This window comes from Schistocerca gregaria, chromosome 9, assembly GCF_023897955.1.
Source record: "Schistocerca gregaria isolate iqSchGreg1 chromosome 9, iqSchGreg1.2, whole genome shotgun sequence".
Classification (NCBI taxonomy): Eukaryota; Metazoa; Arthropoda; class Insecta; order Orthoptera; family Acrididae; genus Schistocerca; species Schistocerca gregaria.
In genome coordinates this window covers 216,306,581-216,378,669 of record NC_064928.1, presented here as the reverse complement: position 1 = coordinate 216,378,669, position 72,089 = coordinate 216,306,581, and the positions used below count along the sequence as shown (strand labels likewise).

Below are 72,089 nucleotides of genomic sequence, written 5' to 3'. Positions count from 1 at the left end.
CAAATCGCTTGATACGGGCAAGTCTTCAGGTCCAGATTGTATACCGATTAGGTTCCTTTCAGATTACGCTGATACTACAGCTCCCTACTTAGCACTCATATACAACCGCTCGCTCACCGATAGATCTGTACCTACAGATCGGAAAATCGCGCAGGTCGTACCAGTGTTTAAGAAGAGTAGTAGGAGTAATCCATTCAACTATAGACCTATATCATTGACGTCGGTTTGCAGTAGGGTTTTGGAGCATATACTGTATTCAAACATTATGAATCACCTCGAAGGGAACGATCTATTGACACGTAATCTGCATGGCTTCAGAAAACATCGCTCTTGTGCAACGCAGCTAGCACTTTATTCGCACGAAGTAATGGCCGCTATCGACAGGGGATCTCAAGTTGATTCCGTGTTTCTAGATTTCCGGAAAGCTTTTGACACCGTCCCTCACAAGCGACTTCTAATCAAGCTCCGGACCTATGGGGTATCGTCTCAGTTGTGCGACTGGATTCGTGATTTCCTGTCAGGAAGGTCGCAGTTCGTAGTAATAGACGGAAAATCATCGAGTAAAACTGAAGTGATATCAGGTGTTCCCCAGGGAAGCGTAATGGGACCTCTTCTGTACCTGATCTATATAAATGACCTGGGTGACAATCTGAGCAGGTTGTTCGCAGATGATGCTGTAATTTACCGTCTATTAAGGTCATCCGAAGACCAGTATCAGTTGCAAAGCGATTTAGGGAAGATTGCTGTATGGTGTGGCAGGTGGCAGTTGACGCTAAATAACGAAAAGTGTGAGGTGATCCACATGAGTTCCAAAAGAAATCCGTTGGAATTCGATTACTCGATAAATAGTACAATTCTCAAGGCTGTCAATTCAACTAAGTACCTGGGTGTTAAAATTACGAACAACTTCAGTTGGAAGGACCACATAGATAATATTGTGGGGAAGGCGAGCCAAATGTTGCGTTTCATTGGCAGGACACTTAGAAGATGCAACAAGTCCACTAAAGAGACATTTTACACTACACTCGTTCGTCCTCTGTTAGAATATTGCTGCGCGGTGTGGGATCCTTACCAGGTGGGATTGACGGAGGACATCGAAAGGGTGCAAAAAAGGGCAGCTCGTTTTGGATTATCACGTTATAGGGGAGAGAGTGTGGCAGATATGATACACGAGTTGGGATGGAAGTCATTACAGCAAAGACGTTTTTCGTCGCGGCGAGACCTTTTTACGAAATTTCAGTCACCAACTTTCTCTTCCGAATGCTAAAATATTTTGTTGAGCCCAAGCTACATATGTAGGAATGATCATCAAAATAAAATAAGAGAAATCAGAGCTCGAACAGAAAGGTTTAGGTGTTCGTTTTTCCCGCGCGCTGTTCGGGAGTGGAATAGTAGAGAGATAGTATGATTGTGGTTCGATGAACCCTCTTCCAAGCACTTAAATGTGAATTGCAGAGTAGTCATGTAGATGTAGATGTAGATGGTTTTACCGGTCTCCTCCTTCACTATATCCCAAATTGTCTTTATTTTGTTATCTGATATGATTATCTTTTCCTTGTAATATATTTGCTTTGGTCTCCGTATTACAATCTTTAATATTTTCCAGTATTACTTGTAATGTGCTATAGCAGCAACATCAGAACTGTTTCGGACTGACAGATACAGTTTTCTTTTTTTTTTTTACAAGATACCTCTATTCTTTGAGTAACACGTGGCTTCTTTGTAGACTTTGCTCTAAGCTTGGTTAGTTTTGGGGGAAAATAGCGTTCAAATAAGGTAAGTACTTTATTAGCACAAGTGTTGTATTTTTCATTCATGCAATGAGCACTGTAAACATCATTCCTGTGATCCCTTCTTGCAGCATCTTGAGGTGTCTCAAGTGTTGCCCAAACTACAGGAAGCGTTTCTGCAAATCTTTCGACGGTCACATGCTTTTCGGTCCACCGCGTCACACATAGTGAGATAAGAATCGAATGGGAATAGTTAATTTGTCCCGCAATTTTCTTCAAAAGGTTGTCCCTAAGTGGAGATTGTCGATAAAAGTTTGATACGCTCTTTATAGTTCCGATACAGTTACGTATTATAGACATCTGGCGTGAGTGCGCCAGAACTAAATTAAGAACGTGCGCCTCATAGTGTACGAATTGGGCTCTTGGGTAACGTTCGGCAGTGGTTGGTCTTACGCCTTACAACCGGCTGCTCTTCACTGCAGCGCCATCAAAGCCTCGACCAATAAATTTATCCATATCCAAGTTATAAGATACGAGATGCGTTATAATCGTTGTTGAGCTGTAACATCGTCTACGTAGAAAAATTCAAGAAAATTCTCCCTGATGGTCGAACCCCTAAAGAAATTTCCGACTTGTCCGTTTCACAGTTTTTGCAAACTATCATCGTTAATTGTTGACTGCCCAGAATGAAGCTACACATCCGACTGGCTTCAGTCTGTGGAGCGCATAGCGCTGGCTGTGGGCGGGGGAGAGGTGCTGGAGAGGTGAGCGGAGGACAAACCCGTATCGTTAATTGCATCGCAACTCCATGTTTTGTTGCTATCTCAACCAACTGCGGTGCGTAACTACTAACTTGTGGCATGGGATTTCACAAAGCGTATATCTGGGTAATATTGGCGTTTTCTGCGTAAGATGGGGTGGTGTTGGTCCGGAGCCCCTGAACCCCCAACTCCCCTTACATACATCCATGGTACGGTCGTATGGAGTATCGAGTGAAATTTGTGACTGGAATGAGAATTTTTTGTAGGAAGGACACAGTTTGTTATCTTGGATGGAGAGTCGTAATCGGATGTAGAAGAAACTGTGCTCGTGCCCCAGTGAAGTGTGTTGGGATCCTTGCTTTTCATATTGTACACACATCAAAAAAAGTTTTGCATCACCCCGGTTTCCAGAACTTCTGAAGATAGACGTTGACTGTGAATATTGTATCACAGACATGGTCCCTTTGACTGTTCAGAGATGCACAACACCCACCCAAAGATGTAAACTACCATGCCTGAGCAGCGCCTATTAGACAGAGGGGGTCCGGCAGCCGATCAGTTCCAGACATTCCACCAGGAAGGAGGTACACGGCCCGTGTTGTCTCTAGTTCAACCATGCCTAGACATTCAACAGTGCGGTCCTATCGCGTCCGAATTGTTACTTTGTGCCAGGAAGGGCTCTCAACAAGGGAAGTGTCCAGGCGTCTGGGCGTGAACTAAAGCGACGTTTTTCGGAGATGGAGAAGTTACAGAGGAACAGGAACTGTGGATGACATGTCTCTCTCAGGGCGCTCAGAGGCTACTACTGCAGTGGATGACCGCTACCTACGGATTATGGCTCGGAGGAACCCTAAACAGCGACGCCACCATTTTAAATAATGCTTTTCGTGCAGCCACAGGAAGTCATGTTACCACTCAAAACTATGGTTAATAGGCTGCATGATGCTCAACTTCACTCCTGACGTCCATGGCCAGGTCCATCTTTGCAACCACGACATCATGCAGCGCGGTACAGATGGTCCAACAACATGCCGAATGGACCGCTTAGGATTGGCATGACGTTCTCTTCCCCGATGAGTGTCGCATATGCCTTCAACCAGACAATGATCAGAGACGTGTTTGGAGGCACCCCAGCCAGGCTGAACGCCAAAGACACACTGTCCAGCGAGTGCAGCAAGGTGGGGTGGCATTATGTGCCGCTGGTGGTCACGGAAGGCGCCGTATTGGCTGTACGATATGTGAATACCATCCTGCAACCGACACTGCAACCATATCGGGTGCATACTGACGAGGCAGTCGTATTCATGGACGATAATTCGTGCACATCTTGTGAATGACTTCCTTCAGGATAACGACATCGCTCCCCTACAGTGGCCAGCGTGTTCTCCAGACATGAACCCTATTGAACGAGCCTGGGATATATTGAAAAGGGCTGTTTATGGACAATGTGACCCACCAACCACCAGCCTCTGTGGCCGAGGGGTTCTAGGCACTCTAGTCGGGAACCGCGCTGCTGCTATGCTTGCAGGTTCGAATCCTGCCTCAGGCATGGGTATGTGTAATCTCCTTAGGTTAGTTAGGTTTAAATAGTTATAGGTTCTAGGGGACTGACGTCCTCAGATGATAACTCCCATAGTTTTCGAAGCCATTTTTTGACCCACCAACCACTCTGAGGGATCTACGCCGAATCGCCGTTGAGGAGTGGGGGATTGGGACAATCTGGACCAACAGTGCCTTGACGAACTTGTGGATAGTATGCCACGACGAATACAGGCACGCATCAGTGCAAGAGGACCTGCTACTGGGTATTAGAGGTACCGGTGTGTTCAGCAATCTGGACCACCACCTCTGAACATCTCGCTGTATGGTGGTAGAACATGCTATGTGTGGTTTTCATGAGCAATAAAAAGTTTGGAAATTATGTTTATGTTATCTCTAATCTCTAGTCTAGTTTTCTGTACAGGTTACGGAACTCTCGGAACCGGGGTGACGCAAAACCTTTTCTGTTGTGTGTATGTTAATGTCCTTGCAGACAATATTAAAAGTAACAGCAAGTTTTTTGCTGATGAGGCAGTTATTTATAATGAAGTACTATTTGGAAGAAGCTGCATAAATATTTAGTCAGATCGTGAGAGACTGACAACTTGCTCTAAATTTTCAGAACTGTGACATTTTTCACTTCAAAGACAACGGAAAAACGTAGTATCCTATGACTGAAATATCGGTGAGTCGTTGTTGGCCTCGAACAAATCGTACAAATACCTGGGTGTAATGAAATGGAATGATCGCATAGGTTCAGTAGTACGTAAAGTAGGTGGTAGACTCCGGTTTATTGGTAGGATACTGCGGAAGTGCAATCAGTCTGGAAAGGAGATTGCTTACAAGTACTCCGTGCGACTGGTTCTAGAATATTGCTCAAGTGTGTGGGACCGGCACCAGATAGGACTAACAGAGAATATTGAACGTAAGCAGAGGACGGCAACGCGAATGGTCACAGGTTTGTTTAATCCATGGGGGAGTGTCACAAAGATACTGAATAAACTCAAGTGGAAGACTCTTGAAAATAGACGTAAACTATCCCGAGAAATCTATTAATAAAATTTAAATAACCGGATTTAAATGATCACTCTAGAAATACACTACCATCAGGCAATCATTCTTCCCGCGTTCCATACATCTACGTCTACATTTATACTCCGCAAGCCACCCAACGGTGTGTGGCGGAGGGCACTTTACGTGCCACTGTCATTACCTCCCTTTCCTGTTCCAGTAGCGTATGGTTCGCCGGAAGAAAGACTGCCGGAAAGCCTCCGTGCGCGCTCGAACCTCTCTAATTTTACATTCGTCATCTCCTCGGGAGGTATAAGTAGGGGGAAGCAATATATTCGATACATCATCCAGAAACGAACCCTCTCGAAACCTGGACAGCAAGCTACACCGTGATGCAGAGCGCCTCTCTTGCAGAGTCTGCCACTTTAGTTTGCTTAACATCTCCGTAACACTATCACGGTTACCAAATAACCCTGTGACGAAACGCGCCGCTCTTCTTTGGATCTTCTCTATCTCCTCCGTCAACCCGATCTGGTACGGATCGCACACTGATGAGCAATACTCAAGCATAGGTCGAACGAGTGTTTTGTAAGCCACCTCCTTTGTTGATGGACTACATTTTCTAAAGACTCTCCCAATGAATCTCAATCTGGTACTCGCCTTACCAACAATTAATTTTATGTGATCATTCCACTTCAAATCGTTCCGTACGCATACTCCCAGATATTTTACAGAAGAAACTGCTACCAGTGTTTGTTCCGCTATCATACAATAAAGGATCCTTCTTTCTATGTATTCGCAATACATTACATTTGTCTATGTTAAGGGTCAGTTGCTATTCCCTGCACCAAGTGCCTATCCGCTGCAGATCTTCCTGCATTTCGCTACAATTTTCTAATGGTGCAACTTCTCTGTATGCTACAGCATCATCCGCGAAAAGCCGCATGGAACTTCCGACACTATCTACTAGGTGATTTATATATATTGTGAAAAGCAATGGTCCCATAACACTCCCCTGTGGCACGCCAGAGGTTACCTTAATGTCTGTAGACGTCTCTCCATTGATAACAACATGCCGTTTTCTGTTTGCTAAAAACTCCCCATTCCAGCCACACAGCTGGTCTGATATTCCGTAGGCTCTTACTTTATCAGGCGACAGTGCGGAGGTATCGAAGGAAGATGGTATCTATCTGGGAACCTGTATCTAATATTTCCTGGGTCTCATGAACAAATAAAGCCAGTTGGCTCTCACACGATCGCTGTTTCCGGAATCCATGTTGAGTCCTACAGAGTAGTTTCTGGGTTTCCAAAAACGACATGATACGCGAGCAAAAAACATGTTCTAAAATTCTACAACAGATCGACGTCAGAGATGGAGCTCTATATTTTTTCGCATCTGCTCGAAGACTGGGACTACCTGTGCTCTTTTCCAATCATTTGGAACATTCCGTTCGTCTAGAGCCTTGCGGTACACGGCTGTTGGAAGTGGGGCAAATTCTTTCGCGTACTCTGTGTAGAATCGAATTGGTATCCCGTCAGGTCCAGTGGACTTTCCTCTGTTGAGTGATTCCAGTTGCTTTTCTATTCCTTGGACACTTATTTCGATGTCAGCCATTTTTTTGTTTGTGCGAGGATTTAGAGAAGGTACTGCAGTGCGGTCTTCCTCTGTGAAACAGCTTTGGAAAAAAGTGTTTAGTATTTCAGCTTTACGCGTGTCATCCTCTGTTTCAATGGCATCATCCAGGAGTGTCTGGATATGCTGTTTCGAGCCCCTTACTGATTTAACATAAGACCAGAACTTCCTAGCATTTTCTGTCAAGTCGGTACAAAGAATTTTACTTCCGAATTCACTGAACGCTTCACGCATAGCCCTCCTTACGCTAACTTTGACATCGTTTAGCTTCTGCTTGTCTGTGAGGTTTTGGCTGCGTTTAAACTTGGAGTGAAGCTCTCTTTGCTTTCGCAGTAGTTTCCTAACTTTGTTGTTGAACCACGGTGGGTTTTTCCCGTCCCTCACAGTTTTACTTGGCACGTACCTGTCTAAAACGCATTTTACGATTGTCTTCAACTTTTTCCATAAACACTCAACATTGTCAGTGTCAGAACAGAAAGTTTCGTTTTGGTCTGTTAGGTAGACTGAAATCTGCCTTCCATTACTCTTGCTAAACAGATAAACCTTCCTCCCTTTTTTTATATTCCTATTAAATTCCATATTCAGGGATGCTGCAACGGCCTTATGATCACTGATTCCCTGTTCTGCACTTACAGAGTTGAAAAGTTCGGGTCTGTTTGTTGTCAGTAGGTCCAAGATGTTATCTCCACGAATCGGTTCTCTGTTTAATTGCTCGAGGTAATTTTCGGATAGTGCACTCAGTATAATGTCACTCGATGCCATGTCCCTAACACCCGTCCTAAACATCTGAGTGTCCCAGTCGATATCTGGTAAATTGAAATCTCCACATAAGATTATAACATGCTGAGAAAATTTATGTGAAATGTATTCCAGATTTTCTCTCAGTTGTTGTGCCACTAATGCTGCTGAGTCGGGAGGTCGGTAAAAGGAGCCAACTATTAACCTAGCTAGGTTGTTGAGTGTAACCTCCACCCATAATAATTCACAGGAACTATCCACTTCTACTTCACTACCGGATAAACTACTAGTAACAGCGACAAACACGCCACCACCGGTTGCATGCAATCTATATTTTCTAAACACCGTCTGTGCCTTTGTAAAAATTTCGGCTGAATTTATCTCTGGCTTCAGCCGGCTTTCTGTACCTATAACGATACGTGACTGGAACGGGAAGAACCCTAATAACTGGTACAATGGGATGTTCCCTCTGCCATGCAGCTCACGGTGGTTTGGAGATGTAGATGTAGAATTGTGTTTGCTCATGGCAGAACCATGTTTTCCGTGTTACATGTTAGGAAGCAAATCCTGGCAGAAAGAAAGAGCTTCAAGATGATTAGCTGCCACTTTAAAAGAACACGGAGGTATGTAGATAGTGTGCAACTGATAACAGGCGGTCAAGTGAGCCTCTACTGACCTGAGTCACGGCAGGAAACTTGCGTAACTAGCATGAACGCTTCTTCCTCACCTAATCGCATCTTATCAAATAAACAGAAATAACTGTCAACTCTGTATTAACTCTTCACAATATCTCACTGAATCAATAACCACCGCTCCGTACTGTTTGTCCGACTCCCACGAATAACTCTTTTATCACTTTCCTTATGTTTGTTCAACTGATAACCACATGCACTGATAATGCAAACTTTCCTGTTACTGCACTGTGTCATGTGATCCTTTTGACACCCATTGGTATTATATAACAAAACCATACATACAAAATAATAAACTACAGTAACAATAATTGTATGCGTAAGTGCCGAAATTTATGTTAATTACTGGACAGTGTCTGTGATTAAGATGGAAGCACAAAACATTGGTGTTACTATGTGAATACCCTAACATGAAGTTTCTGCGCCTTATTTGTTATTAATTTTCTAAAATTTTCGTAAGTCACCTGAGCTTAACTAATTGTATATGCACAGGAGCTGCATGTCCAATAACAGTGAAACTGCTATGACGGACTACACAAGGATAAGTTATGTTGTTTACTAATAACTTGAATATATTTCCTGCACCTTCAGAATGGAAGTTCGAGTAATATTTATTATTTAAGTTCTACATCTACATCTACATGACTACTCTGCAATTCACATTTAAGTGCTTGGCAGAGGGTTCATCGAACCACAATCATACTATCTACCATTCCACTCCCGAACAGCGCGCGGGAAAAACGAACACCTAAACCTTTTTGTTCGAGCTCTGATTTCTCTTATTTTATTTTGATGATCATTCCTACCTATGTAGGTTGGGCTCAACAACATACAGGGTGTTTCAAAAATGACCGGTATATTTGAAACGGCAATAAAAACTAAACGAGCAGCGATAGAAATACACCGTTTGTTGCAATATGCTTGGGACAACAGTACATTTTCAGGCGGACAAACTTTCGAAATTACAGTAGTTACAAGTTTCAACAACAGATGGCGCTGAAAGTGATGTGAAAGATATAGAAGACAACGCAGTCTGTGGGTGCGCCATTCTGTACGTCGTCTTTCTGCTGTAAACGTGTGCTGTTCACAACGTGCAAGTGTGCTGTGGACAACATGGTTTATTCTTCAGAACAGAGGATTTTTTTGGTGTTGGAATTCCACCGCCTAGAACACAGTGTTGTTGAAACAAGACAAAGTTTTCAACGGAGGTTTAATGTAACCAAAGGACCGAAAAGCGATACAATAAAGGATCTGTTTGAAAAATTTCAACGGACTGGGAACGTGACGGATGAACGTGCTGGAAAGGTAGGGCGACTGCATACGGCAACCACAGAGGGCAACGCGCAGCTAGTGCAGCAGGTGATCCAACAGCGGCCTCGAGTTTCCGTTCGCCGTGTTGCAGCTGCGGTCCAAATGACGCCAACGTCCACGTATGGTCTCATGCGCCAGAGTTTACACCTCTATCCATACAAAATTCAAACGCGGCAACCCCTCAGCGCCGCTACCATTGCTGCACGAGAGACATTCGCTAACGATATAGTGCACAGGATTGATGACGGCGATATGCATGTGGGCAGCATTTGGTTTACTGACGAAGCTTATTTTTACCTCGACGGCTTCGTCAATAAACAGAACTGGCGCATATGGGGAACCGAAAAGCCCCATGTTGCAGTCCCATTGTCCCTGCATCCTCAAAAAGTACTGGTCTGGGCCGCCATTTCTTCCAAAGGAATCATTGGCCCATTTTTCAGATCCGAAACGATTACTGCATCACGCTATCTGGACATTCTTCGTGAATTTGTGGCGGTACAAACTGCCTTAGACGACACTGCGAACACCTCGTGGTTTATGCAAGATGGTGCCCGGCCACACTGCACGGCCGACGTCTTTAATTTCCTGAATGAATATTTCGATGATCGTGTGATTGCTTTGGGCTATCCGAAACATACAGGAGGCGGCGTGGATTGGCCTCCCTATTCACCAGACATGAACGCCTGTGACTTCTTTCTGTGGGGACACTTGAAAGACCAGGTGTACCGCCAGAATCCAGAAACAATTGAACAGCTGAAGCAGTACATCTCATCTGCATGTGAAGCCATTCCGCCAGACACGTTGTCAAATGTTTCGGGTAATTTCATTCAGAGACTACGCCATATTATTGCTACGCATGTTGGATATGTGGAAAATATCGTACTATAGAGTTTCCCAGACCGCAGCGCCATCTGTTGTTGACAATTGTAACTACTGTAATTTCGAAAGTTTGTCTGCCTGAAAATGTCCTGTTGTCCCAAGCATATTGCAACAAACGGTGTATTTCTATCGCTGCTCGTGTAGTTTGTATTGCCCTTTCAAATATATCGGTCATTTTTGAAACACCCTGTATTTTCTCATTCGGAAGAGAAAGTTGGTGACTGAAATTTCGCAAATAGCTCTCGCCGCGACGAAAACTTCTTTGCTTTAATGACTTCCATCCCAACTCCCGTATCATATCTGCCACACTCTCTCCCCTATTACGTGATAATCCAAAACGAGCTGCCCTTTTTTGCACCCTTTCGATGTCCTCCGTCAATCCCACCTGGTAAGGATCCCACACAGCGCAGCAATATTCTAACAGAGGACGAACGAGTGTAGTGTAAATTGTCTCTTTAGTGGACTTGTATCTTCTAAGCGTCGTGCCAATGAAACGCAACCTTTGGTTCGCCTTACCCACAATATTATCTATGTGGTCTTTCCTACTGAAGTTGTTCGTAATTTTAACACCTATGTACATAGTTGAATTGACAGCCTTGAGAATTGTACTATTTATCGAGTAATCGAATTCCAACGGATTTCTTTTGGAACTCATGTGGATCACCTCACACTCTTCGTTATTTAGCATCAACTGCCACCTGGCACACCATACAGCAATCTTCCCTAAATCGCTTTGCAACTGATACTGGTCTTCGGATGACCTTAATAGACGGTAAATTACAGCATCATCTGCGAACAACCTGCTCAGATTGTCACCCAGGTCATTTATATAGATTAGGAACAGAAGAGGTCCCAGGACGCTTCCCTGGGCAACACCTGATATCACTTCAGTTTTACTCGATGATTTTCCGTCTATTACTACGAACTGCGACCTTCCTGACAGGAAATCACGAATCCAGTCGCAGAACATATAAAGAATTGTATCTGATGTTTTATTAGGTCACTGAACTCCATAGAAATGTCAGAGTTTGCATCATACGATATTGAGGTAAATACATATTCCTACTATTATTTTTAATGTGAGAAAATGTAAACCTGGAACTCTCCTCCCGGAGATTGACAAAGACTGTGCATCAACATGTGTAGTCGAAAGTGTGGTCATTGAGTAAAATTCACAACGTCAAAAGGAAGTGCACAATGGCTCTGAGCACTATGCGACTTAACTTCTGAGGTCATTAGTCGCCTAGAACTTAGAACTACTTAGACCTAACTAACCTAAGGACATCACACACATCCATGCCCGAGGCAGGATTCGAACCTGGAACCGTAGTGGTCGCTCGGTTCCAGACTGTAGCGCCTAGAGCCGCACGGCCACTCCGGCTGGCTCAAAAGCAAGGCATTTGAGATTGTAACGAATGTGGTCAGGTGACATTAGTCCATAACTTGTCGTTTGACACAAATAACGCGACTCACCTGTCGGCATAAGCTTTGTAAACTGTTAGAAGACCTATCAGTAATCAATAGTGTGCTGCATGGAGCTTCGGCTATTTGTAACTAAGATATGTTAAAAAGAAGGTACAAGTGTGATAACCTCAAATGCGGTCACAAGCTGATACACTGTGCAGTTATAAATTTGACTGGATGCTAATAGTGTCAAGCATATGAATGTAACTAGGAATTATTAGATAAATGATGCGCTGATTTGTTGCATGTACCATGGTCTAGCTCATTAGCTTAATCAGAAAACTCATGAGTAAACTGTCTTTGTCTCCATTTCCTCAGAGATTTCTGAAGGCTTCCACCACCATTACGTCATTAACTGAGATTTAATAATAAGAAATTGTACCAAGGGTGACATGTTTGTGGTGCATTTTCAATGTCCCATTGTCTTGCAATGACATACTGCCATGACAGGAAAGTTAAAACGCAAAATATACATAATGGATGTAAGTGTGGAGGTTGAAGACATGTGGTTCACGACATACTGAAGTTTGGACCTGGCTGGGGGGCCTGCTTGGACAGCCAAATGATAAGGGGAAATCTGGGTTCGAGTGCCAGACTAGCACAAATTTTCATTGTTGTCATTCCATTATACAGCTGATGATTGTCATTATTCGCGACTACGAATATATTTTATGCATTTCCCTATGGCTCTAGTCGTTGCAGACTCTGTTTAAAGTCCCTGTTTGCAGTCCCTGTTCCTTCGGTTTTGCTCTCATGTCAGAAGGAACGTTGCATCATACTTGCGAACAACTCACGCACTGCAGTATCGTATTTATTTGCCGACACCAGGCTAGTGACTTTTACATAAAATGTCTCCTCTGAACAGAAGTACACATAACGAATCTAAGAGTGCAGGTTGTAGACACACGGTTAATGATGTGCGAAATTTTGAGTTTAATCGTGTAGCATGCTCGCATAGCCTACTTGTAAGGTGACCACTCACATAAGTGGGTAATCCAGGTTCAAGTCCTGATCCGGCACAAATTTCCATTGCCATCATTCAGTTATGCAGCTGATGGTTGTTCACATTCGCAACAGCATATACATTTAATGACAGCTGCAGTTACTGCAGCGCCTCTTCCTTCAGACAGGCATTCATGTCCGAGGGAGACTGAATTGTACTTCTGAAAAACACAGGCATTGCAATATCGTATCATAATGTGAGCTCTAGTCTTGGCGTTAGCCTATGAGACATGATAAAATGCTCATTTCTACTCCTACAATCCTGCTTGTTTTTCGAAAGTGTCTCAACTCTTCCCACGTTTTTGGGAAACACCTTTGGTGTCAGTACGTATGTGAAAAGTGTAAATTCCTACTTAATCAGTACTGGTGCCAGTATGTCTCTTGGGGGTGTAAATGGTTATCAGTTTCTATCGTTTTTGGGCTGAAGCCATAGAGTCAAATATTTTAAAAAATTCGATTTTTCAAAAATAAGCCTATTTTGTAGCGCACATCTTCCTGAATAGTCTGATGTATAAAACATATATTTTGAGAGATTATAAGGCACGTTGTTTGGTCTTACGTGTACCAAGATGCAGCGCCACACCCCTTTGTACAGCATTCTTCTGTCATAATACGTAAGTGTATTTCGCTGTGTAGAATTTGAATGTTTATATCTGCACCAGAGATTTTCACACGTGAAATGAAGGACTATTGATATCGATACTTTCTGTGGTGCATTGTTTTGATCGCTGATTTTGTTTGCTGTCTGTTTTGAAGGCCTTGCAATGTGGTCTTGCGAATTTCGAAACCATTTTCATTTGGCTGTATTGTTTTGTGTTCGTTTCTGGCTTCATGGAAACAAGCCAATAAACACAAATGAAAGTCTTAAACAATGTGTATGGGAAAGATTGCCAAAAACCATTTTTGTGGAAAGAAACACACTTGATATTGGTGTTTTTCATACAGTTTCATGTTTTAATGATGGTGTGGAAAGCAGAAAATATGTTGTAGAGAAAATGGGAATTAAGCCTGGAGTTAACTGTATCAAAGGTTTGTATGTGATAAATAAAGAGCATGTAGTGAAAGCAGATGAATAATTTTTGGAGGTGATAAAATCAAGAAGAGCGCATCAAAGGAATGTGAAAAGGAAGAAAACTGATATACAAGATGAAGAAGAACCTGCTTATGCTGCTGGATGGTTCTAAAGGAATGCCAAATACAAGTAGAAACTTTAACTGCCATTTTACACAAAACACAAATTTCTGTACTTCATTACATATAACATCCAAAATAAATATCCTGTTGTTTTCAAACTTGGTATGATTATTAAACACAGACTCCTTAATGCAACACTCTAGAATTTTCCAGATCTATTAAAAACTGTGGAAAAATTAAGATAATTAACTATAAAATTTAAGCTTAAAAAGTTTAAAATGTAACAGCTCATTCAGTTTTTCATAAATTAAACATATTGTAGAGTTTTATGCATCTGTAAGTATGTTTTGTGCGCTGTGCAAAATTCATCGAAAAATCTCTTACTTATGAAGGAAAGTGTACCTAAAGCAACAAATGCAGTCACTAGTAAGTGCAAAAAATGATAAAACTTCACATGTAAAAAAAATTATTTTGTTATGCTTTTGAACTTCCACTGCTATGGGTGTGAATCTCGAATCCTTCCTGGTCATGCTGACAAAGTTTTATGAATTTATTTGTAAAAGTATAGACAGTGCAAATTAAAATATCCTGTGGTGCCTCTCCTGCTTGACGTAGTCAGCGCATTTGTCATTCCCCTCCCCCCCTCCCCCTGCACCCTTCCCCTTCTCCCCCCCCCCCCCCTTAAACAGGGAACGGACCACGAATAACCACTATGAGACTTGTAAAGTGACTGCTGTGGGCAAGCCTCCACCGAATGCATTATGCAAAGGTTCTGCATTGTCGGAGGACACAAAGAGGGCCATCCTGCCTTAAGTGGCTCACGACTCGTATGCAGCATTTGGCTATCGAAACATCACCACATTCACATGAAAAACTACGAGGGGTGTTCAATAAGTAATGCAACACAAAGCAGGTTGGTTTTATTCAAGATTCCAGTACACCATACTATTCCCCGATTGTTTGGCTACAAAACAATGTTTTTCAATGGAATTTTATGCCATTTTACTGGGGGGGGGGGGGGAGAAGGGGTTGTGTGCCCACACTTGGAACCAGTGTACTGGTCGGCGTCAGAACCAACGCCTTTGTGCGTCGGTAACCTCATCACCCACGAGCTGATTCTCGTGGCGTGTGTCCTTGATGAAGGTTAGGAGGTACGACATCCATGCTGCAGGGTGGATGTGCAAGAACTGTGCAACAAAGTTATGTGAGCTCCTCTAAGATGTGGAGACTTGTCTTACACCTTGCGTTGTTATCAAGAAGGAGAAGTTCATCTGTATTTTTGTGTTGACAAACAGACTGAAGTAGTTTCTTCGATTTCCTGACGGTAGCACAGTACACTCCAGAATTGATCTTTGTACCACGAGGGAGGCAATCAAATAGAACAACCCCATTCACAATTATAGGAGACTATCCCTATGACTTTACCAGGTGAGGGCGCGGCTTTGAAGTTTTTCCTCGGAGGCGAGCTGGTGTGGCAACACTCCATGGACTGCCGTTTGTTTCCAAATCAAGGTAATGGACCCGTGTTTCATCATCCATCACAATGTTCAAGAAAAACTGTCACGATCAGCTTCGTGACGCGCAAACAATTACCCACAGATGATCGTTCGTTGTTCTTTATGGTCTTCTGGTAGGCGGCGACGAAGCATTTGGCGCACACACATACACTCCTGGAAATGGAAAAAAGAACACATTGACACCGGTGTGTCAGACTCACCATACTTGCTCCGGACACTGCGAGAGGGCTGTACAAGCAATGATCACACGCACGGCACAGCGGACACACCAGGAACCGCGGTGTTGGCCGTCGAATGGCGCTAGCTGCGCAGCATTTGTGCACCGCCGCCGTCAGTGTCAGCCAGTTTGCCGTGGCATACGGAGCTCCATCGCAGTCTTTAACACTGGTAGCATGCCGCGACAGCGTGGACGTGAACCGTATGTGCAGTTGACGGACTTTGAGCGAGGGCGTATAGTGGGCAATCGGGAGACCGGGTGGACGTACCGCCGAATTGCTCAACACGTGGGGCGTTAGGTCTCCACAGTACATCAATGTTGTCGCCAGTGGTCGGCGGAAGGTGCACGTGCCCGTCGGCCTGGGACCGGACCGCAGCGACGCACGGGTGCACGCCAAGACCGTAGGATCCTACGCAGTGCCGTAGGGGACTGCACCGCCACTTCCCAGCAAATTAGGGACACTGTTGCTCCTGGGGTAACGGCGAGGACCATTCGCAACCGTCTCCATGAAGCTGGGCTACGGTCCCGCACACCGTTAGGCCGTCTTCCACTCACGCCCCAACATCGTGCAGCCCGCCTCCAGTGGTGTCGCGACAGGCGTGAATGGAGGGACGAATGGAGACGTGTCGTCTTCAGCGATGAGAGTCGCTTCTGCCTTGGTGCCAATGATGATCGTATGCGTGTTTGGCGCCGTGCAGGTGAGCGCCACAATCAGGACTGCATACGACCGAGCCACACACGGCCAACACCCGGCATCATGGTGTGGAGAGCGATCTCCTACACTAGCCGTACACCTCTGGTGATCGCCGAGGGGACACTGAATAGTGCACGGTACATCCAAACCGTCATCGAACCCATCGTTCTACCATTCCTAGACCGGCAAGGGAACTTGCTGTTCCAATAGGACAATGCACGTCCGCATGTATCCCGTGCCACCCAACGTGCTCTAGAAGGTGTAAGTCAACTACCCTGGCCAGAAAGATCTCCGGATCTGTCCCCCATTGAGCATGTTTGGGACAGGATGAAGCGTCGTCTCACGCGGTCTGCACGTCCAGCACGAACGATGGTCCAACTGAGGCGCCAGGTGGAAATGGCATGGCAAGCCGTTCCACACGACTACATCCAGCATCTCTACGATCGTCTCCATGGGAGAATAGTAGCCTGCATTGCTGCGAAAGGTGGATATACACTGTACTAGTGCCGACATTGTGCATGCTCTGTTGCCTGTGTCTATGTGCCTGTGGTTCTGTCAGTGTGACCATGTGATGTATCTGACCCCAGGAATGTGTCAATAAAGTTTCCCCTTCCTGGGACAATGAATTCACGGTGTTCTTATTTCAATTTCCAGGAGTGTATTTGAGTACTCCAACTGGAGGATGAGTGATGATGTTAGGTTTGTTGGGCACTCAGTTGCACTCAGTCATCAGCACCAGTACATAGTCTCAATTTTTATACGGTCCAATTTTTACCCAGTCCAATGTAGCCAATTTCGCGAATGATCATGATCAGGAGGAGGAGGACAACAAAAACAACCACTCCCTGAGCAGATAAAATCCCCAATCCGTCCGGCAATCAAACCCAGGCCCTCATGGTCCAGAGGCAGCAATGCCAGCCAGTAGACCACAGGCTGAGGACATGGTCGACAGTGTCAGTATTACCGATAGAGACGTCCAGCTGTGCAGTAAACTGTTTGATTGTGATTCGTCGATCACCTCAAGTGAGAGTGTCCGCACGTTCCAACATTGCAGGAGTCACAGCTGTGTGTGGACTGCTGGCACGCAGAAGACCGGACAGGTTCGGGTGCCCTATTCTCGCGCAGTTTGTCTGCTACTGATGTGCGGATTAGCCGCGTCAGCAGCTAAAACACCTACTTGGGCATCGTCATTTGTTGCAGGTCGTGGTTGACGTTTCACATGTGGCTGAACACTTCCTGTTTCCTTCAATAACGTAACTGTCCGGCGAAAGGTCCGGACACTTGGATGATGTCGTCCAGGATACAGAGCAGCATACATAGCAGACGCGGTTTGAGCATTTTGATCACAATAGCCAGACATCAACACGATATCGACCTTTTCCGCAACTGGTAAACGGTACATTTTAACACGGGTAATGTATCACGAAGCAAATACCGTCCGCACTGGCGGGATATTACGTGATACCACGTAGTTATACGTTTGTGACTATTACAGCGCCATCTATCACAAAGCGAAAAAAGTGGTCCAGTTAAAACATTCATATTTCTTTACGTACTACACGAATAAGTAATAAAAAATGGGGGCTCCTATTTAAAAAAAGACGCAGTTGATATCCGTTTGAGCTATGGCAGCGCCATCTAGTGGGCCAACCATAGCGCCATCTGGTTTCCCCCTTCAAGCTAGACAAGTTTCGTTCTTTGTAGTTTTTTCGTTTGACGCTTATTTCGTGAGACATTTGGCCCGGTCACGATTAATGGACCACCCTGTATAAAGCAGAAATAGCTATGGTGGAATATAGAGAAGACGTGCTTTCCGACATACCATGACTTTGATTTATGGCTCAAAACAAGCAGTTTCGGAAGCACTTTCGTTTATTGTACCGAAAAGAAACAATTAAATGCCAAAGTTGTTGAAACGCCAAAGAAACTGGTATAGGCATGTGTATTGAAATACAGAGATATGTATACAGGCAGAATACGGCGCTGCGGTCGACAACGCCTATATAAGACAAGTCTCCGGCGCAGTTGTTAGATCGGTTAATGCTGCTCAAGATTTAAGTGAGTCTGAACGTGGTGTTACAGTCGGCGCATTAGCAATTGGACACACTATCTCAGAGGTAGCGATGAAGTGGGGATTTTCCCATACCACCATTTCACGAGTGTACCTTGAATATCCGGAATCCGATAAAACATCAAATTTCCGACTTCGCTGCGGGCGGGAAAAGATCCTGCAAGAACGACACCTAAGACGATTGAAGAGAATCGTTCAACGTGACAGAAGTGCAACCCTTCCGCAAATTTCCGCAGATTTCAATGCTGGACCATCAAGAAGTGTCAGCGTGCGAAGCATTCAACGAAACATCATCGTTATGGTCTTTTGGAGGTGAAGGCCCACTCGTGTACCCTTGATGACTGCACGACACAAGGTTTACGCTTCGCCTGGGCCCGTCAACACCGAAATCGGACTGTTGATGACTGGAAACATGTTGCCTGGTGGGACGAGTCTCGTTTCAAATTGCATCTACATCTACATCTACATCTACATCCGTACTCCGCAAGCCACCTGACGGTGTGTGGCGGAGGGTACCCTGAGTACCTCTATCGGTTCTCCCTTCTATTCCAGTCTCGTATTGTACGTGGAAAGAAGGACTGTCGGTATGCTTCTGTGTGGGCTCTAATCTCTCTGATTTTATCCTCATGGTCTCTTCGCGAGATATACGTAGGAGGGAGCAATATACTGCTTGACTCTTCGGTGAAGGTATGTTCTCGAAACTTTAACAAAAGCCCGTACCGAGCTACTGAGCGTCTCTCCTGCAGAGTCTTCCACTGGAGTTTATCTATCATCTCCGTAACGCTTTCGCAATTACTAAATGATCCTGTAACGAAGCGCGCTGCTCTCTGTTGGATCTTCTCTATCTCTTCTATCAACCCTACCTGGTGCGGATCCCACACTGCTGAGCAGTATTCAAGCATTGGGCGAACAAGCGTACTGTAACCTACTTCCTTTGTTGTCGGATTGCATTTCCTTAAGATTCTTCCAATGAATCTCAGTCTGGCATCTGCTTTACCGACGATCAACTTTATATGATCATTCCATTTTAAATCACTCCTAATGAGTACTCCCAGATAATTTATGGAATTAACTACTTCCAGTTGCTGACCTGCTATTTTGTAGCTAAATGATAAGGGACCTATCTTTCTATGTATTCGCATCACATTACACTTGTCTACATTGAGATTCAATTGCCATTCCGTGCACCATGCGTCAATTCGCTGCAGATCCTCCTGCATTTCAGTACAATTTTCCATTGTTGCAACCTCTCGATACACCACAGCATCATCTGCAAAAAGCCTCAGTGAACTTCCGATGTCATCCAACAGGTCATTTATGTATATTGTGAATAGCAACGGTCCTATGACACTCCCCTGCGGCACACCTGAAATCACTCTTACTTCGGAAGACTTCTCTCCATTGAGAATGACATGCTGCGTTCTGTTATCTAGGAACTCCTCAATCCAATCACACAATTGATCTGATAGTCCGTATGCTCTTACTTTGTTCATTAAACGACTGTGGGGAACTGTGTCAAACGCCTTGCGGAAGTCAAGAAACACGGCATCTACCTGTGAACCCGTGTCTAAGGCCCTCTGAGTCTCGTGGACGAATAGCGAGAGCTGGGTTTCACACGACCGTCTTTTTCGAAACCCATGCTGATTCCTACAGAGTAGATTTCTAGTCTCCAGAAAAGACATTATACTCGAACATAATACGTGTTCCAAAATTCTACAACTGATCGACGTTAGAGATATAGGTCTATAGTTCTGCACATCTGTTTGACGTCCCTTCTTGAAAACGGGGATGACCTGTGCCCTTTTCCAATCCTTTGGAACGCTTCGCTCTTCTAGAGACCTACGGTACACCGCTGCAAGAAGGGGGGCAAGTTCCTTCGCGTACTCTGTGTAAAATCGAACTGGTATTCCATCAGGACCAGCGGCCTTTCCTCTTTTGAGCGATTTTAATTGTTTCTCTATCCCTCTGTCGTCTATTTCGATATCTACCATTTTGTCAACTGTGCGACAATCTAGAGAAGGAACTACAGTGCAGTCTTCCTCTGTGAAACAGCTTTGGAAGAAGACATTTAGTAATTCGGCCTTTAGTCTGTCATCCTCTGTTTCAGTACCATTTTGGTCACAGAGTGTCTGGACATTTTGTTTTGATCCACCTACCGCTTTGACATAGGACCAAAATTTCTTAGGATTTTCTGCCAAGTGAGTACATAGAACTTTACTTTCGAACTCATTGAAAGCCTCTCGCATAGCCCTCCTCACACTGCATTTCGCGTCGCGTAATTTTTGTTTGTCTGCAAGGCTTTGGCTACGTTTATGTTTGCTGTGAAGTTCCCTTTGCTTCCGCAGCAGTTTTCTAACTCGGTTGTTGTACCACGGTGGCTCTTTCCCATCTCTTACGATCCTGCTTGGCACATACTCATCTAACGCATATTGTACCGTGGTTTTGAACTTTGTCCACTGATCCTCAACACTGTCTGTACTTGAGACAAAACTTTTGTGTTGAGCCACCAAGTACTCTGAAATCTGCTTTTTGTCACTTTTGCTAAACAGAAAAATCTTCCTACCTTTTTTAATATTTCTATTTACGGCTGAAATCATCGATGCAGTAACCGCTTTATGATCGCTGATTCCCTGTTCTGCATTAACTGATTCAAATAGTTCGGGTCTGTTTGTCACCAGAAGGTCTAATATGTTATCGCCACGAGTCGGTTTTCTGTTTAACTGCTCAAGGTAGTTTTCAGATAAAGCACTTAAAAATATTTCACTAGATTCTTTGTCCCTGCCACCCGTTATGAACGTCTGAGTCTCCCAGTCTATATCCGGCAAATTAAAATCTCCACCCAGAACTATAACATGGTGGGGAAATCTACTCGAAATATTTTCCGCATCGAGCGGATGGACGTGTACAGGTATGGAGACAGCCTCATGGTCCTCGAATGTAAACAGGGGACTGTTCAAGGTGGTGAAGGCTCTGTAATGGTGTGGGGCTTGTGCAGTTGGAGTGATATGGGACCCCTAACACGTCTAGATATGACATTGAGAGGAGACACGTAAGTAAGCATCCCGTCTAATCACCTGTATTCAAGTCCATAGTTCATTCCGACGGATTTAGGCAATTCCAGCAGGACAATGCGACACATCACATGTCCAGAATTGCTATAAAGTGGCCTTAGGAACACTCTTCTGAGCTCAAGCACTTCCACTGACTACCAAATTCCCCAGACATGAACATTATTAAGCATATCTGGGGTGCCTTGCAACGTGCTGTTCAGAAGAGATCTCCACCCGCTCGTATTCTTACGAAATTGTGGACAGCCCTGCACGATTCATGGTATCAGTTCCCTCCAGCACTACTTTAGACATTAGTCGAGTAGTCCATGCCACGTCGTGTTGCGGCACTTCTGCGCGTTCGCAGGAGCCCTAACCATGTTACGCAGGTGTACCAGTTTCTTTGCCTCTTCAGTGTAGGCACTGAAGGAATTCAGTTCTGTGGGGGCTTTCAGGCTGACTAGGTTAGGCCTACAGTTCAAGTGTTGCGTAGGCACATGGTAGAAACAGAGCTCTCAACACTGCCAGTGGCGATCTTTGCTATTTTTAAAAACGCAACCAAGGCGACCAATTCCAAAAGGTTCTCTTGTCATCTGTTTCACAATACCGTAGTTTTCTGTGAGACGCTAGATTTGATGAGTAACATGTATTCACAGCTTTTTCTCACACTTCTTCATGTATTCGAAACTTTCATTGTCTATTTTCATTCGTCATTTTGGATCCATGTTGAAATTTAAGAATTTGTCAGCCGCAACGCATCCTGCCCTGAGCGATAGCACAATTGGTCGGTCTCCCGCCCGGTAGAGAGCTGGTCCTGGTAGATATCCTGGAGACGTTATCGTTACTAATACCAGTCTACCGCGTCGGTTGTTTTTTTTTATTTCTATCAGTATACGGTAGAAACGAGTTTTAGAGTTGAGTATTTCACTGCTGTCCTTGTTAATACACAAGTGCGTATCATTCTTCCTCCAGCTCTTAATAGGGTTTGAAACATTTATTACAGCTTCTTCTGTATACATTGTTTACGATACCTAATTCAGTGTCCTTATCTCAAAAAGGTGGCTAGATTACGTAACTAATGAGGAGGTATTGAATAGGATTGGGGAGAAGAGAAGTTTGTGGCACAACTTGACTAGAAGAAGGGATCGATTGGTAGGACATGTTCTGAGGCATCAAGGGATTACAAATTTAGCATTGGAGGGCAGCGTGGAGGGTAAAAATCGTAGAGGGAGACCAAGAGATGAATACACTAAGCAGATTCAGAAGGATGTAGGTTGCAGTCGGTACTGGGAAATGAAGGAGCTTGCACAGGATAGATTAGCATGGAGAGCTGCATCAAACCAGTCTCAGGACTGAAGACCACAACAACAACATCTCAAAAATCATGTCAGAAAAAATTGGTATTTTTGAGACAACCTGACATATGGCTCAACATATTACTTCTTTTCAAATGTTCTCTTACGAAATCCATCGCTGCATCGACTTCACCATAATATTAAAAAAAAAGCTACAGTGACGAAAAATTGACCGTCACTGGATAATCTCCGTGCAAGAGCTTTCCATTGTTCAGCTGACTGACATGACGGTTTCTGTGTAGTGACGTCATCGTTGGTATGTCTCATCTGTGGTAACACAACCACTTCCCAAACAGTTTGCGCATTCATGCACACTTACACATTCAAAGGATGTGCGTGGGTAGTTTCCAAAGAACGAGCATTTGCATTAGAAGAAGAGTGTTCCACATTAAAGAACTGCAATGCTTTATTGTATTACTAGCTAAATTCTCAGAGGTACCCAGGTATGTATTCATTACACTCTTCTATTAGTCCATTTCCGCCTTCCCCCTCGCATTGTCCATCTCCTTCTCTTTCCTGTCTCTGCTCATCTCTTCTCCCTTCTCTCTGTCCACCCCCTCTGCTTCTCTTTCTCGGTTCACTTTCCCTCTCCATCTCTCTGTTCAATTCCTCCTCTTTCTGTCAGTATTTTCCACCTCCCATTCTCTCTTGTTTCTCTGTCCATGCGCCCCCCCCCCCCCCCCCCCACCCGTCTCTCCTCGCTCTGTCCATTTGCACTCCCCCTCTCTTCTCCTCTCTCCTATCTGTGTCCATCTCCCCCTGTCCCCTCGCTGTTTGTCAACTCCTTCAACCCTCTTCTCTCACCACGTTATCACTTCCACCCCAATAGGACGTTGGTGGCTCTTACCCACACAGAATTTCTTTAATATCGAAAGGAATATGTGTTCCAAATTTGCAACACATATCACTTACGATCTGAAAGAAATTTGGTTGGAATCATTCCAGAGTTTTAGGATGTGCTTCTTAGCAGTGGCTTTGCCTGTGTACACAAATATCAAATATATTTCACACGTATTTAATATATTTTAGGAGTATTTATACAAATATTTCACCTTTATATTCAGCGAATTTCGCCCTGCAGTTTCATTTTCACGCAACTGAATGTTTATGAACTATGTCCTGTACGCAATTTTGCAGGTACGTAAGGTGGCGTTGTGACTACTGCCTGCGAAATGCGTTGTGAACAGAATTGGTAGCAATAAGGGAATAAAATGAAAAGTCATGAATGATGCGGCAGTTTTTCACGCATCTCAGTTTTCATGACGTCGTATTTCCTGAATTCGCAAAATGAAATATTTTTTAGCTCGTACATTGAGTGGTCTGTGTGATTACTGTCTCAAAACTTTGTCGTGAGTACAGTTAGTAGTAAAGAAGAAACAAGTTAAAAAGTGATGTTTCATGCCGCAATTTTACTGCATAAACGGTGAAAATATAGCAAGCTATTAAATATTTTACTTTCATGATTTTGTGGGGGTTGCGAGCGATGAAAGGTTTCATAAGGATTTGAAATTGTGTGTAAAGTTTGTTGCAGCTCAGTAAGTGCTCTCATTCCCAAATGTGGATGGTAAAGTCTGGCTATACGCTCGTCATAGACTGCACGTATCCCCCCCCACCCCCACCCCCCCTTTGGTAGGTAGGTGGTTCTTATCCGAACAGCGATGATTTTCAACAGTACGTGATGTGTGTACTAAGTTGGGTTCAAATCGGTCCAGTGGCTTAGTGGAACATGCGGAACATAGATACATACTTATGTTCAAATGGCTCTGAGCATTATGGGACTTAGCCGGCCGCGGTGGTCTAGCGGTTCAGGCGCTCAGTCCGGAACCGCGGGACTGCTACGGTCGCAGGTTCGAATCCTGCCTCGGACATGGATGTGTGTGATGTCCTTAGGTTAGTTAGGTTTAAGTAGTTCTAAGTTCTAGGGGACTGATGACCACAGATGTTAAGTCCCATAGTGCTCAGAGCCATTTGAACCATTTGAACCATTATGGGACTTAACTGCTGAGGTCATTAGTCCCCGCCGGCCGTTGTGGCCGTGCGGTTCTAGGCGCTACAGTCTGGAGCCGAGCGACCACTACGGTCGCAGGTTCGAATCCTGCCTCGGGCATGGATGTGTGTGATGTCCTTAGGTCTAATTAGTTCTAAGTTCTAGGCGACTGATGACCTCAGAAGTTAAGTCACATAGGGCTAAGAGCCATTTGAACCATTTTGAATCATGAGGCCCCTAGATCTTAGAACTACTTAAACCTAACTAACTTAAGGACATCACAAACATCCATGCCCGAGGCAGGATTCGAACCTGCGACCGTAGCGGTTGCGCGGTTCCAGAATGTAGCGCCTAGAACCGCTCGGCCACTCAGGCCGGCCATACTTATGTACATACATACAGGGTGGTAACAAAAATCATAGAATAGAGATCTGCACAAACACAGGTGCCAGTAGTATCGCAAACTCAAGGTATAAAAGGGAAGTGCATCGTTGGATCTGTCGTTTGTACTCAGGCGATTTATGTGAAAAGATTCTAACTTTGGTCAAACGGCGGGAATTAAAGGACTTTGGACACGGAATGGTACCTGTAGCTAGACGCACAGGACATTCCATTTTTGAAATCGTTCATTATTCTGAGACCCGCCGTGTCAAGAGTGTGCTGAGAATACCGAATTTCAGGCGTTACCCCTCGCCACGGACAATGCAGTGGCCTTCGGCCTTCACTTAACAGATGAGCGAGGTGGCGCAGTGGTCAGCACACTGGACTCGCATTCGGGAGGACGACGGTTCAATCCCACGTCCTGCCGTCCTGATTTGAGTTTTCCGTGGTTTCCCTAAATCGCTTCAGGCAAATGCCGGGATGGTTTCTTTGATAGGGCACGGGCGACTTCACTTCCTCATCCTTTCCTAATCTGGTGAGACCGATGACCTCGCAGTTTTGTCTTCTTCCCCCAAATCAACCCAGCCCTTCACTTAATGACCTCAGCGTTTGTGTAGAGTTTTCAGTGCTAACAGACAAGCAACACTGCGTGAAACATCCGCTAGAACAGTGGGACGAAATTAGGCGTTAATGGGCTATGGCAGCAGACGACCGACTTGAATCCCTTCGCACGAGATCGCCTGCAGCGTCTCTTCTAGAACTGTAACCATGTCGATTGAATCCTAGACGACTGGGAAAAACCTGCAGTGTACATCTATTTTTATAATTTGTATGGATTAGAAGCATCACAAGCACCCAGAATGCTCAGGTTGGAGTCTTATTGTTGATTTTCTTCATTTATGAAGGGGACTGAAGACAAATATTAATTTCACTGCGTTTCGTCTGTATCACTTAGTTGGCGAACCGTTTTATTTCCTCGTCTTATCTAGCAGGATATGTCTGGAACATTTGAGAGAGCAGGGTGTGGTCTCTAAAGCAGATAAGCGGAAACGATAAGATTAGGCCATCTTGAATAAAATAGGAGGAACTTATGCTGTGATGACTAATCTAGCATCTCTACGTGAACAGGTGAACAGTAGCAGGTTGAGTATGGGGTACGTATATTATGCTAATCTTGTGTGTCCAATTTGATGTCTTAATTGTACTGCAATTTGAGAGAGTTTTACATCACATGCAGTGCACCTTCATTTATAAGAACACGTTTCGTGCCTCTGTAGCTGAGGTGCCACCTGTCGGGTGGCTCCTAACTCGCTGGTAGGAATGTCCGAATCCTTGTTGTGGATAAAATTTTCACTACCAGTATTTGGCCAGCAAGTGTGGGAGTTGTGTCGTAAGGTTTCTCATCACCAGTCCTTGCGCCAATATGTTGATATGGTTGTGGTCTTCAGTCCTGATACTGGTGTGATGCAGCTCTCTATGCTACTCTATCCTGTGCAAGCTTCTTCATCTCCCAGTACCTACTGCAGTCTACATCTTTCTGAATGTGCTTAGTGTATTCATCTCTTTGTCTCCCTCTACGATTTTTACCTTCCACGCTGCCCTCCAATACTAAACTGGTGATCCCGTGATGCCTCAGAACATGTCCTACTAACCGATCCATTCTTCTGGTCAAGTTGTACCGCAAACTTCTCTTCTCCCCAATCCTATTCAATACTTCCTCATTAGTTATGTGATCTACCCATCTAATCTTCAGCATTCTTCTGTAGCATCACATTTCGAAAGCTTCTATTCTCTTCTTGTCCAAACTATTTACCGTCCATGTTTCACTTCCATACATGGCTACACTCTATACAAATACTTTCAGAAAACACTTCCTGACACTTAAATCTATACTCGATGTTAACAAATTCCTCTTCTTCAGAAACGCTTTCCTTGTCATTGTCAGTCTACATTTTATATCGTCTCTACTTCGACCATCATCAGTTATTTTGCTCCCCAAGTGGCAAAACTCCTTTACTACTTTAAGCGTCTCATTTCCTAATCTAATTTCCTCAGCATCACCCGATTTAATTTGACTACATTCCATTATCCTCGTTTTGCTCTTGTTGATGTTCATCTTATATCCTCCTTTCAAGACACTATCCATTCCGTTCAACTGCTCTTCCAAGTCCTTTGCTGTCTCTGACAGAATTACGATGTCATCGGCGAACCTTAAGGTTTTAATTTCTTCTCCCTGGATTTTAATACCTACTCCGAATTTTTCCTTCACTGTTTGCTCAATAGAGAGATTGAATAACATTGGGGTGAGGCTACAACCCTGTCTCATTCCCTTCCCAACAACTGCTTCCCTTTCATGCCCCTCGACTCTTATAACTGCCACCTGGTTCCTGTACAAATTGTAAATAGTCTTTCGCTCCCTGTATTTTACCCCTGCCACCTTCAGAATTTGAAAGAGTATTCCAGTCAACATTTTTAAAAGCTTTCTCTAAGTCTACAAATGCTAGAAACGTAGGTTTGCGTTTCCTTAATCTATTTTCTAAGAAGTCGTAGGGTCAGTATTGCCTCACGTGTTCCAACATCTCTACGGAATCCAAACTGACCTTCCCCGAGGTCGGCTTCTACCAGTTTTTCCATTCGTCTGTATTGAATTCGCGTTAGTATTTTGCAGCCGTGGCTTATCAAATATAGTGCGGTAACTTTCACATCTGTCAACACCTGCTTTCTTTGGGATTGGAATTATTATATTCTTGTTGAAGTCTGAGGGTATTTCGCCTGTCTCACACATCTTGCTCACCAGATGGTAGAGTTTTGTCAGGACTGGCTCTCCCAAGGCTGTCCGTAGTTCTAATGGAATGTTGTCTACTCCCGGGGCCTTGTTTCGACTCAGGTCTTTCAGTGCTTTGTCAAACTCTTCACGCAGTATCATATTTCCTATTTCATTTTCATGTACATTCTCCTCCATTTCTATAATATTGTCCTGAAGAACATCGCCCTTGTATAGACCCTCTATATACTCCTTCCACCTTTCTGCTTTCCCTTCTTTGCCTAGAACTGAGTTTCCATCTGAGCCCTTGATATTCATGCAAGTGGTTCTCTTTTCTCCAAAGGTCTCTCTAATTTTTCTGTAGGCAGTATCTATCTTTCTCCTAGTGATATGTGCCTCTACATCCTTACATTTGTCTTCTAGCCATCCCCATTTTGCAGTTCCTGTCGATCTCGTTTTTGTGACGTTTGTGTTCCTTTTTGCCTGCTTCATTTACTGCACTTTTATATTTTCTCCTACTTGATCCTCTGCTACCTTCACTATTTCATCTCTCAAAGCTACCCATTCTTCTTCTACTGTATTTCTTTCCCCTATTCTTGTCAATCATTCCCTAATACTCTCCCTGAAGCTCTCTACAACCTCTGGTTCTTTCAGTTTGTCCAGGTCCCATCTCCTCAAATTCCAATATATTGGGTTAAATTCCAAAAACTCTGAGCAGCGTGTCACGAAGTGAGGGAATATGATGGTCATCCGTCCATTGGATGGGGACGTTAATCCCAGTGGCGCCCTTGGTGATTTACAAGCAGGCCAGGAGCACACTGTGTGCCATGACAAGATTTCACTCTCTCCCATCTCCCATCATTTCCAACACGAATGTTAGACGACCAGAGTTGTAAAACTACTGTAGATTTCCATAGACTACTGTAGTTTTACCAGTAGCTCCAGTCAGTTAAGGTAGTAGCCACATCACCTGTATGTTGTGTGTGTTGCATAGCTATTGGGCGCTAACCTCATAATGATCACTTTCTTTATGTATGCAATCAGAGTCTTATTAGATTCCAGCAAAGCACAAAAGCAGTGAACCAACCTGCAGAACAATTTCATTCTACATAGTTGTCGCCCTGTCTGTTACAAAACAAGAAACAGTAGTTACATAAAAACTGAAATAGTCAATGTTTAGTTAAGGTTTTATTCTAAAACTGATCATTTGTAATATGAAGCAGTGATGTCGTAATAAAACTAAAGAAAAGAATACGATTTATCATTTAACGCTAGAAAACGTAATTTCGTCAAGAAAAAGATAAAATAAAAAAAACTCATGAAACAAAAATATATCAAACATCGCTTCAATTCTTCGTCGAATGTGTATGAAACATGTTTTTGTTACACATAAAGAACTTTGGCATTTATCGACAATAACTTTTGCCCTTGATCTTGGTCTAGAATTTGCTACTGAGTACAAAATAACAGGCAATAATAACATATATTTTTTGTGACTATGGATGTGAACTGTACTTGCATCGAAAGGAATTGCTTTGGTTAGACAAAATCGCAGAATTTACGTTGTCAACTAATTTGCATTACGTATAAAAGGCAATTTTTAGCCTTTAAGGATATGAAATACGCAACAAAAAGAGCGTACGGCATTGTTGGCCGGGAGGCCGCATTCGGGGTAGTTCGGCCGTGAGTGCCAGTCTTGTTTCAGTCGACGCCACATTGGGCGACTTGCGCGCCGATGATGATGATGAAATGATGATGAGGACAACACAACACCCAGTCCACGTGCGGAGAAAATGTCCAACCCAGCCGGGAATCGAACCCGGACCCACTGCATGGGAGGCAAGCACGTTACCTCCTTTTTTAAAAAAAAAAAATCATTTTGTTCTATATTGTTCGTTGAATTTGTTTAGGGTGGACGTCCGATGACACCCGTTCAGTTTGTTTGTTGATTAGTTCCCTCAGTTTTTTTACTACAAAGTACCCAGCTAAGCAGGCGGACGTGAAATACGCAATGGACTAACACTGAGTTATGTGCGGTATCAATTATGTTCAAGACAACCAACCAAATAAACAATAAAACAACGAGAAGCATGGTCTTCCATTTTCTCTCTTACACTTTCATTTGTATTTCTTTCGCTGCTAATTCTTCCAATACTACTGATAATTCTAACATTTATTACGTCATCTATTTATTGTACGAAAATTACCGAACCATGGTTTTGGCAGAGCGCAACTTTAGACGCAACACTACACACCAACACATTACAGTCACCTACACGTAACATATACACTTACTCACAAAACTGTCGTACTTCGCGTACGAGAGGTGCCAGCGGGAATAACGAAAACCTTTCTGCCGGCCGGAGTAGCCGAACGGTTCTAGGCGCTACAGTCTGGAACCGCGTGACCGCTACGGTCGCAGGTTCGAATCCTGCCCCGGGCATGGATGTGCGTGATGTCCTTAGGTTCGTTAGGTTTAAGTAGTTCTAAGTTCTAGGGGACTGATGACCTCAGATGTTCAGTCACATAGTGCTCAGAGCCATTTGAACCTGTCCACACCAGGTCACATAGTGTACTCGATTGAACAGTAACTATGCCTCGCAGACAGACACGTGAACAGTATACACAAACGTCAACACTTGAAAGAGGCCATATAGTTGGGCTCAAACAAGCCGGTTGGAGTAATTGGCGTATCACTCGACATTTGAATAGAAGCGATGCCACTGTTCAAACAATGTTTGCAGGAATGGGTAAACTACAGCCTTGCACTGCATCAACACGGAAACAATAATCCAGTTTGCAGCAGTGTCGGACACACTCGACGTGCAATCTGACTGCAGTAGAAGTGTCTTCAGCGTCGAGTCCCGCTTCGAACTGAGCATCGTGAGGAGTGGTGAAGTGTCTCGAGATGCTCCAGACAGCGGCAGGATACCAACCCTATTGTCACCCTCCATACAGTTCAACAGCCAGGAGTAATGGTCTAGCGTACCATTTTATTTCATAGCAGAATCCTTTTGGTTGTCATCAACGGTACCCTTACAGTACAGCGGCAAGCCGACGATATTCTACGACCCGTTTTCAGAATGAGATTTTCACTCTGCAGCGGAGTGTGCGCTGGTATGAAACTTCCTGGCAGATTAAAACTGTGTGCCAGACCGACACTCGAACTCGGGACCTTCGCCTTTCGCAGGCAAGTGCTCTACCGACTGAGCTACCCAAGCACGACTCACGACCCGTCATCACAACTTCAGTTCTGCCAGTACCTCGTCTCATACCTTCCAAACTTCACAGAAGCTCTTCCAGGAGCGCTAGTTCCGTAAGGTTCGCAGAAGAGCCTCTGTGAAGTTCGGAAGGTACGAGACGAAGTACTGGCGGAAATAAAGCTGTGAGGACGGCTACTGAGTCGTGCTTGGACAGCACAGGTCCACAAAAGGGAAAGGTCGCGAGTTCGAGTCTCGGTCGGTCACACAGTTTCAATATGCCAGTTAGTTTCAACTGTGATAGTGTGCTACGATCCACTACACTATTTCCACTCAAAGCTCTGTAAATTTTTGTTGGGTTCTAGGGGACTGATGACCTCAGAAGCTAAGTCCCACAGTGCTCAGAGCCATTTGAACCATTTTTGAAAACCTTTCCAATTAGGCAGCTGAACCGGCTCTTCGAGGTCTCGCAGCCATTCGTGCCATACGACTTTACGTACTTCACCAGAAAATGTCGAGTTTAGGCGAAGATGCGCTGGCTTTACCAGCCGTTTTGCTTGTGTTACGAAAAAGGAGGAAACGCGATACATGGAGTAAAGAGCGGTTAAAGAAACGGAAATATCAGACGCATATTAAGTATTCTCAGTAAACACGTTACGGAACCTTTCTCACACTATCGCCATGTTTCTTCTTTGTTTCCCTATATAATAATATATTCTTTGACTTTTACTGCATTACACTCCAACCTTTGTACATAATGTAATCTAACAAGACAAAATAAAAATTAAATCAAGTCAGATCACTGGCGGATGCTTACTCAGGCCTCCTTACTCTTGGTATACACGCTAAATCATGCACACTCCGAAAGTTGTCTTTAAATAATAAAAATATGACTGAAATACTCTGCTTATGATTGCAAGCCAGAGCTGTGATAGTAATTGAACTGTCGTAATGAAACTTGTACCGTCGTAATGTGCAGACAAGTTGCACTGTAAAAGTAATGAACTGTCGTAATGAAAAGGGATGTCTCATACTGTAAAAGTTAGCACTCTGACTATAGAAATTTTCTTTATTTTTATTTTATTTATTTATTTTCGAGTTCCGTGGATCCCTGACGCGAATGTATCGCTAGGATGTAGAACCTGTCAGGTTATTACGGTAATAGCCACATGTAGATGATCATGCAGCAACCGATTTAACATATACAAGCAGATACATGAAAAAGGACAACCACATGTCCAATAATTACACTCAAAAATTCAGGTAACACAGATAATAGTACAGTAATGACATAGATGATTGCATAAATAATAGTGCAGTAATAACATAGATGATTACATAAACAAATTTGAAGTAATTCATCTAAAAAATATTCTGTCAACAAGTGAAATGCTAATCTAATTAATCAATTTCTATTAGGAATGCATGAAAATAAACAAAAATTCAAAAGTATTACACATTATCAAAGAATTCCTGTAAAGAATAGAAAGAATTATCCAAAAGATAAAGTTATAGTTTTGTTTTGAATTAATTAAGATCCCAAATGATTTGATATGGATAAGAAGTTTATTGAACACTTTTATACTTGAATAATGAACTCCTTTCTGTACCATGCTGAGATTTTTTAAAGCTTTGTCAAGATCATGTTTTCTTCTGTATTGTGATCATGGTATGCACTATTCATCTTGTAAATTGCATAATTTTTGTTCACGAAGCATATTAGTGACAAGATGTATTGCCAAGGCATGGTGAGGATCCCCAGCTGTTTGAATAAATTTCTGCAAGAAGATCTAGGATGCACTCTACTCACAATCCTGATAACTCTCTTCTGTGCAACAAAGACTTTATTTGCTTGTGGTTGATCTCCCCAGAATATGATGCCATATGTCATAAGTGAATGGAAATAATCAACATATGTAGTTTTGATTGTTTCCATGTCACAAACAGATGCAATTGAGCGAATGGAAAATGCTCCTGAATTCAGTCTTTTACATAGGTCAGTGGTGTGGACAGACCAGTTTAGTTTGTTATCAATACGTAAACCCAGAAATTTGGAAGATACAACTTTCACTATTTCTTTGTCTCCACATTTTATTTCAACATTTTCGATTTTTTTGTTTACTGTTTGAAACTCAATGAAATGAGTCTTATTAACATTGAAGGACAGACCATTTGCAGTGAACCAATCTAGACCTTCTTGGAATATAGTGGTCTAGACTGCATTTGGGTACCTTCTCAATCATAATGGTTGTGTCATCTGGAAATAGGGTGAAATGTGCTTCTTGGGCCAACACCATGAGAGGTCACAAAGATTAAGAACAGTAAAGGGCCAATCACCAAGCCCTGTGGGACTCCACATTTTAATGCACCCCAATCAGAGCTGGCAGGCGCCTTTGCACAATTGTTTAATACTACCTTCTGATTTCTGTCATCTAGATATGACTCCAGCCACTTCTCTACTTTATCTTTTAAGCCATAATGCTCAGCCTTTCTTAGTAGAACCTTGTGATCTACACAGTCAAATGCTTTGACAGATCACAAAAGATTCCAACTGGTGACATTTTCTTGTTTATTGATCAATGGTATAAACTGCCTGAATAATTAACTTGTACATGAAACCTAGACTAATAGGCTTTCCAAATATTGATCATAAAAATTGTCGCTGAATAACGTAAGTTAGCCCTGATTCAATAAAAAAAAATCTGCACAAATCTGGATAAAGCGTTGCAGTACTGCTCTGTCTTGCGTGCTGGTATGCTGAAGCTGCAGATTACTGTATCTACACAGAAACACTCGAGAGGTGCAATGTGTTCTGTTATTTGCAAATCGAATAGTTTATCGAACGTACTTGGTTGGATGCTCCGTTTAAAAGTATTGTAATAGAAAGGTTGGGAAAAAAATGAAATATGCGCAAAAATGACAACACCATATTTTTTTGTATATTGCGAAAAAGTGCTCAAGGCAGATTTTTTCCTATCTCTCAAATCTAACAACTTTCAGTACAGTAAACAAGTTAGTTCGATGGGGCAGGAATAGTGAAAAAAATGTAATATCATTATTCTATTTACCTGACAATCCATTAGATTTCTTCCTTCACAAATTAGTTTCATAATTATCTTGATTTAACAAAATGATAAATTGAGACCTTAAATTTTAATCATGATATTCCCATAGCTTCCTTACACTAACAGTGTTTTACATTATCAGTCTAACACAGTAGAACTTCGACTGCTCTACCAACGCTAAAAACTGACCGCTCCACGCTACCCTCGTGCAGCTCAAAGATACTCGCTTAACTTCTGCGATACACCTTACAACATAGCTGCTTGCTCACAATCGATTCAATACCAAATTACTGGCCATTACAAATGCTACACCAAGAAGAAATGCAGATGATAAACAACTAATCATTGGACAAATATATTACACTACAAGTGATATGTGATTAGATTTTCACGCAGTTCGGGTGCATAGGTTCTGGGAAATCAGTACCCAGAACAACCACCTCTGGCCGTAATAACAGCCTTGATACGCCTGGGCATTGAGTCAAAGAGAGCTTGGATGGAGTATAAAGGACAGCTTCCCATGCAGCTTCAACACGATACCACAGTTAATCAAGAGTAGTGACTGGCGTATTGTGACGAGCCAGTTGCTCGGCCACCATTGACCAGACGTTTTCAATTGGTGAGAGATCTGGAGAATGTGCTGACCATGACAGCGGTCGAACATTTTCTGTATCCAGAAAGCCCCGTACAGGACCTGCAACATGCGGTCGTGCATTATCCTGCTGAAAAGTAGGGTTTCACACGGATCGAATGAAGGGTAGAGACACGGGTCGTAACAAAACTGAAATGTAACGTCCACTGTTGAAAGTGCTGTCAATGCGAACAAGAGGTGACCGAGACGTGTAACCAATGGTACCCCATACCATCACGCCGGGTGACACGCCCGTATGACGATGACGAATACACGCTTCCAATGTGCGTTCACCGCGATGTCGCCAAACACGGATGTGACCATCAAATAGTTCAAATGGCTCTGAGCACTATGGGACTTAACAGCTGAGGTCCTCAGTCCCCTAGAACTTAGAACTACTTAAACCTAACTAACCTGAGGACATCACACACAGCCATACCCGAGGATGGGACCATCACGATGATGTAAACAGTACCTGGATTCATCCGAAAAAATGACTTTTGCCATTCCTGCACCCAGGTTCGTCGTTGAGTACACCGTCGCAGGCGCTCCTGTCTGTGATGCAACGTCAAGGGTAACCGCAACCATAGTCTCCGAGCTGATAGTCCATGGTGCTGCAAACGTCGTCGAACTGTTCGTGCAGATGGTTGTTGTCTTGTAAACGTCCCCATCTGTTGACTCAGGGATCGAGACGTGGCTGCACGATCCGTTACAGCCGTGCGGATAAGATGCCTGTCATCTCGACAGCTTGTGATACGAGGCCGCTGGGATCCAGCACGGCGTTCCTTATTACCCTCCTCGACCCACCGATCCCATATTCTGCTAACAGTCATTGGATCTCGACCAACGGGAGCAGCAATGTCGTGATACGATAAACCGCAATCGCGATAGGCTACAATCCGACCTTTATCAAAGTGCGAACGTGATGGTACGCATTTCTTCTCCTTACACGAGGCATCACAACGACGTTTCGTCAGGCAACGCCTGTCAACTGCTGTTTGTGTATGAGAAATCGGTTGGAAACTTTCCCCACGTCAGCACGTGGTAGGTGTCGCCACCGGCGCCAACCTTGTGTGAATGCTCTGAAAAGCTAATCATTTGCAGATTACAGCATCTTCTTCCCGTCGGTTAATTTCTCGTCTGTAGCCCGTCATCTTCGTGGTGTAGCAATTTTAATGGCCAGTTGTGTATTTAGATACGAAAATTGTATATGACAGCTAGTAACTCTTATGCAAGCAAGCATAATTGAAATTTGATCAAGCATCAAGATACTTTTACAGTTCTTACACTTGTGCAAATTTATCCCACACACACTCAAGCAGGCTTGTGCAAGCGCAGTCGTCAAGCACGCAGTTACGTGTGTGGCACCTTCACACAGATGGCAGTCGAGTCGACGCAAAAGGGAGGGGGGGGGGGGTCGTTATTTACCACAGAGAAGATTACTGTGGAAATTTCGAGAGATACGTTCGATGAGGAGTCGGATAACGTATTGCTTTGTCCCACATACCTCTTGTGAAATGTCCACGACAAAAAAAATCAGAGAATTGAGAGATCATGTCAAAGTCGTACTTCCTATGCGCCATCTGTGAACAGAACCGACAAGGGGAAAAATGATAGTGATACACACAGTACTTTCTGCCACATACTGTAAGGTGGCTAGTAGATTACGGATGAGGATGTCTATCTGTACTATGTGGGACGTAACAGGTATAAGTGCAGTCTTTTTTAAAAGTGGTATCTCACTATGTACACACGTCAGTGTGTTGGATGTTTTTTCTCTGCGTCGGAAGTCTTCCCACAAACATGCTGCAAACTGTATGACATGAAGTTTTCTGCATGGTCATAACAGCAACACAAAGTAGATAGCACCTGTCAGTATAGACAACATGTTTGGCATCCGTGCCTCCACACTTAAACACCTGACATGTTGCCCAGAGAAAAATAAGCATTAATGGCCTGCTCTTGTCATCCAGAAGTACTAACCAAGCTAGAAACATACCACTTGGAACAACTAAATTATTAGTCTGAAAATAACTCAAACACTGATATAGTGTTGTTTAGTTCACTGTCCTCTCACCAACAGATGTAAATTCACACTGTATTTACAAACCAGCCACTTAAGATGCTTTGTAAAATAAAAAGCCAACGAATCTTCGTCTCAAAACGAAAGGAAAAAGATCTATAGCTTACTGCATTTTCACTGGTCGTGGAGTAAAACTGCTGCACGCTGCACTGAAATTTATTACTTCTATGCTACTAATTCCATTGGCAATATATTTTCCACTCAGTATCCATATATGCCACTGAATATACTAAATTTCGGAAACAGCTAAGTTTGGAAACTATTTGCACGCCGTCATGGTTAAGGTACGGGGTGTTCAAAAAATCTCTCCGTTGGGTCGTGTGATTGTTAGTTGCGGGTGCCGTATGCCGCAGTGAATGTACCGAAATGAAACTCGGTGAAATACAAGTTATTAATTTATTGAATATTTATCTTTACTTACAAATTTTCACATTAAATGTTGAAAGTGTCCCCTCCTGTTGTTGAATACATAATTCGTCCAATTATGTTTCCAAACACAAGCTGTAACATTACTTCTGTAACAGAAGCAGTGAAAGTGGATTTAGGACGGTTTTTGTAGACAGTTGCTTTCGCTGCACCCCAGAAGGTGTTAGGTCGGCCGATCGTGGAGGACAAAGCCCCTGTGAAATTATGCGAGCCGGCCGGGGTGGCCGAGCAGTTGTAGGCGCTACAGTCTGGAACCGTGCGACCGCTATGATCCCATAGTACTCAGAGCCATTTTGAAATTGTGCGATTACCAAAAACATCAGCGAGCAGTGACACTGAAACGCGAGATATATGCGTGGTTGCACCATTTTGTTGAAAATAGCCGTTCATTATTTCACTTCACACAAGTTCTCCTATGAACGGTTACAGAATATCACTGGAATATCGTGGTGCGTTTATTGTTTAGTTGAAAAATATGGGACCCACAATCCGACGTCTAGAAATTGCAATCCAAGCCCTGTTTTCACAGTATGAAGTGGTTCCTCATGAATACACAGTGGATTTGCAGTACTCCACATACGAGGACAAATGAAACCACGCCTCATCAGTGAAAAGCATTTCATTAAGAATATCACTTCCATTTTGTTGAACGAAATTTTTGAACCATTGACAATAATGCAGTCTCTTGCCGTGATCAGTATTTGTTAGTTCTTGCACGACTGTCTCTTTGTATCGGAAGAGTTCTAATTTTTTCCTTACAGCTGTGTGGGCTGTTCCGACACTAACATCGATTTCCGGGGCGAGTTTTCTTACGGAGTTGTTCGGACTCATGGACAATTTATCGGAAATATCGAGTAGTTTATCCTCAGACAAAACGCTAGGACGACCACTTCTCGGTGCATCTGTCACTGAACCCGTACTTCCAGATTTGTTAATCAAATCTCGCACAGTATCGCAATGTGGGAGTGTTGTCTCCGGGAAAACTGAATTAATGTTTGACGAACCGAAACTGTGTATTTCTCGCCAGCTTTGAACACTTGTTCGACTAAAAATACACGTTCTTCAATGGTTAGCATTTTAACAGTGCCAAAAACGAAACAAACGAACAAAGCAACTAAACTTAAACGTTCACGTCAACACGTAACAAAAAAAAAATGGTTCAAATGGCTCTGAGCACTATGGGACTCAACATCTTAGGTCATAAGTCCCCTAGAACTTAGAACTAATTAAACCTAACTAACCTAAGGACATCACACACACCCATGCTCGAAGCAGGATTCGAACCTGCGACCGTAGCAGCCCCGCGGTTCCGGACTGCAGCGCCAGAACCGCAAGACCACCGCGGCCGGCCAACACGTAACGACACGCACCTACGTTACTACTTACGCTGTCTGAGATAAACGAAACAGTGGAATGTTGGGAGAGTCCACTTGAAGGAAAGTAACCCAGGCAGGCGATCAATCATACGGCACTGCGGAGAGACTTTTTCGACACCCCGTACCTCTCAATGAGTCTATTATGATAGCATTTTAAAGTTTTAGATTAGGTCGATAATTGTATGAACTGCCGTGCTGAAAATAAAATGTTTGTTGTCCTGGATGGTCTTACATAGTAAACGTGCCTATCTGGCACACAGAGTCTCACCGAAACGAAAAACCCTAAGGCAGCTCAGACATGTAAATAAACCTGGAAAAGGCAGGGATTTTGTGAAAGCTTCTACGCGAGTGTGCCAGAGATGATCACTGCAGTGTCAATGTTTTCGCGCCGCAATGATATTTAGATTCCGGTCGTGTAGCCTCAGAAACTCCGATTTTATCACTACTGGATGAGAAGTCGTGGTTGTGAATGCCAATGTTAAAAAATATTTCGGCTCAGCCACTTGTTTATAGTGTAATACACTGAGATTGACGCGTTTCGGAAGTCAAGCTTCCATCATAAGGATAATAAAAAGTAAAAGAACTTGTTAAAACTCGCTAAAATGGAACATGCACCAGGCACAATAAAATTGATAATAAAATTAAAACATCGTGGCTATTTCACTTGTTGCAGCCGTGTCTTCCAAGGTGCATCTCCACATAGTCGTCAAAATATTAAAAACTCTAAAATGGTGTCGCCTATGGTGTTCAACATCTAACCACATGGCTCTCTCCTCTATCGTCGTAATCCGCCCGTGCGTCTTCGTTGATACCACACACCACGTAGCCAAACACGACACTGAAACGCGAGTGAGCTCACGCGCAAGTAAACAAGGAAGTCACAGAGATGTCTGTACAAACAGATAACGTACACATGTCCGAAGGACCTCATGAATGATGGTATCCTGCCAATTGCTAAAAATGTAGTTACTAAAAGAAACCAGTGAAATGTTTGAAAAAGTTATTTGTATCACCAGTTAGCTGTTCATTCAGTATGTGTTGATTAGCAGCAATAACAGATGTAACAACTGTGCCAGACACCTGTTTACATATCTTTGTATTTGCATACGCGTCCCTACACCAGTTTCTGTGTATTAGCCAATTACAAAGTACTTGCATGAGCATTGTATGAGAAAACAAAGTTGCAAGATAGGCAAGCAGAGGGATGCCTACCGTATCCAAACGGCATATTAAATCGTTAATCCATCACAACCCAACAATTAATTTAGAAACTCCAGTTGTCGATTGAACAGCACATCAAACCGTTCTAAGGCATCAAGCTCGTTCAGCGGTGCTGTGGGGCAGTAAGCTTCCTATATAAACATAACCCCCCCCCCCATCTAGTGAGCCGTGCAGCCGTACCCTCTCCCCAGTCTGCTGTGGTGATAGGTGGGACGGCCGTCTTGTAGTGGAAAATCAGAATCTCGCTCGTCAGGACTTGTACACCTCCCAATGCAGTGATGTCCCGCAGCAGCGACCTGCCCCCATCCACCACCAAACCAAGTGCGTCCCTTTTTCTTCCACCAGTTTGCGACAATCTGGCCACAGACGCCAATCGGGAAAATGTTACTCTTTCCTGCCAGCAGCGCCTTAATGCCACATTTAACAAACTCCCACTCCGTCAGTCACGGTCCAGTCAGAGCTCATCCTCCTTGCTGGTTTGCCCAAGAAAATTCCCTTCTGACGTCAGCAGGCGATGGGTGAATGAGAGCATAGTTCAACACTTCAAACCTCATTCCCACACTTGTAATTTACATCTACATCTACATCTACATTCATACTCCGCAAGCCACCCAACCGTGTGTGGCGGAGGGCACTTTACGCGCCACTGTCATTACCTCGGTTTTTTGTTCCAGTCGCGTATGATTCGCGGGCAGAACGACTGTCTGAAAGCCTCCGTGCGCGCTCGAATCTCTCTAATTTTACATTCGTGATCTCCTCGGGAGGTATAAGTAGGGAGAAGCAGTATATTCGATAACTCATCCAGAAACGCACCCTCTCGAAACCTGGACAGCAAGCTACACCGCGATGAAGAGCGCCTCTCTTGCAGAGTCTGCCACTTGAGTTTGCTAAACATTTCCGTGACGCTATCACGATTACCAAATAACCCTGTGACAAAACGCGCCGCTCTTCTTTGGATCTTCTCTATCTCCTCCGTCAACCAGACCTGGTACGGATCCCACAATGATGAGCAATACTGAAGTATAGGCCGAACGAGAGTTTCGTAAGCCACATCCTTTGTTGATGGACTACATTTTCTAAGGACTCTCCCAATTAATCTCAACTTGACAACTGCCTTACAAACAATTAATTTTATATGATAATTTCACTTGAAATCGTTCCGTACACATACTCCCAGATATTTTGCAGAAGTAACTGCTACCAGTGTTTGTTCCGCTATCATATAATAAAGGATCCTTCTTTCTATGTATTCCCAATACATTACATTTGTCTATGTTAAGGGTCAGTTGCTATTCCCTACACCAAGTGCCCATCCGCTGCAGATCTTCGTGCATTTCGCTACAATTTTCTAATGCTGCAACTTCTATATATACTACAGCATCATCAGCGAAAAGCCGCATGGAACTTCCGACACTATCTACTAGGTCATTTATATATATTGTGGAAAGCAATGATCCCATAACACTCCCCTGTGGCACGCCAGAGGTTACTTTAACGTCTGTAGACGTCTCTCCATTGATAACAACATCCTGTGTTCTGTTTGCTAAAAACTCTTCAATCCAGCCACACAGCTGGTCTGATATTCCGTAGGCTCTTACTTTGTTTATCAGGCGACAGTGTGTATCTGTATCGAACGCCTTCCGGAAGTCAAGGAAAATAGCATTTACATGGGAGCCTGTATCTAATATTTTCTGGGTCTCATGAACAAATACAGCCAGTTGGCTCTCACACGATCGCTGTTTCCGGAATCCATGTTGATTCCTACAGTGTAGATTCTGGGTTTCCAGAAATGACGTGATACACGAGCAAAAAACATGTTCTAAAATTCTACAACAGATCGACGTCAGAGATATAGGTCTATAGTTTTGCGCATCTGCTCGACGACCCTTCTTGAAGACTGGGACTACCTGTGCTCTTTTCCAATCATTTGGAACCTTCCGTTCCTCTAGAGACTTGCGGTACACGTCTGTTAGAAGGGGGGGGGGCAAGTTCTTTCGCGTACTCTGTGTAGAATCGAATTGGTATTCCGTCAGGTCCAATGGACTTTCCTCTGTTGAGTGATTCCAGTTGCTTTTCTATTCCTTGGAGACTTTCCGATATCAGCAGGCACTTGAAACTTTTGCCCTCGACCATCTCAAGAGATGAGTCGTTCCACAGGCCACTAACCGCAACTTCGACTTCGTGAGAAGGACTGGTAGGTTCCCCGAGTTTCCGTCGATGAACACTTGACGAGTGCAAGCTAGCACAAAGCTCTCAGCCCCCACGATACACCTCCCGCATTCAGAGCATAGTCCGGGCTGTGCAGTTCTCACGTATTTACAGACTGGAACCATTCTAACATTCTGCGTGGTGTCTGTTTGTTCCATATAGTGTCTCCCTACCACTTTCGCGCAACGACGCTCTGAGCCTGTTTTTTTAGGGAATTGACTAGTTTGAACCTGGGACCTGTTGCTGGTAAGGAGACGCCAGACCACACATGACATGTAGATTTCAGAAGAGTTCAGTGAGACTAGCGATGATATAACCAGATACTTAATGATTTCAGCGTCAGCTCCACTGTACTCCCTGTAAAAGAATCTTAATACTAACTAAATTTAGTAGAAGGGATTCAAGACTTTCCTATTTTTAGTTAGCTGGTAAAATAACGTCGAAAAGGCAGTTAAGTTTACCGTTGGAAATTTTATTCTACTCACAAAATATTGTTTATATATTGCTCTATTGATAAAAGGAGATGTTTTAATACAGGATGGTAAAAACCAACTGCGTTAAAAAAAAAAAGTGAACGAATATTCCCTGGATGGGTTTCCAAGTTCTACAATGGTTCGAAGGATGACCTATGCCATATCACATCTATAACCTAGGTTTAAATTAAGTTTCACAAAAGAGAAAACTATCAAAATGGTCTACAGAGACCCTCAATTATCTTTATTTACATATCTAACTTGTCGTAAATTACAGTGGCTGATGTGGCTTCTTAACAACTATATAACAGAAAAATCATCGTGTTTCAGATTTTTACTTCAAGTGGCAAATGTGAACACCATGAGCTTTAATTGACGATCGACACTAGTATTACGCAAAAAGGGGATGTAACAGATGGGACTTCTGCAGTTCTGAGTGAAGCTTTATGCGCTGTTATGTGGCATCGCGTGCGTTCCTTACCTTGTCGGTGTTTGTCAGGGGGCGGCGGGCAGCACAGCTCCGCTCACCTCGCCGTCTCGCAAGCAACTTTCTCCTAACTTCTCCTTACTACAATTTACCGAAGTTGGTTTAAGAAAACTATCTGGCTGTGTTTTCATCTGACCAATCAGGGTCTCAATGTTAACCTTAAGCTCCGCCTACAAAAATTCTGTCTATCCAATGAGAAACGTTATACTTTTCGTGGTGGGGCAATGATTATAAAGTTTGCAACGTAACAGAGACGCGAAAAAGTCTCACGCTAAAACTTGCAGCTGATGTCGTCCTCTTAGCGTTATAGTAAGATCTATACTGTTCTTCTGGAGGGCTCTAGCTTTTAACATGTGCTCTGGGGGGTGGGGGGGGGTGGATCTAGCGGTTAGCTGGCGACGTGGGTCCCTTATCGTACGGCCTTCAGCTTAACACGGTTCTGCTCTCGGCTTCTGTTCTCGTTTCTCCCCTCGGAACTGCGTCTGTCTCACAGTGGGATGGTATGACATGCATTTAGGCAGTATTGTGTTAGTCTGTGGTATTCCATTTGCTCACTCGTTACTCGTATTACTTTGGTTCATTTAATGTCACGATTTATTCGGAGGTATGTGACATACTACTGGATTTGCTTATCATGTCAGGGTTTTCATGGAAGGTGTTGGATTTGCCTGACAGCTTACACCATTAGTCCCATTACAGACGACCACCGAAATTTTATGAAATGCATTTACTCATCATAAATCAATGTAATGCGACTAAAGTGTGCTGTATATCGACAGTCGTGACCAGTGGCACATAAATGTAGCATAAATGGAAGGAGGCAAGGCAGACGGCTGATAACCTTCCAACACCACCTCAAGCGTCGCCCAGCACTGAATGCCAAACAGTGTGGCTGATGAGGAACTGCCTAGTCACTGCAGCCCATTCATTTTAACTCCAGTCACTAGGTGAACTGCTCGTAGAACTCATGAGTGATTTGCTCTGCTGATTTAATTTGATATTTTGCACGTACGCTCCACGAGTTCTCCGTCATTATGATGATTGGAATGGTCTTGGTTTTGCTGCGGTTATTCCTTCGCATTTCCACGTCACAATTGCATCACCAATAGTTGGCTTTACATGTCCCTGACGGATTTGTTACTCAAGTGACATCCAATTACTATTCCACATTCAAAGTCATTCAGCCCTCCTGCCACACCGCTGTCACCGCTTCTCTATAGATAATCCATTTATGGTGATGGGTCCGTCACTCATGACATCTAGTGGTCAATTCCGCATTACGTCGGGTGTGTGGGTACTTCTGATCTTGTAGTGTACTGAAGACTATCTACAGGATCGCTGCTTCCGTTCAGTACACGAATACATGAACTTAAATATATGAATCATGATTTGTTAAAAGGGCTTAAGCGCAGTTTCGCCTTTTGTAGTGAAGTACGCTACTGGCCATTAAAATTGCTGCACGACGAAGATGATGTTCTACAGATGCGAAATTTAAGCGACAGGAAGAAGATGCTGTGATATGTAAACGATTAGGTTTTCAGAACATTCACAGAAGGTTGGCGCTGGCGCCGGTGCCGACACATACACCATGCTGACATGATGAAAGTCTCCAACCGATTTCTCATACACAAACAGCAGTTGAACGGCTTTGACTGGTGAAACGTTGTTGCGATGCATCGTGTAAGGAGGAGAAATGCGTACCATCACGTTTCCGACTTTGATACAGGTCGTATCGCAACATTGCTCCTCGTGTTGGTCGAGATCCCATGACTGTTAGCAGAATATGGAATCAGTGGGTTCAGGAGGGTAATACGGAACGCCGTGCTGGATCCGAACGGCCTCGTATCACTAGCAGTCGAGATGACAGTCATCTTGTCTGGATGGCTGTAACGCATCGTGCAGCCACGACTCGATCCCTGCGTCAACAGATGGGGACGTTTGCAAGACAACAACCATCTGCACGGACAGTTCGACGACGTTTTCAGCAGCATGGACTATTAGCTCGGAGACGGTGGCTGCGGTTACCCTTGACGCCACATCACAGACAGGAGCGCCTGTGATGCTGTACTCAACGACGAACCTGGGAGCACGAATGGCAAAACGCCATTTTTTTTTTGATAAATCCAGACTCTGTTTACAGCATCATGATGGTCGCATCCATGTTTGGTGACATCGCGGTGAATGCACATTGGAAGCGTGTATTCGTGATCGCCATACTGGCGTATCACCCGGCGTGATGGTATGGGGTGCCATTGGTTACACGTCTCGGTCACCTCTTGTTCGCATTGACGGCACTTTCAACACTGGACGTTACATTTCAGATGTGTTACGACCCGTGGCTCTACCTTTCATTCGATCCCTGCGAAAGACTACATTTCAGCAGGATACTGCACGACGGCATGTTGCAGGTCATGTACGGACCTTTCTGGATACAGAAAATGTTCGACTACTGCCCTGGCCAGCAAATTCTGCAGATCTCTCACCAATCAAAACGTCTGGTCAATGGTGGCCGAGCAACTAGCTCGTCACAATACGCCAGTCGCTACTCTTGATGAACTGTAGTATCGTGTTGAAGCTGCATGGGCAACTGTACCTGTACACGCCATCCTAGCTCTGTTTGACTCAATGGCCAGGCGTATCAAGGCCGTTATTACGGCCAGAAGTGGTTTTTCTGGGTACTGATTTCTCAGGACCTATACACCCTCACTGCGTGAAAATCTAATCACGTATCACTTGTAGTGTAATATATTTGTCCAATGATTAGTCTTTTATCATCTGGATTTCTTCTTGGTGTAGCAATTTTAATGGCCAGTAGTGTATATTATGTGGATCTTGACACATAAATACACTCCTGCAAATGGAAAAAAGAACACATTGACACCGGTGTGTCAGACCCACCATACTTGCTCCGGACACTGCGAGAGGGCTGTACAAGCAATGATCACACGCACGGCACAGCGGACACACCAGGAACCGCGGTGTTGGCCGTCGAATGGCGCTAGCTGCGCAGCATTTGTGCACCGCCGCAGTCAGTGTCAGCCAGTTTGCCGTGGCATACGGAGCTCCATCGCAGTCTTTAACACTGGTAGCATGCCGCGACAGTGACCGTATGTGCAGTTGATGGACTTTGAGCGAGGGCGTATAGTGGGCATGCGGGAGGCCGGGTGGACGTACCGCCGAATTGCTCAACACGTGGGGCGTGAGGTCTCCACAGTACATCGATGTTGTCGCCAGTGGTCGGCGGAAGGTGCACGTGCCCGTCGACCTGGGACCGGACCGCAGCGACGCACGGATGCACGCCAAGACCGTAGGATCCTACGCAGTGCCGTAGGGGACCGCACCGCCACTTCCCAGCAAATTAGGGACACTGTTGCTCCTGGGGTATCGGCGAGGACCATTCGCAACCGTCTCCATGAAGCTGGGCTATGGTCCCGCACACCGTTAGGCCGTCTTCCGCTCACGCCCCAACATCGTGCAGCCTGATTCCAGTGGTGTCGCGACAGGCGTGAATGGAGGGACGAATGGAGACGTGTCGTCTTCAGCGATGAGAGTCGCTTCTGCCTTGGTGCCAACGATGGTCGTATGCGTGTTTGGCGCCGTGCAGGTGAGCGCCACAATCAGGACTGCATACGACCGAGGCACACAGGGCCAACACTCGGCATCATGGTGTGGGGAGCGATCTCCTACACTGGCCGTACACCTCTGGTGATCGTCGAGGGGACACTGAATAGTGCACGGTACATCCAAACCGTCATCGAACCCATCGTTCTACCATTCCTAGACCGGCAAGGGAACTTTCTGTTCCAACAGGACAATGCACGCCCGCATGTATCCCATGCCACCCAACGTGCTCTAGAAGGTGTAAGTCAACTACCCTGGCCAGCAAGATCTCCGTATCTGTCCCCCATTGAGCATGTTTGGGACAGGATGAAGCGTCGTCTCACGCGGTCTGCACGTCCAGCACGAACGCTGGTCCAACTGAGGCGCCAGGTGGAAATGGCATGGCAAGCCATTCCACAGGACTACATCCAGCATCTCTACGATCGTCTCCATGGGAGAATAGCAGCCTGCATTGCTGCGAAAGGTGGATATACACTGTACTAGTGCCGACATTGTGCATGCTCTGTTGCCTGTGTCTATGTGCCTGTGGTTCTGTCAGTGTGATCATGTGATGTATCTGACCCCAGGAATGTGTCAATAAAGTTTCCCCTTCCTGGGACAATGAATTCACGGTGCTCTTATTTCAATTTCCAGGAGTGTACATACATTAGTATTAAAAGGATTTTACTCCTACCAAGCCGTGCCCAAACAGTGAGGTTTCAGGTTTTCATGTAGTGTCAGTAGAACTTAAGTCAAGGACATAAGCCCTCTTAACACCAACCTCTGTATGTGAACAGAATGAATGGCTTTGCACATGGAAATAATAGAGTAATCTGTGACCACAAAGATAATAGAGAAAAAGCTGCGAATTTCTTGTTTTTTATTTATCATGATTGTTTTAGAAGTTGAAAATGGGTGAATTGGCGTAGCAGTCAATGAAACAACAAAAATGTTAAAAAGAGAAGGGTGAGGGGAACAACACTTTATTTTCAAGGAACATAATAAAATTAGCTGATGTAAAAGGATTATAGTGTATAAACAGTCGCAAGAAAGTGCGAAAATCGACGAATCTTGTGCTATTGTCTGTAAAATCACTGACTTCGTGCCAGGGTTAAAAACCATAGTTTAGGTTTTGTTTATTGTCTGTTTGGATGTTCTGAAAGTATTGAATGATATTACTTCTGGAATATTGTTAGATAGCTCCAAAAATGTAAGAGATAAACTGTTTTACTTGATTTTAGCGGTCATCCAGGAAAATTTTGTTAACCCACTATTGAGTTTTTTAAAAAAATAGTGCTTTTAGAGCAAAACATATGATTCTAGTTGAGAATAACGATATTAAAAAATAGGAAACACTATTTCTGGAATATTTTTACAAACGAATGTTCTTTCTTTCTTTCTTTTTTTGATTCATCAGTCATCTGACTGGTTTGATGCAACCCGCCACGAAATCCTCTCCTGTGCCAACCTCTTCATCTCAGAGTAGCTCTTGCAACCTACGTGCTCAATTATTTGCTGGAAGTATTCCAAATTTCTGTCGTCCTCTACAGATTTTGCCCTGTACATCTCCCTGTAGTACCATGAAAGTCATTCCGAGATGTCTTAACAGATGTGCTATCATCCTTTCCCTTCTCCTTGTCAGTGTTTTCCTCATATTTCCTCCCTCTCCAATTCTACACAGATCCTCATCATTCCTTACCTTGTCACTCCACCTAATTTTTCAACATTTGTCTGTAACACCACATTTCAAACGTTTCAATTCTGCTGTGGTCCGCTTTTCCCATAATCCATATTGCTCCAGAGGTACATTCTCAGAAATTTCTTCCCCAAATTAAGGCCTACGTTTCATACTGGTAGACTTCTCTTGGTCCGGAAGCCCTTTCTGCCAGAGCTAATCTGCTTTTTATGACCTCCTTCATCCATTCATAAGATGTTAATTTTCTCAAAGTTCTCGTTTCTGTTACTTCTCATTACTTTTGTCTTTCTTCAATTTACTTTCAGTCCATATTCTGTGTTCATTAGACTGTTCATTCCATTCAGTGGATCCTGTAATTCTTCACTTTCACTAAGGCTGGCCATATCATCAGCGAATCTTATCACTGATGTCCTTTCACCTTGCATTTTGTTTCCACTCTTGAAACTTTCTTTGTTTCCTTCATTACTTCTTCGATGCAAAGATTGAACAGTAGGGGCTAAGGACTACATCATTGACTTACATTTTAATCCGAGCACTTCATTCTCGGTCTTTCACTCCTCGTAATCGCTCTTGTCTCTTGTACGTGTTGTATGTTACTCGTCTCTCCCTAGAGCTTACCCCCATTTTTCTCAGAATTTCGAACATCTTGCACTATTTGACACTGTCAAAGGCTTCTTGAAGTCATCAAATCCTATGAATGTGTCCTGTTTTTTTTTTCTTTAGTGTTCCTTCCATTATCAACCGTAGCATCAGAACTGTCTCTCTGCCGCATTTACCTTTCCTGAAGCCAAACTGACTGTCATATAATGCATCCTCAATTTTCTTTTCCATTGTTCTGTATATTACTCTTGCCAGCATCTTGGATGCATAAGCTGTTAAGCTGATTATGTGATATTTCTTGTACTTGTCAGCTCATGAAATCTTCGAAACAGTGTGGATGACATTTTTCCAACTGTCATATGGTATGTCGCCAGACTCATACATTCTGCACACCAAAATCCCGTTTTGTTAGCACTTTCCCAATGATTTTAGGAACTGTGAGGGAATTTTATCTATTCCTTCATCCTTATTTCATCTTACGTCTTCCAAAACTCTTTTAAATTCTGATTTTAATACTGGATGCCCTATCTGTTTTATAGCGATTCCTGTTTCTTCTTCTGTCACATCATGTTGCTGAAGGTTGTTTTGGCTTTTCTATATATGCTGAGTCAGTCCTACCAACAATCATTTCTCTTTAGCTTTCTTCACATTTTTCATGCAGCTGTTTCGTCTTAGGATTCTTGCAATTCCTATTTATTTCATTCCTCCATGGACTATAATCACTTTAAAATACATCTAAATTGTTTCTGAAATGAAAATTGCTGTAGGAAACATATCCAAGTATGTAGCAGAAGCTACAGTAGTTTGAATGGAAGCCACAAAATTGAACCATATGGCAAACACTTTTTGTCTGGTATATCAAAAGTAGAGCCAATGGAGTTAAGCACATTTAACAAGTCTTGATTCATCTATAATTTTTAGTTTTCCAGTTTGTAATCAGAATACACCAGATTTAAGCCAAGCCTGACTTCATCCGATAGATCGTGCTGTGTATGATCAATGGACTAAATACAGGCTTATTCTAAATAATTGACCAACTTTCAAAACTTTGCATTTATTGAAGTACAAATCCGAAATGAACAAGCTTTATACCAACGAAAAGAGGAAGTTTCAAAGCTTTTTTCAGAATGTTTGATATCAATTTAATAAATTTAATAATTTGTAATAATTTGTAATTTTAATAATAATTTAATGATTAGAAATGTGACAAGTGTTATAAATCTTCAATGTGGCCACCGTTGGCTGCACGGCAAACATCAGTGTGGTAGCCAAATTCGTCCCACACACTCGAAAGCATATTTGCTGTCACTGAGTGCACGGCAGCAGTGACCCGGTCCTGCAGATTGTTCAGTGTGGTTTGTAGAGGCGAGACGTAAAGAGCTTCCTCTACATAACCCAGTAAGAAATAGATGCAAGGTGTGGGATGAGGAGATCTCGGTGGCCAGAAGTGCAGAGCCAGGTCCTCCAGTCCCCTGCGACTGATCCAGCGCTGATGAAGGGAATCGTTAAAAAAGCCTCGTCCATTACGGTGCGGAGCTCCAGACTGTTGGAAAACTAAGCTCTGGAAATCTTCCATAACTTGAAGGAATAGCCTTTGTTCCAACATGTCCAAGTACATGATTTACATTGCAGTTCTTTCCACAAAGAAAAATGGTCCACAAACCTCTGTAGCTCCCCTCATGAATCCCCCGAACGACCCCCCCCCCCCCCCCTCCATGAACCATGGACCTTGCCGTTGGTGGGGAGGCTTGCGTGCCTCAGCGATACAGATGGCCGTACCGTAGGTGCAACCACAGCGGAGGGGTATCTGTTAAGAGGCCAGACAAACGTGTGGTTCCTGAAGAGGGGCAGCAGCCTATTCAGTAGTTGCAGGGGCAACAGTCTGGATGATTAACTGCTCTGACCTTGCAAAACTAACCAAAACGGCCTTGCTGTTGTGGTACTGCGAACGCCTGAAAGCAAGGGGAAACTACGGCCGTAATTTTTCCCGAGGGCATGCAGGTTTACTGTATGGTTAAATGATGATGGCGACCTCTTGGGTAAAATATTCCGGAGGTAAAATAGTCCCCCATTCGGATTTCCGGGCGGGGACTACCCAAGAGGACGTCGTTATTAGGAGAAAGAAAACTGGCGTTCTACGGATCGGAGCGTGGAATGTCAGATCCCTTAATCAGGCAGGTAGGTTAGAAAATGTAAAAAGGGAAATGGGTAGGATGAAGTTAGATATAGTGGGATTAGTGAAGTTCGGTGGCAGGAGGAACAAGACTTTTCGTCAGGTGAATACATCTACATCTACATCTACATCTACACCTACACCCATACTCCGCAAGCGGACGGTGTGTGGCGCAGGGTACCCTGAGTACCTCTATGGGTTCTCCCTTCTATTCCGGTCTCGTATTGTTCGTGGAAAGAAGGATTGTCGGTATGCCTCTGTGTGGGCTCTGATCTCTCTGGTTTCATCCTCATGGTCTCTTCGCGAGATACACGTAGGAGGGAGCAATATACTGCTTGACTCGTCGGTGAAGGTACGTTCTCGAAACTTCAACAAAACCCCGTAGCGACCTACTGAGCGTCTCTCCTGCAGAGTCTTCCACTGGAGTTCATCTATCATTTCTTTAAATGATCCTGTAACGAAAGGCGCTGCTCTCCGTTGGATCTTCTCTGTCTCTTCTATCAACCCTATCTGGTACGGATCCTACACTGCTGAGGAGTATTCAAGCAGCGGGCGAACAAGTGTACTGTAACCTACTTCATTTGCTTTCGGATTGCATTTCCTTAGGATTCTTCCAATGAATCTCAGTCTGGCATCTGCTTTACCGACGATCAACTTTATATGATCATTCCATTTTAAATCACTCCTAATGCCTACTCCGAGACAATTTATGTAATTAACTGCTTCCAGTTGCTGACCTGCTATTTTGTAGCTAAATGATAAGGGATATATCTTTCTATGTATTCGCATCACATTACACTTGTCTACATTGAGATTCAATTGCCATTCCCTGCACCATGCGTCAATTCGCTGCAGATCCTCCTGCATTTCAGTACAATTTTCCATTGTTACAACCTCTCGATATACCACAGCATCATCCGCAAAAAGCGTCGGTGAACTTCCGATGTCATCCACAAGACCATTTATGTGTGTTGTGAATAGCAAAGGTCCTGTGACACTCCCCTGCGGCACACCTGAAATCACTCTTACTTCGGAAGACTTCTCTCCATTGAAAATGACATGCTGCGTTCTGTTATCTAGGAACTCTGCAATCCGATCTCACAATTGGTCTGATAGTCCATATGCTCTTACTTTGTTCATTAAACGACTGTGGGGAACTGTATCGAACGCCTTGCGGAAGTCAAGAAACACGGCATCTACCTGTGGACCCGTGTCTATGGCCCTCTGAGTCTCGTGGACGAATAGCGCGAGCTGGGTTTCACACGACCGTCTTTTCGAACCCCATGCTGATTCCTACAGAGTAGATTTCTAGTCTCCAGAAAAGTCATTATACTCGAACATAGTACGTGTTCCAAAATTCTACAACTGATCGACGTTAGAGATATAGGTCTATAGTCCTGCACATCTTTTCGACATCCCTTCTTGAAAACGGGGATGACCTGTGCCCTTTTCTAATCCTTTGGAACGCTTCGCTCTTCTAGAGACCTATGGTACACCGCTGCAAGAAGGGGGGCAAGTTCCTCTGTGTAAAATCGAACTGGTATCCTATCAGGTCCAGCGGCCTTTCCTCTTTTGAGCGATTTCAATTGTTTCTCTATCCCTCTGTCGTCTATTTCGATATCTACCATTTTGTCATCTGTGCGATAATCTAGAGAAGGAACTACAGTGCAGTCTTCCTCTATGAAACAGCTTTGGAAAAAGACATCTAGTATTTCTGCCTTTAGTCTGTCATCCTCTGTTTCAGTACCATTTGGGTCACAGAGTGTCTGGACATTTTGTTTTGATCCACCTACCGCTCTGACATAAAACCAAAATTTCTTAGGATTTTCTGCCAAGTCAGTACATAGAACATTACTTTCGAAATCATTGAACGCCTCTCGCATAGCCCTCCTCACCCTACATTTAGCTTCAAGTACTTTTTGTTAATCTGCGGGGCTTTGGCTATGTTTATGTTTGCTGTGAAGTTCCCTTTGCTTCCGCAGCAGTTTTCTAACTCGGTTGTTGTACCACGGTGGCTCTTTTCCATCTCTTACGATCTTGCTTGGCACATACTCATCTAAGGCATATTGTACGATGGTTTTGAACTTTATCCACTGATCCTCAACACTATCTGTACTTGAGACAAAACTTTTGTGTTGAGCCGTCAGGTACTCTGTAATCTGCTTTTTGTCACTTTTGCTAACCAGAAAAATCTTCCTACCTTTTTTAATATTTCAATTTACGGCTGAAATCATCGATGCAGTAACCGCTTTATGATCGCTGATTAGCTGTTCTGCGTTAACTGTTTCAAATAGTTCGGGTCTATTTGTCACCAGAAGGTCTAATATGTTATCGCCACGAGTCGGTTCTCTGTTTAACTGCTCAAGGTAATTTTCAGATAAAACACTTACAAAAATTTCACTGGATTCTTTGTCCCTGCCACCCGTTATGAACGTTTGAGTCTCCCAGTCTATATCCGGCAAACTAAAATCTTCACCCTAAACTATTTACATGGTAGGGAGATCTACTCGAAATATTTTCCAAATTATTCTTCAGGTGCTCAGCCACAACAGCTGCTGAGCCAGGGGGCCTAGAGAGACATCCAATTACCATGTCTGAGCCTGCTTTAACCGTGACATTCACCCAAATCATTTCACATTTCGGATCTCCGTCAATTTCCTTCGATACTATTGCACCTCTAATCGCTATAAACACGCCTCCTTCTTCACTGTCCAGCCTGTCTCTGCGGTATACATTCCAATCTGAGTGTAGGATTTCATTACTGTTTACGACTGGTTTCAGCCAACTTTCTGTCCCTTGTACTATATGGGCGTTATGACCGTTTATTAATGGGAGCAGTTATGGGACCTTTCTATAGACGCTCCTGCAGTTTACTATTAGCACATTAATATTGTTATTCCCTGTTACATTTTATCTACTCCTACCTTGCCACGTCTCAGGAGGCGTCTTGTGGGGCCTAGGGAGGGAATTCTCTAACCTAAAAAAACCCCATGTGCACTCCACACTAACTCCGCTACCCTCGTAGCCGCTTCCGGCGTGTAGTGCACGCCTGACCTATTCAGGGGGACCCTACATTTCTCTACCCGATAGCGGAGGTCGAGAAATTTGCACCCCAGCTCTCCGCAGAATCGTCAGAGCCTCTGGTTTAAGCCTTTCACTCGGCTCCAAACCAGAGGACCGCGATCGGTTCTGGGAACGATACTACAAATAGTTAGCTCTGATTCCACCCCGCGAGCGAGGCTTTCCGCCTTCACCAATTCCGCCAACCGCCTGTACGAACTGAGGATGACCTCTGAACCCATACGGTCCTCTTGCCGCGCGAACTCTACCTGCCGCGTCGGAAACCATCACCACCCGCCCGCCAAACACTTTGAAACTTCCCCTTTTCATTAATACAAAGCTTGTTCATTTCGGATTTGAACTTGAATACATACGAATTTTCGAAAATCGGTCCATCATTTAGAATAACCGTGTATATAAAATAAAGTGACAATGAGCTAAAGAGCGAGACCTTCCGAGTAAAATTAACCCATTAGCGTCGGAATTATTTTTTTCGTGATTTTTTTTTAAAAAATTGCGTTATTATGTCTGTAAAAGGCATATATTACACACTTTTGTTTCGACAAAAGTCATTACCGTCATTAGCGAGATATTTGATGTTGCCATATGGCAACGCTAGGCGCTTTCACAACCTAAATTTGTATGTATTACAAATTCAACTAAAATAAATAGGTTATTGAAATATCTTATTACATATACAAGTTTTGTGCAAATTTATTATTCAGTCTTCATCATACAATTGATACTTTATAACACAGTACAATTAATAATCAAAAATCAAATATTGAAAAATCCGCATTATTTTACATGAAATGGAATAAAACAGTCAATACACAATCCCACATTACACTTTGAACACATTGTTCTCGCAATAGATTTACAGTCCTTTTGTGCACACCTTTTCTTCTTCTTTCCTTCTGTGTGCTCGATGAGGTGGTCAGTCTCATCAAACCCAATTGAATCTGATATGCGGCTGTCGGAACATGCCCTTGATGCAGATGGTCTCCTGGCTCCTTTTGGTAAAGCTTGGTGTCTTTTGAAATGTACTGTTGCTAATTCTATCTTGAAGTCAAGCTGAGAAATAGTTTGGTTTCTTGCTTTATTATACTAAATCCAACTGTTTTGTATGGCGACATCTAACATCCATGTAAAGAGACACCACTACCATTTCTTGCTTTTTATTGCAATGCGATAGCATGCTAGATTCTGATCCATCTGATCAGTACCTCCCATATATGTATTATATTTGGTTACCAGTTTTTGCCTGGGAATCATTATATTTCGCTTTTTTAGTTGCGAGAATCTCTAGACTTGGCCAACTTCTTGTGCACCACATCAAAAACAGATCATTGTGACAACTGAGTTGTCCAGCCATCGCACATACAATAATCCATCACTCTCCTCTATTGCTGTCTCAAAATATCCCCGATCTTTCTTGGAAAATAATTTTGGGGCTCAACAAACACATCACCTTCAATATCGTCATTATAAAGAATCTCCAGCGCCTCAGCAAGAGAGAAACCTTTTCTAAAACAAAAAAGAGAAAATTCGTCCATTTACTGAGTACAAGTGCCTAGCGTTGCCATATGGCAACACCGACGTTCGAACGGCCTAAATGAACGTAATTTATTGCACAGGAAGCAGTAACCTCCAAAGAATATATATTTCGGTATTTAAAGCACAACCATACTAAAAAACCAAATTATCGTAAGTTACTGTGTAAAACATACTTATTCGACCTTATACTCCATTTTTCTTCGTCATTCAGCAAACAACGACTGCCAACACTGCTTATGCCACAGAATTTAAATGTATTGTTAAAATTGTTGCATTGTAGTGATCTTTACAGTCTAGCGGAACTGAATCCAGTGCTGCCAACACTCTCGCTTCGTCGATGTCCTGGAATCAACGATTAAAAAAGAAACTGATACAAACGTTGGCATATGGCAACACACGGCGCTAATGGGTTCTCTTTCTTCTTTACAGGGACTCAGAGAAAGGATCACGAAAGGCAGGCGACGAGTTCGATTACGAAGTGCTGGTGACTGTGCTGGTCTTTCTTCGGTGTCTCAGAAAAGAGCTTCCCGAATTCAAGGTCACGTGCAATGCCTACGAAATGAGCATGTTTAACGACGTCGCCGTGATCTGGAGCGGCAGTCGCTGCAAATACGCCCTGTTCGTGCAGCTGAAGCACATTACGTCGAAGGAATCTGAACAGATAAAAAAAGTCGACCTGTTTTCGTCGAGTAGTAATAATAAATCCGATTTCAACATCCACAAGTACTACGATTATTACAAAAGACACGAGAAGCGTTTGAGAGACACCGGTATTGAGTACTCACTGGTGGTCTCAACAAACGTGTCCATGCACGAAAACGCCTGGGACTGCTTCGACGAACGAGAGACAGATGCTCTCGTGGGTGCGGAACTTCTGCGTACCGGCGGCTGTATTTTCGAGCTGGACCCCGTGGAAGTTAAAAATAATTTTGATCCCGGTTTTATGGAACGCTTCTTCATGTTCTGTGGACAGAAGGACGTGAAAGAAATTAGGGTTGAAATCTGCAGGGAACTCAAGCAGCTGTTAGGATCTGAGGCTCCGGAAACCAAGAATGCGTACAATGCATTGTGCGAGTGTGTGAAGAAATGGAAGAAAAGACTATGTACAAACCCTGAAAACTTAACAAGTAGCTGGTCTGAGTGGAAAGACATTGAAAACAAATACAAATCTAGTTCTTGTACTATTTCGTGAGTCTGTTGGTAATTTTTTCCAGTATCTTTACTATTAAACAGTTAACGCTTTAGATATCTTATGTGACATTGTTGGAATGCAAACTCAAATATTCTTTCTGTCCGTAACTGGAATTTAAAAACATCGTATTTCAAGTATTATTGTGACTGTAGATACAGATAAGAACATATATTGCTGCCTATATGTGTGATCTAGCTTAGACCCAATAAACATTATATAAAAAAAAAGCTTACTTTTCTTTGTCTTTCTGTCAGTCTCAGAAATCTTTAGGGTTCAGGACATGACACCTACAGTGGTAGGTGAATCGGTTGCTGGCAGATTGGGATGGAACCTTGTTTCCCTGATGAGGCAGGAGCTACGGAGGTGTTGGTAAGTGTAATCGTGCTGCTCTAAAAACCCTACCACAACAAAGGTCAAAAATTAATTATGATTGTAGTGTTGCTGACGCTGCTAAATATTGCATTTTCGGGCAACAACAAAGTTAGATTATGTGGCAGGTGTCATTAGAGCACAGTTAATAAAGTCATTTCTTGAAATAGTGGATAAACTAGGCACTCATCTTTTCGTGTTTCCCACGCTGGTCTCGTTGTGAACTCATGGCTCAATCGTCTAAAATCTAGGTAGTGATGATTCCAAGCTCGGATGCAAGGAGGCCTAGGTGTTATTCTGCGATATTCAAAGGTTTTATAGATGTGTTTCATAAACTATTCTTGAAAATTAAACTTTTGCAAGTTACGACAATGGTGATGTAAAAAAGTAACCAGCACTCCGAATTTAAGTTACACTTCTTTTTTATTACTTTTGTTGTAATGTCACGTAACTCGTTCCAGAACATCACTTCACAATATAAAACATGCTTGAAAATATCTTCCTCACTGTTAAAGTTCACATTTCATAAACTGACTAAAATTTGCGTCCTTTTAACATGTCAACCAAAGCTTCACTCTCTAATAACCGCTTACGCGTCCAAAAATCAGAGTTACAAGTACGTCAAAGATCATAATGACAAAAGAAAGAATACACATAAGAATAATATCATTGCAATATGTACATGTAGATGTTTCGAAGTACCGATACATTAATGAAATCAAATCTGAATGTTGTTGCTGAAATATTTTAACTACTTTACAGAAACACAGTAGAATATTGCTGGTATCGAGAGGCTGAGGTAAGGTGCCGTAATAGTTACGTAATTCAAGTACCATTACACGGCGAACCGTCAGTAAAAGATCTATGGTTATAATAGTTCTTGATTTGTGTCAGCTACAAGGATAGAAGCCCTGCTGGAGTGACGGGTTGCCGGTCTGGGTGACGTATGTGGTCATGGTGCACAGAGAGTTACTATTGAAATTTCGGGACAGCACTTTTCAGAAGGAGTCGGACAACATATTACTTGCCCCCACCTACATCTCACGTATTGACCACGAGGAGAAAATTCGAGAAATTAGAGCCAGTACATAGGCTTACCGACATTCTTCCCACGCACTATTCGCGAATGGAACAGGGTTGGAGCGATCAGGCAGTGGTAGCGAAAGTACCCTCCACCACACACCATTAGGTGGCTTGCGGTTCTAGATGTGCTGGCATCAGCAATTCACGACACAGCAGGCAATGCTGCCATCAGCATGTCGTCAGCGATGTATGACAGAAGTAACTTCTTATGCCTTGGCAGACGGTGTTTGCGTCACGGTGATCAGAATGACCAAAGCGCTGACCGTGGGTGATGGTCAGCAAGAGTGTAGGCCCACACAGGCTGGAACTACAGCACCATCTACATGGCTACTCTGCAAAACTCACTTAAGTAACTGATACAGGGTCCATTGAACCACCTTGACAACAGTTTTATTTTAATCCACTCTCGAACAGAAGAAACGTACATCTACATCTTTCCGTACGAGCTATGATGTCCCTTGTTTTATTATGGTGATCCTTTCTCCATGAGTAGGTCGGTGTCAACAAAATATTTTCACATTCAAAGGAGAAAGTTGGTGTTTGAAATTTCGGGAGAAGCTCCCGGCGCAACGAGAAACGCCTGTGTATTAATGAAGTCCGTTCCAAATCTTGTATCATGTACGTGACACTATCTCCTCTATTTCTCGACAATACAAAACAAGCTGCCCTTCTTTGAACTTTCTGGATATACTCCGTTTATTCTATGTGGTAAGGATCCCACACCAGGCATCAATACTCCGAAAGATGACGGACAAGCGTAGTGTAGCTTTTTAGCAGCTCTGTTGCGTCTTCTATGTATTCCGCCAATAAAACACAGTCTTTGGTCCGCCTTATCCACAACATTTTCTGTGTGTTCCTTCCAATTTAAGTTTTTCGTAGTTGTAATTCCTAAGTATTTAGTTGAATTTATGGCCTTCAGATTTGATGGATTTATCATGTAACCAAAGTTCAACGGATTCGTTTTTCAACTCATGTGGATGACCTCACAGTTTTCATTACTCAGAGTAAATTGCCAGTTTTCTAACCATACATATATCTTTTCCAAATCATTTTGCAATTTGTCTCTATCTTCTGAAGTCTTTACTAGACGATAAACAAGAGCATTATCTGCAGACAGCCTAAGAGGGCTGCTCAGATTGTCTCCTAAATAATTTATACAGGTAAGGAGCAGCGGATAGCCTATAACAGTACCTTGGGGAACGCTAGAAATCACTTCTGTTTTACTCTATGACTTTCTGTCAATTACTGCTAACTGTGACCCCTCTGACAGGAAATCATGAACCCAGTCTCATAACTGAGACGATATTACAAGCAGCTTGTCAGGTATACTGTCAAAAACCTTCGGGAAATTTAGGAATATGGAATCATTTTGAAATCCTTTGTCGGTAGCGCTCAACGCTTCTCGGGAGTAAAGAGCTAGTTGAGTTTCACAAGAACGACGTTGTCTAAATCTGTGTTGCATATTTGTCAATAGACCGTTCTCTCAGCGGTAATTCATAATGTTCGAACACAATACATGTTCCAGAATCCTGCAGCATATCGAAATTAATGATATGGGATTGTAATTTAGTAGATTTTGCTCCCTTGAATATAGGAGTGACGTATGCAGCTTTTCAGTATTGGGAATGGATCTTTCGTCGAACGAGCGCTTACATACACTACTGGCCATTAAAATTGCTACACCACGAAGATGACGTGCTACAGACGCGAAATTTAACCAACAGGAAGAAGATACTGTGATATGCAAATGATTAGGTTTTCAGAGCATTCACACAAGGTCGACGCTGGTGGCTACACCAACAACGGGCTGACATGAGGAAAGTCTCCAACCGATTTCTCATACACAAACAGCAGTTGCCCGGCGTTACCTGGTGAAACGTTGTTGTGAAGCCTCGTGTAAGGAGCAGAAATGTGTACCATCACGTTTCCAACTTTGATAAAGGTCGAATTGTAGCGTATCGCGACATTGCTTCTCGCGTTGGTCGAGATCCAATGACTGTTAGCAGAATATGGAATCGGTGGGTTCAGGAGGGTAATACGGAACGCCGTGCTGACTCCCAACGGCCTCGTATCACTAGCAGTCGAGATGACAGGCATCTTATCCGCACGGCTGTAACGGATCGTGCAGCCACGTCTCGATCCCTGACTCAAGACATGGGGACGTTTGCAAGACAGCAACCATCTGAACGAAGAGTTCGACGACGTTTGCAGCAGCATTGATTATCAGCTCGGAGACCGTGGCTGCGGTTACCCTTGACGCTGCGACAGAGACAGGAGCGCCTGCAGTGGTGTAATCAATGACGATTCTGGGTGCACGAATGGCAAAACGTCATTTTCTCGGTTGACTCCAGGTTCTGTTTACAGAATCATGATGGTCGCATCCGTGTTTGGCGACATCGCGGTGAACGCACATTGGAAGCATGTATTCGTCATCGCCATACTAGCGTATCACCCGGCGTGATGGTATGGGATGCCATTGGTTACACGTCTCGGTCACCTCTTGTTCGCTTTGACGGCACTTTGAACAGTGGACGTTACATTTCAGATGTGTTACGATCCGTGGCTCTATCCTACATTCGAGCCTTGCGAAACCCTACATTTCAGTAGGATTATGTACGACGGCATGTTGCAGGTCCTGTACGGGTCTTTCTGGATACAGAAAATGTTCAAATGATGCCCTGGCCAGCACATTCTCCAGATCTCTCACATATTGAAAACGTCTGGTCAATGGTGGCCGAGCAACTGGCTCATCACAATACGTCAGTCACTACTCTTGATGAACTGTGGTATCGTGTTGAACCTGCATAGGCAGATGAACCTGTACACCCCATCCAAGCTCTGTTTGACTCAATGGCCAGGCGTATCAAGGCCGTTATTACGTCCAGAGGTGGCTGTTCTGGGTACTGATTTCTCAGGATCTATGCACCCAAATTGAGAGAAAATGTAATCACATGTCAGTTCTAGTACGATATACTTGTTCAATGAATACCCGTTTGTCATCTGCATTTCTTCTTTGTGTAGCAATTTTAATGACCAGTAGTGTATGACGGTTAAGAATGGCGCTATTGCACCAGCATTCTCTAAATGGAATCTAGTTAGTATACAGTCTGGACAGGAAGACTTGCTTCTATTAAGTGATTTAAGTTGCTTCACTAACCCGATCATATCTACTTCTAATTTACTGGAATATTTACTTCGTCTTCTTAAGGAAACTTGTAAGGCTGTGTTTAGTAACCGTGCTTTAGCAGCACTGTCAGCATTAGTATTTCCAGTGCTATCATGCAGAGAAGTCATTGATTCTGCTTACACAAGACCGGGAGTTCTTTGGATTCTCTGCCAGGTTTCGAGACAAAGTTTCATCGTGAAAACTGCTGTAAGCATCGCACATTGAAGCCCGCGCTAAATTTCAGCTATGCTGTACTGGAAATTTCTTTTATTTCTTTCTTTCATTAACAGTACAGAGTGATCCAATACAGTTCATCATCATCATTTAAGACTGATTATACCTTTCAGCGTTCAGTCTGGAGCATAGCCCCCTTATAAAATTCCTCCATGATCCCCTATTCAGTGCTAACATTGGTGCCTCTTCTGATGTTAAACCTATTACTTCAAAATCATTCTTAACCGAATCCAGGTACCTTCTCCTTGGTCTGCCCCGACTCCTCCTACCCTCTACTGCTGAACCCATGAGTCTCTTGCGTAATATTGCTTCTCCCATGCATGTAACGTGACCCCACCATCTAAGCCTGTTCGCCCTGACTGCTACATCTATAGAGTTCATTCCCAGTTTTTCTTTGATTTCCTCATTGTGGACACCCTCCTGCCATTGTTCCCATCTACTAGTACCTGCAATCATCCTAGCTGCTTTCACATCCGTAACCCAACATTGTTGATAAGGTAACTTTAATCCACCTAGCTCTCGCTCCCATACAACAAAGTTGGTCGAAAGATTGAACGGTGCACAGATAACTTAGTCTTGGTAATGACTTCCTTCTTGCAGAAGAGAGTAGATCGTAGCTGAGGGCTCACTGCATTAGCTTTGCTACACCCCGCTTCCAGTTCTTTCACTATGTTGCCATCCTGTGAGAATATGCATCCTAAGTACTTGTAACTGTCCACCTGTTCTAACTTTGTTCCTCCTATTTGGCACTCAATCCGTTTATATTTCTTTCCCACTTACATTACTTTCGTTTTGGAGATGCTAATCTTCATACGATAGCCCTCACATTTCTGATCTAGCTCTGAAATATTACTTTGCAAACCTTCAATTGAATCTGCCATCACAACTAAGTCATCTGCATATGCAAGACTGCTTATTTTGTGTTCACATAGCTTAATGTCACCCAGACAATCTACTGTTTTCAACATATGAACCATAAATAATATGAACAACAGTGGAGACAGGTTGCAGCTTTGTCTTATCCCTGAAACTTCTCTGAATCATGAACTCAATTTACCATCAACTCTAACTGCTGCCTGACTATCCATGTAAAGACCTTTAATTGCTTGGAAAAGTTTGCCTCCTATTCCATAATCTCATAGAACAGACAATAACTTCCTCCTAGGAACCCGGTCATATGCCTTTTCTAGATCTGTTCCACTCATAACACTTCTCCATTATTTGCCGTAAGCTAAAGATCTGGTCCTGACAACCTCTAAGAGGCCTAAACCCACACTGATTTTCATCCAATTGGTCCTCAACTAATACTCGCACTTTCCTTTCAACAATACCTGAGAAGATTTTACCCACAACGCTGATTAAAGAGATACCTCTGTAGTTGTTACAATTTTTTCTGTTTCCATGTTTAAAGATTGGTGTGATTACTGCTATTGTCCAGTCTGATGGAACCTGTCCCGAATACCAGGCCATTTCAATTATCCTGTGTAGCCATTTAAGACCTGACATTCCACAGTATTTGATGAGTTCTGACTTAATTTCATCCACCCCAGCTGCTTTATTGCACTGCAATCTACTGAGCATTTTCTCCACTTCCTCAAATGTGATCCTATTTCCATCATCATTCCTATCCCATTGTACATCGAAATTTGAAACATTACTGATGGCATTTTCACCTACATTGAGCAACTCTTCAAAATATTCCCTCCATCTGCCCAAGGCATCCACAGGATTCAACAGCAGTTTTCCTGACCTGTCCAAAATACTTGTCATTTCCTTCTTATCTGCCTTTCGAAGACTGCTAATTACACTTCAGAATGGTTTTCCCGCAGCTTGACCCATAGTCTCCAACCTGTTTCCAAAGTCTTCCCAAGACTTCTTCTTGGATGCTGCAATTATCTGTTTGGCTTTGTTTCTTTCTTCAACGTAACTTTCTCTGTCTACCTGAGTTCTAGTATGTAGCCATTTTTGATACGCCTTCTTTTTCTTTCACAGGTGCCTTGACTGTGTTATTCCACCAAGCTGTTTGCTTCAGCCTACTTTTACACACTACTGTCCCAAGACATTCTTTAGCCACTTCTAGTACTGTGTCCCTGTACCTTGTCCATTCCTTTTCCAATGGAGGAGGAGATTAGGGTTTAACGTCCCGTCGACAACGAAGTCATTAGAGACGGAGCGCAAGCTCGGGTGAGGGAAGGATGGGGAAGGAAATCGGCCGTGCTCTTTCAAAGGAACCATCCCAGCATTTGCCTGAAGCGATTTTGGGCAACCACGGAAAACCTAAATCAGGATGGCCGGAGACGGGATTGAACCGTCGTCTTTCCGAATGCGAGTCCAGTGCCTTTTCCAATGACTGTAATTTACTACATTGAACTAACTGGTACCTTTCTGAGATCGCTGTTATGTACTTGTGCCTGATTTCCTTATCCTGAAGTTTCTCCACTCTTATCCTCCTACATATGGACCTGACCTCCTGCACTTTCGGCCTCACAATCCCAATTTCACTGCAGATTAAATAATGATCAGTGTCATCAAAAAATCTCCTGAATACACGTGTGTCCCTCACAGCCTTCCTAAATTCCTGATCTGTTATTATATAGTCAATGACAGATCTGGTTCCCCTGCCTTCCCAAGTATACCGGTGAATGTTCTTATGTTTAAAAAAAGTAGTTTGCGATTACTAAGCCCACATTGGCACATACATCCAAGAGTTGTTTCCCGCTCCTGTTACCCTCCATATCCTCTCCAAATTTACCCATAACCTATTCATTACCTTCTCCGATTTCCAATCCTGGCGTTAAAATCACTCATGAGCAGAATACTGTCCTTGTCCTTTACTCTAACAACTACATCACTGAGTGCCTCATAAAAATTATCCATCTTATCTTGATCTGTCCCTTCACAATGCGAAAATACTGACACAATCCTAATTTTCTTGCTAGACACTGTCAAATCTATCCACATCAGTTGTTCGTTTACATACCTTATTGCAACTACGCTGGGTTCCATTTCTTTCCTGATGTAAAGCCCTACACCCCATTGTGCTATTCCTGCTTTGACTCCTGACAGGTAGGCCTTGTATTCTCCCACTTCCTCTTCTTTGTCACCCCTTACCCGAATGTCACTAACAGCTATAACGTCCAGCCCCATATTACTTGCAGCCTCTGCCAGCTCTACCTACTTCACAGAGTAGCCCCCATTGATACTAATAGCTCCCCATCTCATTACCATTTGTTTGCCAAGGAGTCCCTGGTTTGTCAGTCAGAGGTGGGACTCCGTCACCTCCAAAGGTCCGAGGCATTTTGCTCTGATTGTCGCCAGCATCATATTTAAAGTACCAGGGATGCATATTGCTAGCCTTACTTGCCCTGATTCCCATTGGGTTTTACTCCTAACGGCTGAGGGACTAACCGGTGGATTTGGTAGTCTTTGCCGTATGAGCACAAAGGTGACTACGACACAGAATATGCTCGAGATGCCCAGCCTTATTCCAAAGTAACTGGTATCCCGACTGTCGGGACCACTTACTTGGCCACCCATACGTTGCCGGTGGGACATGAACGAGGACATGAGTACAGGTACCCACACCACGAACCACTGGTATACAGTTATTCCAGTTGTTAATTCAGTTGTTAATGCTTTTTTAAATAATATAAAGGACAGCGAATTGAGTGCTTAAAATTTGTTAAAATTGTAGCTGGACAGCAAGCACATCCAGAAGTGAACTTGCAGTGCACCAGAGAGGTGTCAACAAAAGCAGGCATTCACCCAGTTGATAACCCAGTGGAGCGGAGGCACCGAGTTCACCACATGCAGACTTAGCTGCGAGCAAAATCCACGAATGGCAGGTGGCTGCTTCATCTACTTCTGCATGTGCTCTCTGCCTCGTAGTCACCAGCTGGCCGGGATAGCATTGCAGGATATACTACACACACCTCGGTACCGCTGGATAAAGCCAGCCCAGTTAGCCACGCGCTCTAACACGCTGCTTCCCGAGCGGGTCCCTGGCACATAACCGGTGACGGATTAGTGTCGAGGTCCAATGTGCTGGCCAGCCTGTGGATGGTTTGTTAAGGCGGTTTTTCATCTGCCTCAGAGAGTGCGTGCCGGTTCCCCTTATTCCGCCTCAATTCCACTATGTCGGCGATTGCTGCGCAAACACTGTCTCCACACACGCGTGCACCATCATTACTCTACTATGTAAACATTTGGGCTACACTCGTCTAGTTCAAGAAGGGTCGTCGAGCAGATGCGCAAATCTATAGGCCTATATCTCTGACTTCGATCTGTTGTAGAATTTTAGAACATGTTTTTTGCTCGCGTATCATGTCATTTCTGGAAACCCAGAATCTACACTGTAGGAATCAACATGGATTCCGGAAACAGCGATCGTGTGAGACGCAACTTGATTTATTTGTTCATGAGATCGAGAAAATATTAGATACGGGCTCCCAGGTAGATGCTATTTTCCTTGACTTAGGGAAGGCCTTCGATACAGTTCCGCACTGTCGCCTGATAAACAAAGTAAGAGCCTACGGAATATCGGACCAGCTGTGTGGCTGGATTGAAGAGTTTTTAGCAAACAGAACACAGCATGTTGTTCTCAATGGAGAGATGTCTACAGACGTTAAAGTAACCTCTGGCGTGGCACAGGGGAGTGTTATGGGACCATTTCTTTTCACAATATATATATATATATATATATATATATATATATATATATATATATATATATATATATATATATATATATATGACCTAGTAGATAGTGTCGGAAGTTCCATGCGGCTTTTCGCGGATGATGCAGCATTAGAAAATTGCAGCGAAATGCAGGAAGATCTGGAGCGGATAGGCACTTGGTGCAAGGAGTGGCAACTGACCCTTAACATAGACAAATGTAATGTATTGCGAATACATAGAAAGAAGGATCCTTTATTGTATGATTCTATGATAGCGGAACAAACACTGCTAGCTGTTACTTCTGTAAAATATCTGGGAGTATGCGTACGGAACGATTTCAAGTGAAATGATCATATAAAATTAATTGTTTGTAAGGCAGTTGTCAAGTTGAGATTAATTGGGAGAGTCCTTAGAAAATGTAGTCCATCAACAAAGGAGGTGGCTTACGAAACGCTCGTTCGGCCTATACTTGAGTATTGCTCATCAGTGTGGGTTCCGTACCAGGTCTGGTTGACGGAGGAGATAGAGAAGATCCAAAGAAGAGCGGCGCGTTTTGTCACAGGGTTATTTGGTAAGCGTGATAGCGTCACGGAAATGTTTAGCAAACTCAAGTGGCAGACTCTGCAAGAGAGGCGCTCTGAATCGCGGTGTAGCTTGCTGTCCAGGTTTCGAGAGGGTGCGTTTCTGGATGAGTTATCGAATATAAGGCTTCTCCCTACTTATACCTCCCGAGGAGATAACGAATGTAAAATTAGAGAGATTCGAGCGGACACGGAGGCTTTCCGGCAGTCGTTCTTCCCGCGAACCATAAGCGACTGGAACAGGAAAGGGAGGTAATGACAGTGGCACGTAAAGTGCCCTCCGCCACACACCGTTGGGTGACTTGCCGATTATAAATGTAGATGTATATGTTCCCGGTGGGGGAGAGGGGTCCACTGGGGGCCGAACCGCACAATAACCCTGGGTTCGGTGTGGGACGATGGTGAGGTGGGTGGACTACTGTGGCCTGCTGTGGGATTGTGAACCACTCGGGGCTAACGCGGGACGAAGCCTCACAGTCGTTTCTAGGTCCCCAGTTTATTACACAATACACACACACCTCTGGATACAATGAACATATGAGAAAGATGGGCTGATTTGTGGGTACATACACTGAGGTCATTAGTCCCCTGGAACTTATAACTACTTAAACCTAACTAACCTAAGGACATCACACACATCCATGCCCGAGGCAGGATTCGAACCTGCGACTGGAGCGGTCGCGCGGTTCCAGACTGTAGCGCCTAGAACCGCTCGGCCACCCCGGCCGGCTATACACTGAGCAGCCAGAACATTACGACCACCTACCTAATACTCGATATTTCCACCTTCGGCATGGATAAAAGCGGCAGTGCATCAGGCATGGAAGCAATGAGGTCTTTGTAGGTCGTTGGAGACAGTTGGCACAACATATGCACTCATAAGTCACGTAGTTTAGATTCAGATAAATTTGAATGTGAGAGAGTTATAGTATCTGTTGTGCAACAGTTATGCATATCAACAAGTTTATACAACCACAGCCACTGCCAGTAATAATAACAACAGTAATAATAATATGATGCATAACTTACCTGACAAAGCGGGCCTGCCGGTGTGGTCTGGCGGTTCTAGGCGCTCAGTCCGGAGCCGCGCGGCTGCTACGGTCACAGGTTCGAATCCTGCCTCGGGCATGGATGTGTGTGATGTCCTTAGGTTAGTTAGGTTTAAGTAGTTCTAAGTTCTAGTGGACTTATGACCACAGCAGTTAAGTCTCATAGTGCTCAGAGCCATTTTGAACCTTACCTGACAAAAGAAAGAATTGTTTCTGTGGAATTTTGTTGTTTCGTAGATAATTAAGCACAGTTTAGGAAAATAACGAAAAAATGTGTAAGCTTTCGCAACTCTACATTTCGCATTGTTCAGACAAATGTACAAGATTCCTAACAGATGTGTTAGCGCCTAGAACCGCACGGCCACTTCGGCCGGTGCTTTATGATTCTCAGGGCCTCAAATGGATTACTGTATGATAAAATTCATAACTTAATATACTATACCTAATTCAGAAATGCACGAAATAGGTTTACTTCCAGTACAGCTTTAACATATACTGATGTCCAGTCTAATTTTACAACAGTATATAGTGAGTGAATTAGCGTATTTGAGATGCGAGCTGTCATCTAGCTCGATTTATGATGAGCGAATGGGGATAAAAGTCTGCCGCAACGAGGTAACTACCTGGTGACATTGACATAAACTTCTAGCTGAGTAGCAAGCTGTGCAGATAGTGAACCGTGAACATTGTTTATCAAATCCATGTGTAATTGGTCTGTAAGGCAGCTATGTCACACGAGCTGCACATGCCCAAAAGCTCCTTAAAATGTGCACAAATAAAGGTGTGCTCACGACTCTGTTGCCAAGTTTCATGGAGTCTAGAGCAGCAATAGTGTGGTAGATGTAAGCGCCGTATGTTTCAGATTGCACCGTCTATGTTATTTTTAACAGACTGCAAAGAAAAATAGCCAATAAATCCGCAAAGTGTCCAAAGTTAGGGTGTCCACGTGCCCGTGTGCTCTCGCACACCAGCCGCCACTACCTAACTCCCATAAATACCGGGCAGGGGGCCGATGAGCTCTGGCGCCACGTTCAGTCACATCCTAGATGTGTTCGATTGGCCTCAGATTTGGCGAAATGGGGAGCCCTCACATCAATTGGAATTGGCCACTGTGTTCCTCGAACCATTCCACCACACTCCTGGTCTTGTGAGATGGCGCCTTATCTCGTTGAAAAATGCCACTTCTGCTGGCAAACACGGTCGTCGTGAAGAGGTATAAGAAGCCCGTAACCAGTATACAATGCTCCTTGGCTGTTGACTTGCAGGAGTTCCAGCGGATCCATGGATGTCCACGTGAGTGTTCCCCAGAGCATAATTGAGCTGCCGCCAGATTGTGTGTGTGTCCCACAGTACAGGTGCGAAGGAGCTGTTCTCCTGGAAGGTGACGATTCGCACCCCACTTCAGTCGTAGTTGCTGATGTTGTTGTGTCAACATTGGCACATGCACGGATCATCAGCTGTGGGGGCCCATCATTAGGAGTGTTCAGTGCACTGTGTGTTCAGACACACTTGTACGCTGCCCAGCATTACAGTCTGATCCTAGTTCCATCACAGTTCGCTGCCAGTTCTGATTTCGCCACATGTTTAAGACACTCGCCACAGCATTTCTCGAATACCCAACAAGTCGTAATGTTTCTGAAACGCTCGAGCTGAGCCTTCGGACAATCAGAATCTGCCCTCGGGCTCTACATGCAACCTACGTGTGTCTCACTAGCACTGATTCCTCCTCAGCTGACGCAACTACTACATGGATGGGTTTATATCGATAGTAAGTCGGTGGTCATAATATGCTGGCTGATCAGTCTATGTTAGCTGGCTATTTAGTATTTCCCTGATGGTGGCACTCCAACTCTGGGTTCAGTAACAGCCCGGAGAGCCTGGGTGTCATCACTGGGCATCAGTGACTTCACTTCCCATGTTTGCCTGTCTGGTCAGCTCCTTCAGAAGCTCTGATGGAGCTGTTATAGGATTTCACAACTTCAGCCTTCAAGGATGCTCGCTGGTATCTCCCATTTTGTAAGTATCTTGTGTAAGTGTGGTCGAGCGGCTCTAGCGCTTCGGTCCCGAATCACGCAGCAGCTACGGTCGCAGGTTCGAATCCTGCCTCGGGCATGGATGTGTTTGATGTCCTTAGGTTAGTTATGTTTACATAGTTGTAAGTCTAGGGGACTGAGGACATCAGATGTTGAGTCCCATAGTGCTTAGAGCCATTTGAATCCCCTGTAAGCTATCTACACTCTGAGTAGGCCTTCTTGCTCAGTAGTTCCTGGTACTGAGGCGGACAGCCACTTCCTTCTCTATGACGTCATTTTGCTGGTCGATGGAGGGACAGTTCGTTGTGCCTGGTGGAGCAGTGGCACAACAAATCGTTGTGGATGAGACTATGAGGCAGAGGACTGCAACCATATGGGCAACTGCAGGATCTACACGCAGTTGTGTTTGGTGAGTGGGAGGGAGGATAAACTTTTTATAATTTTCCAGAAGCTGCCAGCAAAAACATGAAAATAAAATATAACTCCAAACGTTGGCAGTATGTGGACACGAGTACTTGTCATGAAAGCATTAACCACCAGCTCATTCACTTAGTGTCTCGAAGACGTGACATATGCAGCTCAAGAAAAACCCCAGTCTGAACTGTGTGCAGATGGTCAGTGTGCAAACTACCATTGTGTCTGAGGGTAGGCAAGGATCGTTTCAAACATGCCTGTGGAAACTAATAAAAAATCTATAACTAACTTGAGACAACCTGTTATCAAACATATACGCTGAAGAGCCAAGAAAACTAGTACACCTGCCTAATGTCGTGTAGGGACCGTGCGAGGGTGCAGAAGTGTCGCAACATGGCAAGACATGGACTCAACTAATGAATCTTGCAGGACTGCCCAAGAATCTGTAAGATCTCTTCTGAAAAGCATGTTGCAATGCATCCCAGATGTGCTCAATAATGTTCATGTCTGGGGAGTTTGGTGGCCAGAAGAAGTGTTTAAATTCAGAAGAGTTTTCCTGGAGCCACTCTGTAGCTATTCTGGACGTTTGTCGCATTGTCCTGCTGGAATGTCCGTCGGAATGCTCAATGGACATGAATGGATGCAGATGATCAGACAGGATGCTTAGGTACGTGTCACCTGTCAGAGTCGTATCTAGATGTATCAGGGGTCCCCCATATCACTGCAGCTGTCCACTCCCCACACCATTACAGACCCTCCACCAGCTTGAACAGTTCCCTGCAAACATGCAGGGCCCATGGATTCATGAGGTCTCCATACCTGTACACGTCCACCTGCTCGATACAATTTGAAACAAGACTCGTCCGGCCAGGCAACATGATTCCAATTATCAACAGTCAAGTGTCGGTGTTGACAGGCCCAGGTGAGGCATACAGGTTTATGTCATGCAGTCATTAAGGTTACACGAGTGGGCCTTTGGCTCTGAAAGCCGATATCAATGATGTTCCGTTGAATGGTTCATAGGCTGTCACTTGTTGATGGCCCAGTATTGAAATCTGTGGCAATTTGCAGAGGGATTGCACTTCTGTCATGTTGAATGATTCTGTTCAGTCGTTGTTGCTCCCATTCTCGCAGGATCTTTTACTGGCCACAGCAATGTTGGAGATTTGATGTGTTACCGCGTTCGTCATACTCACAGTACACTCGTGAAAAGATCATATGGGAGAATCCCCACTTCATCAGTATCTCAGAGACGTTGTATCCCGTCACTCCGGCACTGACGAGAACGCCACGTTCAAACTTGTTTAAATCTTGATAAGTTGCCATTGTAGCAGCAATAACTGATCTGACAATTGTGCAGCGTCGTACTCTGCCTGTTTACCTATCTCTGAATATGCATGTCTATACCAGTTTCTCTGGTGCTTCAGTGTACTTTGTAATGGTGGTGGTTGTTAGCTATGGTGACCTATTTCATGACAATTTTCGTTATTGGTTGTGAATTTTCACAC

General features: G+C 43.8%; 1 protein-coding gene across 1 annotated transcript; it reads left to right on the top strand.

Annotated features, from left to right (window-relative positions):
* Nucleotides 1-26,269: 26,269 nt before the first annotated feature.
* Nucleotides 26,270-57,202, top strand: LOC126292157 (uncharacterized). Its single transcript, XM_049985996.1, has 2 exons — nt 26,270-26,317; nt 56,213-57,202. Exons 1-2 carry the CDS (start codon nt 26,313-26,315, stop codon nt 56,973-56,975), a joined length of 768 nt encoding a protein of 255 aa, XP_049841953.1. The 5' UTR covers nt 26,270-26,312; the 3' UTR covers nt 56,976-57,202.
* Nucleotides 57,203-72,089: the final 14,887 nt, after the last annotated feature.